The 72,089-nt window shown below is 30.6% G+C and overlaps 2 protein-coding genes and 1 long non-coding RNA gene across 8 annotated transcripts; 1 reads left to right on the forward strand and 2 right to left on the reverse strand.

Annotated features, from left to right (window-relative positions):
- Positions 1-7,529: 7,529 nt before the first annotated feature.
- On the reverse strand, positions 7,530-10,612 carry LOC129312767 (uncharacterized). The gene is made up of 4 exons (XR_008593692.1): positions 10,496-10,612; positions 9,276-9,408; positions 8,151-8,294; positions 7,530-7,710 (listed from the first exon to the last, which is right to left on the reverse strand). It is a non-coding gene; the product is annotated as an uncharacterized LOC129312767 (long non-coding RNA).
- A 2,749-nt stretch (positions 10,613-13,361) lies between these two features.
- LOC129313598 (uncharacterized) lies at positions 13,362-30,700 on the reverse strand. 6 transcript variants are annotated; one of them, XM_054956853.1, is made up of 12 exons: positions 30,304-30,700; positions 28,112-28,188; positions 22,374-25,481; positions 20,981-21,586; positions 20,166-20,795; positions 19,249-19,939; positions 18,963-19,141; positions 18,148-18,219; positions 17,952-18,060; positions 17,391-17,528; positions 14,344-14,745; positions 13,362-14,256 (listed from the first exon to the last, which is right to left on the reverse strand). In XM_054956853.1, the coding sequence occupies exons 2-12, from the start codon at positions 28,121-28,123 to the stop codon at positions 13,529-13,531; spliced, it is 6,675 nt and encodes a 2,224-aa protein (XP_054812828.1). In that variant the 5' UTR covers positions 28,124-28,188; positions 30,304-30,700; the 3' UTR covers positions 13,362-13,528. The 6 variants fall into 6 exon arrangements, 5 of the variants coding, with proteins under 5 accessions (XP_054812828.1, XP_054812830.1, XP_054812829.1 ...); XM_054956855.1 differs by lacking the exon at positions 30,304-30,700 and adding an exon at positions 28,379-28,572 and having other exon boundaries at positions 13,362-14,166; XM_054956854.1 differs by lacking the exon at positions 30,304-30,700 and adding an exon at positions 28,379-28,569 and having other exon boundaries at positions 14,344-14,730.
- A 7,754-nt stretch (positions 30,701-38,454) lies between these two features.
- Positions 38,455-41,848, forward strand: LOC129314279 (uncharacterized). The gene is made up of 5 exons (XM_054957670.1): positions 38,455-38,594; positions 39,440-39,478; positions 40,236-40,350; positions 41,028-41,152; positions 41,276-41,848. The coding sequence occupies exons 3-5, from the start codon at positions 40,269-40,271 to the stop codon at positions 41,483-41,485; spliced, it is 417 nt and encodes a 138-aa protein (XP_054813645.1). The 5' UTR covers positions 38,455-38,594; positions 39,440-39,478; positions 40,236-40,268; the 3' UTR covers positions 41,486-41,848.
- Positions 41,849-72,089: the final 30,241 nt, after the last annotated feature.

Here is a 72,089-nt window from a genome sequence, read left to right on the forward strand (position 1 = left end):
GCCACCAAAAATTAGGACATAAATCAAAAAAGCACATCTTCTTTGCTTTAGTGTTATCTTTAATGAGACTATTTGCTTCATTTGCCCATTGTTGCACTTCATTCGTGATTATTGAAACACCTTTGGCTTTTCCAATTTTCATGTTGGTATCCTTGTGCTTTGCAACCAGCCTTTCCCTTTCTTTATGAAAATTTTCAACATAACTATTGAAACAACATAAATATTGAACTTCATTTTTCACTAGATTCACCAAATTTGGGACTTGATCCTTTGCAAGGTCAAGAAGGCAGCCCTCCATCTAACATGGATATGAGGATATATAGTTAGTCTATCCTACTATCTAGAATTTAGCTATGAAATAATGCATGGCCACATTATTAATTGAATGTAAAAGCCAAATTTACAATGATATAGGAATTTGACAGACATGTAAATTAAGGAGGTACAGTGATTAATTAGAGTAGGAGTAAAAGCATATTGTTACTCATATAATCATAAAATGGTACAAACGTCATGCTAGATAGCTTCTATCCTAAAAATAGGGCTAGTATGATTTCAAGTTGGATTATGATAGCTTATAAGCCTGATAAAGGAGTTGCTAAAGTAACTTGAGATCCAAAAGAAAATGGAAAAAAAAAAAAGAAAAGAATTGCTAAAAAAGCAAAAGACCCCTTAGATTGTGAAACAATGGAACCATTTGATGGGAAGTAAGAAGAGGTAATAGTTATAAGGTTGAATGGTTACTTAGGGCCTATTTGGTTTTTTTTCTTTTTTTTGTTTTTAAAAAATATTTTGTAAAACAATTTTTAGAATTTTTTTTAAAACAAAACAAAATGAAAATTTGTTTGGTGATATTAATATAAAAACAGTTTTAAAATTAAAAAATAGGAAGATAGTGATAGTTGGAGACAATTAATTATGGTTGTTTATAATAAAAATTGGTCAAGCTAACTATATTTGATTTTCCAATAGTCATATGTAATGTGTTTTGAAAACAAGAAAAATTAAATGAAAAGAACTTTTAGATGCTTCCATTTTTTTGTCTTTAAAAATAAATTGAGAACAGTCTTGAAAAAGTTAAATCTAAAACACTTATCCCAATGATTTTTAAAAATTTTTATTTTTAAAAATAGAAAAAAATTACCAACAAATTTATCTTCATGGTAAATCTTTGAGGATTTAATTTAGAATTCCTGAGTTTGAAACCAAGAAAAAAAAATAGAAAACAGTTTTTGAAATCAAAAACCAAACATGCCCTTAATGTTTCATTTATTTTGTTCATTTTTCTACTTATCTTAATAGTAGGTTTGCCTATTTACACTTTAATTAAATATATGCTTGGTTGTTTATGTTTTAGAAATTCTTATAAATTAATCATTCACTGAGAAGTGGAATAGAATAAATGAATGAAAAACATATTTATATTGCCAGTGGCAGCCTTATAAACTAGTGGCATGTAAGCTTTCTTATAAGTGGGAGATCACGAGTTTGATCCCACTTGTAATTATAACTTCACTATTTAGTGTTTACTTTTCTAATTCAAAAAAAAAAAGAAAAATATAATTATGTTACTTGTGTATAGTTAACTATCATAAAAGAAAATATTCATTAATAAACCAAAAATATATATATTCATTGATTGGACAAGATTTAGACTACTGTTTTTACTTCCACATAATTTGGAGCAATCATCTGAAATATTTTTTTAAGGAAAAAAAATAAAGAATATCAGATAACACTAGTTTCCTTGCGCAAAATAAAATTATTTCAAACAAATATTAAATTATATAGGTTTCACATAAAAAAATCCAAATAAAATTGGTGTGGCCAATTTGAGATTTATTTGTAGACATTTGTTTTGGTTCCACATAAAAAATCATGGACTAAGACTCTGTAGAAATATAGTGTCATTAAAATGAAAATATTTAAATAATTATTAGGATACTTATGTCATAAATTAAAATAATCTATAATAATTAATTATAAACCATCAACAGAGACGTTTTTAAGAAGGGTAAAAAAGTGGTCTCAAAACATAATTTGTAGTGAAAAATCACTTTCAATTTTTAAATTACGGAATCATAATTGGATCGAATAATTGAAGATAAGTAATTCTCACTTGTCAATCACTCTCCAAGTGTCACAACTCATGAAAAGACCAAAGAGAGAAAGATATACATAGAATCATCCTTTATATATTTTTATTAGTTATTTATACAACTGAGCGCTTAAATATGATTTAGCAAGAACTTGAAGAGAAGAGAGAGGAGAGACAATAAGGGCATGGTTGAAAGTGTGCAGCAAGTGATATTTTTGTTACGACAAATATCATGGAACTTAGTCAATCGTAAGAGTTGGTTCCGTTTCGACAAATATTATGGATCTTACTATTATTTTTTTATGTAGATAATGAACTCTATTCAATAACTAATGTTATATTGGAAATGATTGGAGCTTTTCAATGGGAAGAATAATCAATACTTTTTTATTCTCTTTGACATGCAATTAAACATATAACAATGCATACATACTTACATATGTATAAAATAGGGGTGTTAAGAAATTTTTTTGGAGGCCTAAGTCAAATTGCCTCATTTGCCTTATGGTTTACACCGCCCTCACCTATTGGGATTCCCTACCAATGGCTGCAAATAGCAAGCACCACATGCTTGTTTCACAGGCAAATAAGATCACTCATTACCATCAATAAATTAAAAGACCTATTGGTCTATGTCAATGACATATTATTGATAAGGATAAACTCAATAGAAATTTAACAGTGATGGTCATGGATCAACTTTTGAAGGTTGTATATTTCTGGAACCTAACTTGGTGTCACGATTGTGGATGAAACTAAAAGTGTTCTCATGAGTACTAAACAATGAAATTTTGTTGTAGAAACAATTTTCTATCAAAAAAAAATTACAACACCCTAACTTGTAACTGAACAATATGTAGCAAAATAGGTTTGTCGCAGACTTTTCCTTGAATAGAAATGAATTTTTTCATTGCTAATTTTCTGTATTATTGTAGTCATATTCCAAGGCCAAATACTAGAATATGGTAGTATAGGTAGCTCTGGTGGTCTCTTAAGTGAACTCAAAATTCCATAGCTCAAGCCACCCAATATTTATAGCAATAATCTCAATGTAGTATTACTGTAGATCATCAGCTAACTACTAATTCACTTTAAAGGAGTGAATAGTTAGTATACTAACTATAAACCTATTATAAATAGATCATCAAATGATCTATAATAAGAAATATCTTTTGTCTTTCTTGTTGAAGTTCAAAGCAATTAATTATCTATCTACACGGTCAATTTTTTCACGCATGACTATAGAAGCTAACATTCAAAAGATAAAAGTTCAAACTGATTAAATATATATAACAAATGACAGATATATATATATATATATATAAGACAAAACATGGACAAAAAATTAAAATATATTCACACTTACCTTTTTCTGTAGAGATTTCAATGTTACTTATACAAGAACACAGAATCTGGCAAAAAAGAGAGATCACGCAATTTTAGCATTAACTAGAGTAGAATTAGTTCAGAAACGCAAGAGTATAAGATTCAAAGTGACAATAATATATGCATTCAATCATATAGCAAAAGAAATATGATAGGATATATATGTTTTACCTCTTTTCGCTTTCTGTTTTTTCCCCCCTTTTTCCAGCTTAAAGAAGAACAAAGTATTGAAGATGAAAAATAAACTAGTCCTTCCCACGAGAAGACAACACCACAAAATCTGTCAAATACAAACGCACAAAATTTAGTTTTCGTGAGAGAATAATTGATACAAAATTTTAGTGCCAAATACAAACATTATGATTCCCAAGTGAGACATTGCTTTAAGCCTTTAACTATGTTGATGAAAGGCTTCTTTTCATATTTGGTGAAAAGTGATTTTTGGTCTACAAATGTGTTTGGCAAGATGGTAGAATTCATGATTTTTTTCAGTATTGAAAATTTAGTAAGAAACAATGCAAGAAAGGAAAGGAAGAAATCAAAGTGATGATATTAATTCCTCTTATCGATACACACACACACACACAAGTTGAGCGCTCAAAAAAATAGGCGCCCTTTCAATATAATATATAAGGCTAATATTAAAGAGACATGAGAAACACACATATACATACAACAACACTTGTTTTTGAAAAAAAAATGAAAATATCTTGGATCAAGGAGGGGTTAAAATAACGTTTTATAAACCATGAGAAAGCTAGCAATACATTTTTTTATTCAGTGATAGGAACCTTCTTTTCTTTTCTTTTTTCTTTTTCCGTTTTTCTTTTTTATGTTGCCGGGAACCTTTTCTTGACCTAAGTTTATAAGGCTTACTTATGTTGTATAAAGGAAATATCAATTCCTTGGTAACTTAAATAATGTGTGCCAAACATAACCTTTGGTCCAAAAGAATTATTTCTATTTTTTTCCAACAAAAGGGTTTGAATTTTTTGATACTGTTCACATCTCATCTCATCTTTTTTTATTTGAGCTAGTCAAACAAACTTATTCCTCTGATAATATTATTGTATAGACCATAAGTATAAGAAAATCTTCATAATATTCCAACTTTAAAGAGTTAATTATATCTTATTTCTTAAATCAGATAAATTTTTTTATCATGATTATTGCACACTCCAGGTTTTCATTATAGAAACAAAATGAAAATGTGTTCTTACCCCTTTTTTTAGGGATTTTAATGCTGTTTGATAAAGAAATTTACTATCATACGGAAAAACAAAAGCACAGAAAACCTGTTATAAAACAAAAATACAAAGGAAGTTTAGCATTGACGAAAAAAATCAATACAAAATACAGGCCTGACAAATATAAGACACGAAGTGATTAAAAAGAATAAAATTTTAGTAGATGACCAAAGCAGTTGTTTTTCTTTTTCAAACAAAAAAGACAGCAGCAAAAAAATCATGATTATCGATTTTAAATAATCTAGTAGACAAATTAAACCCATATATAGAAAAAGACAAATATATAAGAATAAAATGAAAAGAAACATGATCAATTATATTGTTACCTTTTTTTAAGAGATTTCAATGTTGTTGAACAAAGAGAACTCCTTTTTTCTTCTTTTTTTAACTTTTTTTATCTTTTTCAAATTTGGAGCAAAACAATTGATGGAGAAATGAAAATATTCTTCACAGCAGAGGAAAAGAACACAATATCTGCCGAACACAAACAGACAATAATTTAGTAGTTAGAAAAAAAATCGATAAAAATTGCATTAGAGGTATGAGATTTAAACTGATTATATGTAGCATTCATTACTTGGCATCAAAAAATTAATTTAAGGCTAAGAATTTGTGGATCTTCAAAGTAATTATGAGCTTTTAACATTTCTCATGTTAGATTTTGGTAAAAGACATAATCGATCTTCCTTGTATTACTTTTCGGCTGTTTATTTCTATAGTCCTTGAGATTATTTTTTCTTTCTTTATTTGGTTGTAATTCTTCATTTTCTTGTAAACTTAATAGTACAGAGAAAAATCACACTAATTTAAGCATTCCAGTACAGAAAAGTACATTAATTATATAAGCTTTAATATCTAAATATTTTCATATTAAAAATAATCTCTAAGTATAGTGTGTGTGTGTTTGTGTGTGATTAGTACAGAATGCATAAGTATGAGATTCAAAAGAGACACTAATATACATTCCATTATAGAGCAAAAGAAATATGATAGAACAAATATGTTTTACCTCTTTCTAGACGATCTCACTGTTGTTTCTTTTTTGCTTTCCTTGAGTTTTTTTTTTTCTTTTCCAAATTTAAACAAGAACAAAGTATCAAAGACGTCAAAAATAAACAATCTTTCACACGAGAAGACAACACCAAGAAATCTGTCAAACACACACACAAAAAGTTTAGTTTTGGTAATAGAATATAATTGATACAAAATTTGTAACAAGAACAAACATTAAGGTTGCCAAGGAAAGTGACATTTCTCTAACCATCTTGATGGAAGGCTTCTTTACTTTCGTTTATTTTTGGGTAAAAATATGTTTGGTAAGAATGAAGAGTAGTTCAATTTGTTATTTTCGTTTTTTATTGAAATTTTCGTATGAAAAAAAAAATGCAAGAAAGGAAAGGAAGAAATCATAGTGATAGTCCCATCATTAAAATATATATACAAGTTGAGTTTTCAAAATATGGGCGCCATTTCAATATATTATAGAAGGCTCATATTCTTAAAGAGAAATGATACTTACACGCATCCATCCATCCATATTCATACATACAATAATACATAGATCAAGAAGGCGCGAAATAGTTAAATGTTTTATAAGTTGTGGCAAAGCATGTTTTATTCTATGCTAGAAAACGTCTTTTCTTTTCTTTTTCTTGTTTTGAGGTTGCGGCTGCGGGAAAGCTCCTTGACCTAAGTTTGTGAGGCTCAATACTTAAAATATAATATGTTAGATCAAACAGTTTCAAAATAGTTAATTAATACAATATAGAAGGCTAATATTTTTAAAGGGAAATGACACATACATACAAAACTACTTAGTTCTGAAAATCAATATTTAAAATATTTTAGATCAAGCAGGTGCAGAATAGTTAAAATGTTTTATAAGCTATGACAAAGCTTTTTTTTTTTTAATTCTATGGTAGAAAATGCCTTTTCTTTTTCTGTTTTCTGTTTTCTTTTTCTTTTTTATGTTGCTTGAAACCTTTCCTTGACCTAAGCTTGTGAGGCTATTTTTTTTACTTCTCTTGTATAAAGGAAATCGCAATTCCTTTTAACTTAAATATTAATGTGTACCAAACAAACCTTAGATCCAGAAGGATTATTTCTAATATGTGATCAAATGCCCGAAACACTATTAAAATGTGTTCTTACCCCTTTTTTTTTAAGTATATTGATAATTTAGAATTAAACAATAAATTTTTATCCTTTGATATATTTATAAAATTGGGCTGAACCTTCTTTTATATAAAATTTATCTAAAAGGGATTTGGTTTGTTGGCTTGCAGTAGAAATAATTGGGTTTTAATGCCGTGGCCCAATATTAGTTTGGAAGTTTTAAAATCCCATATTTAATTAAATGACAAGTTGTTGATAAATTTATTTTTAAATTTTTTTTTAAAAAAATGAAATTGTTACAATGGGAACCAATCATAATCTTTGATTCAAAAGGATTATTTCTATTTTTTTTTCACAACAAAAGAGTTTGTTACAAGAGGACGCTTCTGGCACTGGGCTTTTGGGACTCTGTCATGTTTCTGTCTGAAGTTTATTTTCTCCCCACTGTAACGGATTCAAAAAGAAAAAAAAAAAAGAGTTTGATTTTTCTGATATTGTTCGCGTCTCATCTCAACCTGAGCTAGTCAAACAAACTTATTCCTCTATTTTCTTGCCGTCTTATTCCTCTAATAATATTGTTGAATGGACTATAATATGTATAAGATTTTTTTTAATATTACAAATTTAAAGAGTTAATTATATATCTTATTTCTTAAATCAGATAAAAAAAATTTTGTCATTATTACATGCTCCAAGATGTTATTGCTACAGCAAGTATGCTTAAAGATAAGTGATCAAATGCCCATTATGTCATCAACAACATTGATAAAAAGAAACACAACCAAAAATGTGTTCTTATAGGGATTTTAAAGCTGATTGATGAAGAAATTTACGTTTCACGCGGGAAAAACTAAAGCCCAGAACCTGTTGTTAAGCAAAAATGCAAAGAAAGTTTAGCATTGACGAAAAAGAATTAATATAAAATACATGCATGACAAATATAAGATATGTGTAGTGATTAAAAAAATAAATAAAATTTTAATAACCCAAGAAATTAATTAAAAAAAAGTGCAGCCGAAAAAGGTCATGCTAATTTAATTTGACAAGATTTAGGGTATCATATTTTTAATTGACTTGGGTTGAATCTTGCCTTGCATCAAAAGCAAAGATGTGATGCTGCCAGCATCAGGTTTGAAACATGCATTAAAACTTTCTTATTTTAATTTATGCGAATAAAAGAAAATTAGGAACCTCTAAGAAAATGATTATAAATTTTGAATGACAACATGTAGCAAAATACAAATACAAATATGTGTGTGCGCGCGCGCATAAAATGAAAAGAAACATGATCAATATATTTTTACCTTTTTTTTAAAGAGATTTCAATGTTGTTGGACAGAGAGATCTCCTTTTTACTTTTTTTTTTTTCCTCTTTTTCAAATTTGGAGCGAAACAAAGTGATGAAGAAATAAAGAGATTCTTCACAGCAGAATAAAACAACAGAATATCTGCCAAACACAAAAAGGCAATAAATTAATACTAGAAAAAGAAAAATGGATAAAAATTACATAAAAGGTATGAGATTTAAACTGATTATATATAGCATTCATTAATTGGCATAAAAAAATAATTTAAAGGTAAATAATTTGTGGAACTTAAGAGTAATTATGAGCTTTTAACATTTTTCCTGTTGTACTTTGGTAAAAGATATGATCAATCTTTTCTTCCTCTTGTTTTATTTTTGGGCTGTTTTCTTTAACTTCAATAGTCCTTGAGATTATTTTTCCTTTAATTCTTTGTTTGGTTGTAATTCTTCATTTTCTTGTAAACTTAACAGTATGGAAAAGAATCACACTATGTTAAGTATTCTCCTGTGGAAAAGTACATTAATCATATAAGCTTAAATATCTAAATAACTTCTTATTAAAAATATTCTCTAAGTATTGTGTGTGTGAGTGAGTGAGAGAGAGAGAGAGAGAGAGAGAGAGAGAGAGAGAGAGAGAGAGAGAGAGAGACTGCTATTATTGCCATAAAACTCACTGTCATTTTTTCCCATTTTTATAATGTTATTCTCCTTGTGAAATTCATGTTGCCTTCATCCTTATAAAAAACTCAATAAATCCTATTACTTTTATAACAAATATATTATGAATGATTTTATACTTCTGATATAATATAATTATTATTAACTATAGAATGATGAGGACAGAATTAACATAGAGGGGAGAATTTGTGAAAATTTGATCACTCATATAGCTATAAATTGTTTTTTTTTAATAAAAAGAGGTATTCTTAATACACAAATTTAGAACATCTTATCTAGTTATGATCATACGAATGTTAATTGTCAATAAAGGTCAATATTATAATTATTGCAGGTATATTGATCAGAATTAAAAAGCCAAAAGTGCAAACCTATTATATGTTAAAGACAAAAATTACAAAATAGACATAACTATAAAAAAAAAGCTATCAAAATGAATCTTTACCTTTTTTGGGAGAGATTTCAATGTTGTTCAGCAAGAAACCTCTGGTTTTTCTTTTTTTTTAATTTAAAGAAGAACGAAATAATGAAGAGAAAATGGAAAATCTTCACACTGCAGGATGACAATAATGTAGAATCTGCCACGCAAATTACAACAAAATTTTTAGTTTTAATGACTGAAGAATCATTACAAATGTATAGGGCAAGAGGAAAATTATATAATAATTTAAATGAAAGCATATATATATATATATATATATATTATCTAAAGCGATAATACATGCATTGACCATATAATAAGTTTTTTTTAGGAAAACATAATCTTTAGTCCTTATAATATCATTGAATTTTGTTTTTAATTCTTATAGTTTTTTCAGTATTTTTAATCCTTATAGGGATTAAAATTATGAAAAAATGGAAATTATAGAGACCTAAAAAATAAATGTCACTCAATCTTTTTGAAACTATAGGGATTACAAACAGTGAAAAAAATTACAAGGACTAAAAACAAAACCTGATAAAACTATAAGGATCGATAATTATGATTTTCATTTTTTTTCATCTTTGGAATGACATGATATATATGGTTTATACTTGAACTATATATGTTTCATAATATTCTGTTATGACTTATGAGAACAAACATAAAAGGAAGAGCTTGTCCTAAATGATGAGTCTTTTAGATGAGAGTGTTCATTGAACTTATAAATAAACCACATTTTTATGTAAAACTTTTCCATATAGGACCCATATCATATTATTAACCCTTAATTTTGAATAAAATTACATGGATAAGTTATAGCGTAAGAAATTTACTATTCATGTTGCAAGTTATTATTAAGTTTTTCTACAATCACAAAAAGTATTTCAAGATCATTAGTTCATGACGGCCGCAAAAAGTTAGAACCTAGACTTCTCAAAGTTTTAGGTTTCCCATTATAAGGATATTTTTGCCCACTCTTAATTCTATATATGCTGCAAATTTTTCTATTGAGGCTTTGTATATATCCCGACAAATTGTCAACTGTTAAGTTGATTAACTCTCCAAAAAGGTTAAAGAAACCAATAAGATTTTAACATATAATTAAATGCTAACATAAGTGAAGCATAGAAAGCATTTAACATTTTAATCAAACTTATTGATGATATCACTGAAAATCATTCTTATGCATATAATGCAAAGAACAATAAACATACACAGAGATATAGTTTAGTTATACACACCTTGATTGTAAAGATTGAAGAAGCAACAATTGATGAGTCTTGACAGTGATTAGTGGATCGAACTTATTGATGATTGGTGAAAGCAAGAAGCCAAACTACTTGAACTCAGAGTGATCGATGAATGAATTGTAAAGAGAGGTATCTGTTTCCGTAGCTTAATTATAATGAGAGCAAGAATCTCACAAGAGTGTGTGCCACTCAAAGATGATCCTTTTAGTCTTTGTTTGGCCAAAAAGAAGAACAAGTTTCATCAATCTCTTCTTGATGTCATAGTCCGTATTCTTTGCTTCTTGCTTTGTGTGTGTGTGTGTGTGCGCGCTACTTTTTGAAATTATTTTATTTCCATTATCAATTCTCTAATGAATTTCAAGCATCCTAAAATACTTTTTCCTTCTTAGGGATCAAGAGTAAGAGGACAAGAAAAGCATAAAGAAGCCATGAAACTTCTTTAATTTATTGAAGATATGCTTTGTGTGTGTGTCTCTCAAAATTCAGCCTCCTTGATTTGTTGTATTAATGGGATAACTTTAATTTTATGCTTACAATGCAGTACAAATTTTAATGTACATTTGAACGTGTATTTTATATTTATTAATGGGGATAACTTTAAAAAACTACTGTATCTTGGTTACACATTTATCTAATAGGAACCATTCACACGCTCCAATGTACGTAATATCAACGTTAGTTAACATTTATACTCTTTGAAAACAAGTATTAAATTGAAATTTATGTAGTAGGAAACGTGAGTGGTTTATATATATATATATATATATATATATTTCTGTATTTTTATCATATAGCCTTTCAAAGTAGGTTAGTTAGCTATCTTCATTTCCCATCTTGTCAACCTTTTTTCACAATTACAACTCTCTCTTATATTCGCCAAGGAAACTTAACGTTATTTACATCAAGCTGGAAAAAATGAACATTATTGTTGAATAATATAATAATCCTAAGTTAGTTTATTAATTTACATTTTATATATTTTTAGTTTAATAATAATGAATAAAAAAGAGGGTATACAAATCAATAATGAAACAGGTTATTTTTTTCACTGCAAGTCTTGCAACATCACGTGTATTTCCATGGGCTGTAAATCCTTGGGCTGGCATTGTTGTTTAAGCTGTTATTCTGTGAGGCCCAGTATTATACGCCTAATGCATGACAAAGAAAAGGGACTCATCTGGGATATTCAAAAATCTGTTGAATTTATTCCAAAACCTTAATCAAAGGCCTAATGCATGACAAAGAAAAGGGACTGATCTGGGATATTCGAAAATCTGCAATTCTTGCAACATCACGTGTATTTCCATGTAAATCCTTGGTCTCGCATCGTTGTTTAAGCTGTTATTCTGTGAGGCCCAGTAATATAGGCCTCACGCATGACAAATAAAAGGGACTCATGATATCCGAAAATCTGTTGAATTTATTCCAAAACCTTAATAAAAGTAATTTGAGAGCCAATGGGAGTTAAGCCTGGCAAAAAAATATTAATCTTTTATAATATGATTAATTAAATTTTTACTGAGAGAGGTGTTCATATTTAATGTATGTTCATGGCTCAAACAAGATTTTCTCTAATAGGAGGATGCCTATAAATAATAATAAAAAAAGAGTAATTTGAGAATAGCTTCATCTCAAACAAAAATTGTAAAATCATTTTTTGGTAGTGTCACTACTTACTGCACAGGTACTTGACACGATGTTGGGAGTGTGAAACAAACTCTTGAATGTAAAGGCCAGACTTTTTCTTAGTTTTCTTGCAAAAATCGCTTGGCAAATCTTCTCTTTATTGCCTTTTATTCTCTAGGCCTGAATCAATAGAGGGTTAAGCTTATTCAATAACAAATGAGATGTTTTTCGAACAAATAATATTGTAACGTATTTTTTTATAAAATCATAAGAAAATAATTTACAACATAATTTGAAAACAAATTATATTTAAAATTATTATAATGTAATTTATTTTTTAATAAAAAGGGAGGTGAGCTCCTTGTTCTTCTATCAGTGTTCCTTTTCTTCATCACATTAAAACTCTCAATTACCACTGTGAAAGATTGTGTCTAACGGAAAAAGTTAGCCTCTCATAATGAGTAACCAAAAGAAAAAAAAAAATCTCAACTGCCCTACTTCTTGAAACAATAATAGTCCATTTTTAAATTTGGTAAAGTAGGAATATCTTCTATTAAAAATAAAAACTAGTTTCACTCAAGATATGGAGGTTTAAATGTTGACCAAAATTTAAAAAAATAAGAGTACCAAAATATGTTATTGGAATTGGAGGTAATTAGGACAAGTTATGCTTATTTCATGCTCTAACATGATGCCATAGCAATTTCTACCATCTCCAAGGCAAAGGTCTATCAAAAATAACAAATATTTGCTTGTTTCGGGGGGAAAAAAAGGAAGAATTGCATTTAGAGGCCCAGATGGAAAAAAGATGACACTGAGAACCAAAAATAACAAAAGGTTCAATGATGCACAAGACAAGGTTCAGCGATTTAATTGTACTATTCATGCTATTTTTTTTTTTTTTGTTCTAAGCCCTCATTGCTATTGTAAATCATTTGGGGACCCTGAATGTAATTCTCCCAATTTCAATACAATGTAGACTTTGGTCATTAACAATGCACAAAAAAAATTTAATAAAAACAACACCAAATTTAGGAAATTTCACCTTATATTCCACTGCACATATATTTCCCAGACTTGAGAAAGGAGACAATGGTCAACCTACTTGTTCCTCTAAGCAAAAATGTTAGCATCACATTGCACAGCAATTGGGTATTTTTTGGTAAACAAAATGCCCTGTCATTGATAAACTCGCGAATTACAAATGGCAGATAGTATCAAATATCAAAACTCAATCGAAGTCATGCGTAAAGTTTATACTTGCATGTGATAACCTTTGAACAAAGACAACTATATACAGCACAAATCTTGCAGCATTATGTTTCACGGCCCTTACTTTAAGTATGACATTAATCACAACAGAGAAAACAAAATACAAAGCACACAATAAAATCTTAATTATAAATCAAAATGCTTATCTTTAGCAGCAATGGCTTCCCAACATTCATCTTGTTGAGCCAAAATGTGTTGTTGTGCCTCCAAGAGCTGGCTATGACGTGTCTTAACATTAGCATGTTCGAGTTGTGCTGAGTCAAGATGGATTTGGGCTGCCTCTAACTCCTTTTGAGCCACTTGCACGGCTAAAGCAGCCTCTTCTTCCTGCTCACAGATAGTTGTAAGCTCTTTTTCAATGGCATTGAGCTTATTATCCAATCCTTTCAGAAGCTCTAGGGCATGATGAGCTTCAGATATATCACAACCAAATACCTTGGTCTTGATAGACTCTAGCCAATTGTTGTCAAAACCAAGGGTAGAAGCATCCTCCAAGTTTTCTGCCAATAACCTCTTGTCTGACTCAGTGATTGATAAGGGAGTTCTAGTGGCCAAAATGTTCAAGATATCCAACAACACTCTATAGGAAAAGAACAAAATTCGAGTGCTTCGATTCTCTGTAGGAAGACGTAGCTGTGGGTGACTCTTAAACACCTTTGCAAGCAAGAAAGGCTCAACACCCTCTAAATTCATCATATTAACTATCTCTTGCACCCCAGGAACAGTTAAAACATAATCAGTCATGGAGAAAGGAGGCGTCGTCTCTAGAGAAGAAGAAAGAGGTGAAGGTGAAGGCAACTGTGGTGGTAAAACCTGAACATCTGACTTTTTCATGCCATATTTAATAGGTCGACCTAACAAAATCATCAAATTATGAAAACAAATATAACAAAAAATTTGCAAAGTAGCATGACCAATAGTAGTGAGATTAGGTGTATGACCTTTAGAATAGGAAGACTCTCGTTCTCTTCCTTCCAAGGCACTTAGACTAGCACCAAAATCCCCACTTCTATTTACTTGGCCACCGTGCTCACTAGTATCATCCCTCAATAGTTCATCAAAACTAGAAGCATCACTCTCTCTAGTGATCTCATCGTCATCAAAGCACGAAGAATTTACCTCACATTCATTTTGAACTAGACTCACTTCCTCAGTGATCCCATCACTGGCATGCTCAAAAAAAGTGGTGAGGGGCCCAATGGTTTCAACATTACCATCCTTGCTCGGGACAATAGCAAGTGCATTAGAGTTCTTAGAAACTTGAATAGTATCAACAGCTTCTCGAATCAACTGGTTAGTAGTTCCAACATCATCTTGATCACTTCCCTCTGAATGAAGCAAAGCTTGGATGAAACTATCCAAAATTAATTAAGATAAACCATTTGTTTCGCCAACATGCAAGTCCTTTGTACTATAAAGAGGGTGAGTTTCAATCTAAGGATCCTTAAATCCATTACATAATTTCTCACATCTACATAGAACCTACCTCTTTTTATAAGAACCTTGAGACGAAGGAAGGAGAGCAAAATATTTATAAGATTGCCAAGAGTAGGGAAAGAAAATCAAGAGATCTAGAACAGGTAAGGTGTATTAAGGATGAAGAGGGAAGAATTTTAGTTACAGATGATGAAATTAAAAATAGATGGGAGACTTATTTTTCTAAACTTTTCAATGATGGAGAGGATTCATCTAGTAACTTGGAGGATTTAGTAACTGGTGAAGGAGAACAAAATTTGTCATTCTATCGAAAAATACGTGATAAGGAGGTAAAGGAAGCTCTTAAGAAAATGGCAAATGGTAGAGCTAACGGACCTGATTGTATATCTATCGAAGCGTGGAAATGTTTAGGTGAAGAAGGGGTGAGATGGTTAACTAAGTTATTTAATGTGATTTTACGGTCCAAGAAAATGCCTGATGAGTGGAGGAGAAGTACATTAATTCCTATTTATAAAATAAAGGAGATATTCAGAATTGTACTAACTATAGAGGGATTAAACTCATGAGCCACACAATGAAATTGTGGGAGAAAGTAATTGAGCACAGGTTGAGATTGGAGACAAGTATTTCTGAGAATCAATTTGGTTTTATGCCAGGTAGATCAACTACAGAGGCGATTTATCTACTAAGGGGATTAATGGAAAAGTATCGTTGTAAAGATAAAGATCTACACATGGTTTTTATTGATTTGGAAAAAGCTTATGACCGTATACCAAGAGAAGTGCTTTGGAAAGCGTTGGAAAAAAAGGGAGTACGGATTGCTTATATTAAAGCCATACAAGATATGTATGAGGGGGTAAAAACTAGTATAAGAACGCCTAGTGGTCAAACAAAGGATTTTCCTATAAAGATTGGACTACATCAGGGATCATCTCTGAGTCCTTATTTGTTCAACTTGATTTTAAATGTTTTGACGGAACATATTCAAGAGGAAATCCCGAAATGTATGCTCTTTGCGGATGATATAGTTCTTATAGCAGAGACAAGAGAAGAGGTTAATTGCAAACTTGAGTTATGGAGGAGGACATTGGAGTCGAAAGGTTTTCGTCTGAGTAGAAGTAAGACGGAATATTTATATTGTAAATTTGGTAAAGGACTATTCGAAAATAATTTCGAAGTGAAATTGGGAGATCAAATTATACCTCAAGTGGAAAAGTTTAGATATTTGGGAGCCATTATTCAAAATGATGGCGAAATCAGTGGAGATATTTCACATAGAATTCAAGCTGGGTGGTTTAATTGGAGAAAAGCTAAAGGAGTTATTTGTGACCGTAGGGTGCCTAATAAACTTAAAGGAAAGTTTTATCGTACTGCTATCAGACCGGCAATGTTATATAGTAGTGAATGCTGGGCTCTAACGGGACAGCAAGAGCATAAAGTTGGAGTAGCAGAGATGAGAATGTTACGATGGATGTGCGGACATACACGTAAAGATAAAATTCGAAATGAGCACATACGTGAAAAAGTGAGGGTGGCACCTATTGAGGAAAAAATGGTAGAAAATCGGTTGAGATGGTTTGGGCATGTACAAAGAAGACCAAGGGAGGCACCAGTGAGAAGAGTGGAACATATAACTTTGAGTCCGATTAAGAGAGGTAGAGGAAGGCCTAAGAGAACACTCTTGGAAGTTGTTGAACGTGATCTCTTAATTAATAATATTTCTAAAAGCTTAATAAATGATAGAGCACAATGGCGTCTTGCAATCCATGTAGCCGACCCCACCTAGTGGGATAAAGGCTTGTTGTTGTTGTTGTTGTTGTACATAGAACCTACCTCTACCTTAGAAGAAATTGCAGAAATTCCAACAAGTATACTCAATTACAAATAAATAATTCAAACAAAATTCATTGAAAGACATCAAAGAAACTCACCATAAATAGTCTTGGAAGGATAAATGGAAGAGTCTCACTACAAGAAGCAATAACTGTCTAGATTTTTTTTAGAAAAGTACTATTGAAAAGGCTCTATTATGGAATTTCTTGTAGAATTTCTCAAAGAAAATGAAAAAAAAATAGTGAGAAATTCTAAGAGAAAAGTGTTAGAAAATTAGAAAGAAAGCACCTGTGTAATGGCGGGGAACTTTTCTTTCAATCAAATCCACGAAAAAGGTTTGGCAGAAATAGGAAAATGGAATGGGAATATATAATGAAAATAATTCTGCATCATTTTTCTCTCAAAAATTTGAGAGAAGTTTTCCCTCACATATTTCCAAGAGAAATTCAATAAGTTCCCTTGAATAATGCCAAGAGAAATTTTTCTCTTGGACTTTTGTCCAAGAGAAAGTTCTCTCGGATGTCTAAGAGAAACATTTCTCTCAAGGCTTGTTGAAGCTTTCAATGGCACAAGATTCAATAGAAAATCATTTCAGAAGTTTGCTCAATCAAAATCATCACTGTGGGCAGCACAAAATGGCCACCTATGAAAAATTATGAAGTAATATAGTTAGCAAATCAAATGATGAAATATTTTGTTCAAAGATCATGGAAAGTACCCTGAATAGAAGTCTCAAGCAAAGGAGCATTGATGAGAGGTAAAGGAGCCCCTCTACAAGTGATTTGTGGACCCTCTGGTATCAAAGAACTCACCTCCTTTATGCCCCGTTGGCAACGGCAGATAGTTATCAAACCACCTATCATACCCAAAATAAGAAACCAAAGGAATATTTGCTTCAAAGAAATTTGCTACAGTGATATACCATACATGGAAAGAGAGACACTCGTATTCATAGTAGGAATAACTTCACTATATAGATAGTGTCTAGAGTGATAAAACAAGAACTCAGAGCTAGATGTAATAGATGTGCAAGTCAAAAACAAAGGCTTGTTGAAGAGAGTTTTCTGCGAAAAGTTTGGTTTTGTGAATGATTAGGTTTATATTAAGATTGTTTTCTTTGTAGGTTTTTGCATGAAGGATGAATTAGATGAAACCCCTCCAAAAAGAGGGCTTCTAATTGTCCTTCCAATTGCTCTTGTTTGTAACTATAAAGCCTATTATTTTGGTACTAATGAAGTTTCTTATCATTTACCTAAAAAAAGAGACATTATGATTTTACCTTCCTCTTCCTCTTCTTCTTCCTCTTCAAAAATTTCTATGATTGTAAAAGAACTGCCTTCAGTAGGAAGGGCAATGAGAATGGGACTCATAGGAACCAATGCCATTGGCTGGAAACCATTGATCATTGAGTTAGATTTCCAAGGGGCAAGGAATAAGACAACTATTATATGTCAAAAAGGTTGCAAGAGACCCACCTTTGTAGAATCCAAGGGGCAAGGATGTGAGGTATTTGATGATGGCCCTTCTTTAGGTGTCACTTCGACAACCTACACAAAACTATTGATATGTAAGTTGGATTTCCCTATGATTATAACGTATTGAAAATATATCTTCCATGTGAGTTGAATCATTATAATGTGTACAAGTCAACTAGTACTTGTGGGTCCATCATTATCACTTTATTTTTTCCCCCCTTCTCTGCTGATCAACTCATGCTACTCAAAGAAGAATAAGCATGAGATGTAAGTTCAAGCCATTTAACTTAAATTTATATATCTAATTAGAAAGAACAAAAATCTCATCCTTAGGGATATAAAAGTGAGAGAGTAGATTATGGCCTTGTTGATGTCACATTTCTTGGTTTTAAATCAGTTAATTGATTTTTTGATATAGTTCTTCTTGATTTAAAACCCTCTAGAACCATTGAATACCCTACTTTATTAATCTACAATATAGATGATTTCTTTGCCTTATTATCCGAAAGCAATATTATTTTTTTACTACTTCTATATGTTATGACCAAGACTAAAACATAAAAGAATATATTGTAAAGAGCTTAGTTAACACATAGGAGTTGTCCTACAGACTCTGAATCATATGATAAATTTTCTATTGTTGGCATCTTTGAAATAATGTTCTCTTCAACAATTTCCTTTGATTTCTTATTTATACCCTTACAAATACCACAGGGAAAAAGAAAAAAGGAAAAATTCTGGTTAAGCTGAACTCATTAGTAAAAGATGACATAAAATGTCTATTTCTATTAAGTTAGTATTTGATATAGATATACCCTTGTTAAGTTTGGTGAGCCAATTGAAGATTGTTGTGTTTCCAAGTCTTGGCTCCCTTCAGCTTTTCTCATACCAAATTGATGGGTATTGAGATGCGAAGAAAGATTCTCGTCTTTTGCCACCTGAACTTTAGAATCTAGATTTTCAAGGCCAACTTGAAGATGTGTAGTACTATTTTCTGCAAGTAGAATTTTCAAAGTTATATTTAACCTTGCACAATAACTTTCAATTTTGAAGAGTGACAATAATTATTGATTTTAAAGAGTGACTTTTCTAAATGCGTACCATAAAAAGAAAAATTAGGACAATTATATACTTCAGAAGATATGCGTACAGCTTGAAAATCAATCCCATGGCAAACATCAACAAGACTAGGAAGTTCCTCAAAAATCAGATAATATAGCTCTGGAAGCACATCTGTCATCACCATCTCTTTCATCTCAACATGTGAAATAATTACATGTTTAAGCTTGGAGGCTTCTTTTATGCTCAAAAACATAAGGTTGGGAAGTATACCAGACATTGAGATAGAGAACAGGTATTTCAACATGTTACAAGACTTAACATGCAGTTCATGTAATTTCGGAAAGCATGGCTCATGAGACAAACGATCACTAGCATTTTCCTCAATATCCTCTCCAACAATGTGAACTAGTTCTTCACAGTCAGATATCTCTAGCTTCCACAACTCAGGCAGACTTTTCAATATGGAGATAGAGAAGACAGTTTTAAGCTTTTTGCATGATGTAATATTTAGTTTCTTAAGATTGTTGAGGCTTAAAATATATTTTGGGCCCTCACATATATTCCTTAACTCACTAAGGTTTCCCAAAGTCAAGTATTCTAAGCTTGATGTCACTGGTTCAAGTCCTTCCCTATTTCTCTCAACCTTCGACTGTGCCAAATTAAAAATGTCTTCTACATTGGAGTAATGTACTGTAAGATCTGTCATAGTTTGTATGCGATTCTCAATTACCTGTAAGTTCCATGAGAGAGAAAATAAATTCCACAGGTTGCCTTGTGACAAAATTTAATCCATAACTAGTCCAAGTTAAAATTAATATACATTGTTGCATATAAATGCATTGGTCAACCTTCTAGCAAATAACATTTTGATACTGAGTAATATCGATCAAATTTAACCTGTTAATTGGGGGGAAAAACAAATACTGAGACTAGAAGGAAAAATTAGAGAGTCATACCTTTGAGGTTGTGGAATCACATTGACTTGCATGCCGACCACTCATGAAATCAGTAAAAGATTTAATAATAAACTCAGGAGACATATCCAAAACAATAGACTTTAGAGACAGCCCTGTCAAATAGTAGTTTTGAGGGAAAATGCTGACAAGATTTGGTATAACTTCAAGGTTTAAGCTTTCTAAAACTGGGAAATCAATATAAGCCTCAATATTTTGACTCTCATGAGATGAATCTTCATGATGGCTCGTTCCAAACACATATTTCAACTTAGGAGCATGAGCGATGGTCACATATTTCAAATGTGTGGGAGATCTAAACAAAGATGCTGGAAATAAATATTCTAGTGTACGGCATCTTGAAACATGTAACTCTTTCAACTTTGAGAATATAGAATTGAAGTTCATGAGAGCTTGAGCGTCTTCCTCATCTGCTACTATGCACTTCAGTTCATGACATTCTTCAATTATCAAAACTTCCAATAAAATCTTTGATGCAATGGGTAGAGCTAGCAATGATACTAAGCGTGAACAACTCACAAGTCTCATTGTTCTAATATTGTTCAGTGGTTGAAGCAAAGGATTTTGAGATGCTTGAAAAGGAGGAATCCCACCTCTTGATGCATCTAATTCCTACAAACATTTAAATATCCTTCATTTAACTCTTGTAAATCATGTATTAGCTAGAATATTTCATTAAGAAAATCCTTTCAAAATCTCAAGAAATTAGGAGTCAAAAATAATTTTGCTTGTCTAAAATTACAAAATTCTATGTAACAAGATCAAATAGATAAAATGGTAGAAATTAGAAGTGTTACCTTCATAGCTTTCCACTTCAATCGTCCTTCATCTGAACAAACCATCAAATCAGTGAAAGATTCAATGTTGCAATTCTCTAGAACAACCATATGTAGAGACGGCCATGTCAAGTAATAATTCATGGCACAAATGCTAATGATCTTTTGTACATCTCCAAGGCAAAGGACCTCCAAAGCTGGGAGATCAAATTGAAGCTCATCGTTTTGATTCAAATTTAACAAATGATCCTCAAGAGGGTATTTCCCAAAAATATATTTAAGCTCAGGAGCATTCTTGATAGTCAAAAATTTTAAATTTTTTAGTCCTCCAAATAATGTGGATGGAAATAAAAATTCTAAATCCTTGCAATCCCAAATTTCCAACTTCTCTAATTTTGGGAAAATGGACTTATAGGTGATCTGATCATTACGATCATCTACATCATTTGTTATCATGTGCTTTAAATCATCCCACTTTTCAATTGTCAATTCTTCCCACATTATCATTGATGCAATGGACAGGGAGAACAATGATAATAAATTTGGAAAGTTTACAAGTTTCATCTTCTTGATATTACGAAAGTGGAACAATTGTCTCGTAATGCATTGAGCTGTATTATATAATCCCTACAAAAAATAATTACTGTTAGATCAATGTTCACCCCAAACAATGATTCTCTTTCAAGGCTTGAGATAATAGTTTAAGATTTTGTTTTTCTATCAAATTTAAGAAAAATAGCATTCACCTCCCTTATCCTGTACCCAATTATTATTTCAGGATTTTTCTTTTAATGACCATAACATGCATAATGCATTTTCAAATACTTGAACCACATTAAGACAAGAGTATATCTTTTTATTGTAATGTGTTATCATTTAGTTGTAAATAGGTTTTCTTAGATAGCTGATTGAGTGGCTTTTATTTAGGGATTTATTGATCTCTTTTTCTATATACATTGGCTTTTTGTAGTCTTTTGAATAAATGAAATGCATTTATATTTCAAACAACACACATTTATCTAGATACATAAACTTTAAGATTCTAGACATATAATTAAGCAGTGCAACAGAACACTCTTTAAACATTATCAAGTCAACGACATATAGAGGTGTTACAACTACATTCAAATCCATCACATTTTCTGTAAAAGCTTTTTATCACTCATAGTAAGCTCTTCAAGTTTTTATGGTCAATCTACACAATATTAACTATCATATATCATCAATCATCAATATATCAATGTATATAATAAAATTTATAAGAAGCACCATTCAAAAACCATAAACATACGTCTCATCTTAGAATATATGCTAAGTATGGTACCCTCAATCTAGTATTTTAAATAAGTAGATTTTTGCTAGCTATTCATAATAGAAAATGTTAAACAAAAAGAAAGAGCCTAGTGTAACATACCAGGGGGGTTGTCAGGTCAGCCAATTTCTCCTCCTTAGAAATAGTAGCACTGGCCTTAGTCTCTTCGCTTGTGGCCTTAGATTCATGTGGAAAACAGCATATAGGAGCCCAAGAGCAAGCATGTGCATTAGGATTCAGAAGTGTCTCATTGGCAATATCTGTTGGAACTGAAGATGATGACCCTTGCATTGATGAAGACATGAGTTTGCAATGTTCTCGATAAATGTCAATAAAACTTGGAACTCTAGAGAGCTTCATTTCTTTCATTAAAGGGAGCATTACCGCCTGTTCATTTTGATGCAAAACATGGTCCTCCTCTCTATACTGACTAAACATGTATTTCAATTTCTCACATTCACATATGCTTATAACTTCCAAAGGAGGAAGACCTCTAGCAAAAAGAACAGGTAATATCATTTCTAAATTGTCACATCTTGCAATTCTAAGAGTTTTCAATTTTGGGAACAATGAGTCATGACTCTTTTGATCATAACCATTGTCATCACCCACTATTTCATCTTTTGAGCTGTCATCGAAAACTATGTGTTCTAGTGCATGACAATCATTAATTGTTAATTCTTCCAATAGCACTAAGCTTCGAGCAGTGGATAGTTGGAAAATCGATGTCAATGCTACACAACCTTTCAATTCCATGGCCTTAAGGTGACAAAGGTTTAACTTGCCATTAAATAACATGTTCTGCAACTTTAGACAGCTTTTTAACTCCATAGTCTCTAGTTGCTCAAGAAAGCCAGATGGAAGAGAACCACGATATAAATCTTCAATATCCATTTCAAAGAGATGTAGCTCAATCAACTTGGAGAAGGCAATCACATCAAAATAATGATTTCTAGTATCAATTAAGCATTGTATGTCAGGCCAGGAATACATATGAAGGATAATTAAATCGTTCATGCCTCCACATTCCATATGAACAATATCAGGGACAAGATTTTTCCATCTTGTTTCATCATACCCTCCTAATATAAGAAGCTCAGCAGCTCCTACAAGTTGCTTAAAAGTTTCCTCTGAGATTACAGGTCTTAAATCATGTGGAAAGAAGTATCTTGATATTAAACCATACTTTTCAAATTCTTCTAGAAGTTCAATAGAAGATATTTGATATCTTTGCAATGTAAGAGGAGATAAATTTTGAAAATCTATATTTTCATTTATGAAATTCCCATTATCAACAAAATACAACTCTTCTAGTTGCGAGCACCTTTCAATTACTTCAAAAGGATTGTTCATTTTAACTTTACATGCTCTTATCTCCAATAATCTCAACCTCTTTAATCCCAAAATTTCTTCTGATAATTCAATGATTGAACAATGATTCAACTCAAGAGTCACAAGACTAGGTAAGTTTCCCAAAATAGAAATGTCACCTAATTTCAAATTCATCAAAGAAAGAGTTTGGATATTCATTAATGATTGAAGTGAGTATAACAATGATGAATCTAAAATTTGTGAGTGAACATAAGTGCATTTTAAATGCAATACTCTGAGCTTTGTCATCTCTATGAAGAATGAATATGGGACCTTCAAATCCTCTGAACCATTTACATTTATTATAAAAATCTCCAAATTCGTGCCATCAAATTGATTGGGAAAGTCTTCAGAGTTCCAAAACAAATATCGCAGATTGGCTTCTATAGTTGTCTTAAAATCCATGATCACTTGAATGTCTTTGTCAGCTATCCATAAGGCCACTTCACGAACTAAATCATGCATCTTTACCAACCCATCTTGAAGATTCAATAATAAACAAGAATCCACAAGTTCTTGTATAGCCGCAAGCACTTTGCTTCTTGTTGTACAGTATTTCTCCACTTCCCCAAAAAGCCCTACTCCAATACCAATTCTACTCAAAAGTTCTACAGAAATTTCAAAATCTTTTGGGAAAATAGAACATATCAAAAAGAGTTTTTTTGCCTTCTCATTCTTTAGATTATCATAGCTTAACTTCAAACATTTATAAATCTTCGTCAAATTTTGATTAACATCAATCATTGACTTGGAATTTTGCAAGGTTTTCAAAGCTTCCCTCCAAATTGCTAAAGGTCGATTTCTTAAAGCTCTTGCTACTGCTACAATTGCAATTGGTAAACCTCCACACTGCTTCACAATGTTTTGTGCTATGCCCTTCAAACGACTTGAGGAAGTATTGGCATGTATTAGAAAAAGATTAAATGCTTCCTTATCAACTAGCATATCTAGTTGAATCATCCTTTGACAACCCATTACTTCACAAACATTCAAATTACGACTAATTATCAATACACTACAACCCTTGTGCTGGTGGCTAGATGGAATGCCTATGTCTTTTATAAGATCAAACTCTTCCCATACATCATCTAGTATTATAAGAAGCTTTTCTTTCTTATTAGTAATTCTAGACCATATTGTCTTTGAATGTTCTTTTTCCTTTCCTTCCTCTAATGTTAAATTCAAATGCCTTGCAATTTCACCACGAATCTTTTTGAAATCTGGAGGATTAGACACATCAAGAAGGATGACGCTATGATATTTGGATTCTTCAAGTTTAACACCTACTTCTATTGCCATTGAGGTTTTACCTGTGCCCCCCATGCCTTGCAATCCAATCAAATTGCAATTTTCATCTTCTAATGCCTCCAACAAATCTTGAAATTTCAACTTTCTGCTCTCGAAGTCAATAAAGCTTGGTAATGAATGGTATTTTAAGCTTGGAAGATCAACTGGACCTCCCACTATGTTGAAACTACATCTTCCCAATAGCTCATCAATCTCCAAAGTCTTCTTTGCCAACTCCTTTCCACTATGGTATTGCCGGTAGCAATTAGGACACAAGCCAAAAAACCATTTCTTCTTTGTTTCTGTGTCAACTTCAATAAGACTATCAGCTTCATGTATCCATTGCTGAGCTTCATTCTTAACTCTTGAAACACCACTAGCATTTTCAATATTTATCTTCACATCCTGTTGTTTTGCAGCAAGTATTTTCTTTTTTCTCTCAAAATTTTCAACATGATTCTCCAAACAACATAAGTATTGAGCTTCGTTTTTCACTAGATCCACCAAACATTGGAGAATGTTGCTTGGAGCATTAATAGGGAAGGTCAACATCTAACATGCAAATGAGGTTATAGTCAGTCTATCCAACTCTCCAGCATACTAACTATGAAGTTAGTGGATCCACAATATGATCAAAACTTGAAAATCATAGCTACAATGATCAATGATTTTAAGAAGTGGTACACATTAAGATAGATAAGCGGGCAAATCAAAGCAAGAGCAAAATTAACCTAATATCTATCAATCTAAAGATTTACTCCCTCTGGTATGTAACATACTTCCATGAGCTATTGTTGGTCTAAAATGTAGGACATTTTATAGTTTTAAGAAATACCTTTCCATATTAACACAAGTTAATTTCTGATGAGATTTAAAAAAAAAACTGAATTTCCTTAATATGTGTGATGCATGCTGCAAGTATCCTACATTGTGGACCGGAGGGAGTAATTTCATCCAATGTTTTGTAGGTGCCTAAGATAGCCAGTAACTCTTGAAGCAAAACCAAAGAACGTAATTGCATGACTAACTTTGAAGCTAATTGCTGTTACTCTTAGATCCTTGCTTTATGCTATGCTTGGTTGGAAGGGAGGGGAGGAGAGGGATTTTAATAGACGGGAAGGGAGGTGACAGGGGAGAGAGGGAGGGGGAGGGGAGGAACCACTTCCCCTAAAATTTTTCCTCTCATCCCTTTGCCAAACAAGGGGAGAGGGGCCCCCTCCCCTTGCTTAGATAGGACAAGGGGAGGGGAGGGGAGCTCCTCCCCTCCAACCAAACAGGGAGTTAAGGAGGGTGATTGGGCATTCTAAGGAGCGTAGGGGGCCTTTACATAGTTCCACAGCAAAAGAATGTTCCGGCACTCATAGATGGGTCATCCAAATTTTAAACAGAAAGACATTTTTCCATAATTTATATAAGAAGAATAATAGTTCATTTCAATGTTAAGTTTGTGAAGTCTCTAAACTTATAAAGAGTCACAAGCCCTCTTGCCCATGCAAACCTTCCCAGCCACAAACCTTAATTCATAATGATGTTTGAACTCCTCAGATTCCCACCATGTTAGGAACCAAGTGTTTCATCACTCTAATTAAGGACTGTATTAGGCACACCTAGCTCTATCTTATGAATGAAACAAGTGAAGCCCCAAATCACTGAAAAATTTTAGTATCATAATTCATAATCAATTTCAAACTCAAATCAAAGTGTTTACAATTGACAAGGACAAATAATATGCCAACCTCAACCTCAAGAATTTTCTTTGGCAATCATTGCATTTTCATCATGTGTGTCAATAACTCACAACAAAACAGAATAACTGAAAGAAAGAATCATAATTTTGGGAGGTTACTTGTTCCTTATCAAACACCCCCCAATAGGGCTCCATCCAAAATCTTGAACAACCGGACAGCCGTTCAAACATTTCTATTCCTATATCCTGTCACTCGTTTCTTCTCTTCTTTGTTCTTCAATATATTTGGGTTTACTATGTTGTTCATCCTACTCAAGGTAGTAGACTCCATACCAGGGCCCATAAACGTGGTGATATGAATTTTGAGCTGTTGATCATGGCATGTGGGTGATTAAAGAAATTATTTGATGAATCAAGAATACTTATGAGGAAACGTAGATGTGAGGTTGGCTAAAGAATCCTATAGCCATGAATCCATGATCAAACTAAACACGTTGAAATTCAAGGACATTACATGGAAAGGTTAGAAGCTAGTATGCTGGAGTTAAGTCATATTGCAACTCATTCCCAAGCTATCAATGTCGTCCCCAAGGCATTAGCTCCACTGAAGTTTGAAAGATTTATCAACAAGCAAAATATGTTGGGTATTTACTCCCCAACTGGACAGGAACTGTTGGAGAATAATTGTCTAACAACATAATCCTCATTAAAATTATGATATTTTAAGCTGTGATTCTGGTGCATTAAAGAGCCAACAGGTCTATTTTCCTCAAGTCAACTTTCAAAACAAACTTCATTTCCTTCTTTATATGAAATGGCTACTTCTATTCTTATTTTCTAGATTTTATGGGATACAGTGGACTAACAATTTTTAAAGATTACAAGGCCATGCATGATTTCAAGATTATTTTTATATTATTTTCTTGCCTTTTTCTTACTCCTTACTCATGGAATTCTAGTTGCAAATTGTGGTCATAGTCTCATATATTTATAGCTCTCTTCCTCAAGTAAAATGCAAGAGAAAAATAGTCAAGAACTCCTCCTCTAAGAATTTTGCACTTTTTTTTTTTTTTTCATTTCCAAGCATGGGTGGTCTGGCAATTGAGAATTTGCAGGCAGGGGAAGAGATGGAGAGGATGAAGATGTGGGAAAAGTGGAACAATGGGGAGCATATTTTAGTAATTTCACATTGACAAAATTATATTTAACATTCAGACGTCAAGTGTAGCATTATATAGATTAGGGTAACATTGTGATTGAAGGCTAAGATTAGAATGAATTAGTGTAGTTTTCACCAAAAGTGTTTTAATAGTTCAATTGATACTAGGTTATATTTAGGGGGACGTAGCACTCTCCTTTAGTTTAATTAAGGAAGTTTTTATTTGTATTACCTTTGTAAAACTCAATATTTTTATAATGACAAAAATACATAAATAAACAAGATGCTAATAACAGTATGAACACAATGAAATAAGAAACTATTAAAATTACTGACCCTTTTCTCCATATACTCAAACACCGTAAGAAGATGCCTTCAACTACATAGTTTGCTCTGTTTTTTGGGTATGGAAACTACACAGACGCAAAAATACACAAGTCATGTTGATTTGAGAAGTTCAAAAATACCAGATATACTTTAGAACATGAAGCTTTTCTCGTATATAAAAACTAGAAGTGTAAACTAAATATACAGAAAAAGTCATATAAGAAGTTGTAATATGAACACAAAATGGAAACAAATACAATCAGAATGCAATTTTACCTCTGAAAGAAGATTTAGAAGGTATCAGAAGCTTTGTTTTTTCACCCTTTATCTTTCGAATTGAGGAAGAACAGAGTGAATGAAGAGAAAAATGGAAGGAATTCCCACTCAAGATAATAAGAGAAAGAAACTTGGATAATGGAAGAGGAATTGGTAGACACAGAACAATTATTGACTCAATGTCTAAGTCTTCCACGTGATTGCTCTCATGGGACCGCTTGGAATATGCATTCCACCTATCCCTTTTTCTTCTGAGACAAGACAAAATGTCACTAGCTTTTTCTTGTCATATTTATTTTAATTTTTTTCCTTAAGATAATTAAAATTAAAACTAGAATGAAAACGAGGCATGACAGCTTGTGAACAATGGGGCAGCTTTTCTTTTATATATATATATATATTGATATGTTTTAAGAATATGGGAGATTTCAAGCTCCACGTCAAAGAATAATGAGTATATGTGTATATATTAATATATATATTTATATACATAAGCACTTGTAACTAGATATCGGAAATTTAGTTACCACATTATCTTTTACTCCCAAAAAAAAAAAGTACATCTTATATCATATTAGCCCTTTTCCTCATGTTCACATATTTTTATTAAATAAATAACACCGGATTCTTAGTTCTTTTTCATGCTTACTTTATAATTATTCCATTTCAATGTACCAGAGATCACGAGCACATCATAATGTAATATTTTAAAATGTAAATGAATATACAATAACATCACATTTTGCTCATTACTATCGTCACAGCGGCAGAGCCAGAACATGTACATGTGAGGAGGGGGGAATGCACCCCCTCACATGAGAAAAATTATATACGTAGTATGAGAAATTTTAAATGAAAAATATTTTAGGGTTCAAACTTAAATTTGATATCAACCTTCTCAACATGTTTCTGGCAAAAAAATCTCAATATATTTTGCCCAAATAAAAATATATATAATTTTCCTTATGTTAGTATATTTTTTGCCTAATATAATTAATTTTAAAAAATTTAAAAATTATTTTTTTAATTATTAATTTTTAAATTACATTGTCCTACACTCCTGATTCAAGATCTTAGCTCCGCTATTGATCACAGCAAATGATATCATACAATAATTAAAGACTTCAAATTCAAATATTTACGAAATTCTAATGAAAGCATAAAGTGCACGTTTACATGTTACATGAAAAAGAAATTAATAATGAAAAATGACTCACAAATATTGAAAAAGAACTTGACTTGATTAATCACCTAAATTCTGTCCAACGAAACGTGATTTCTTGTATGTGTATATTTTTATAATTAATGTGGGTTGCAATGTTCATAGAAATATTATATTTAATGGGCTAAAATAAAAATATTAGAAATCAGTGTTATTTAAATTAGATTATATTGACCCAGTAAATAAAATACACGCGCATACAGATTCTGTTAATAGAATTATACATAAGCCTAATAAATTTTTCTGTTCTCATTACCTAAACATGTCCAGAATATTAGGAAAATAACTCAACTTGATTTGTAATATTGAGAAGTCCAGCTCACCCAATATATATATATATATATGCCTTGGGCCACCTCTCTCTGGCTCTCTCTATCTTTATCTATTCGCGCTATAATTCTTTAATTTGGGAACAACATGAAAATATCTTCAATCAAGACAAAAATAAAATGGAATTACACATATATTTACTATCATTAGGCAGAAATATAAACACACACACACTATCAACTTATCACGTTCTCCCATTGACGTGGATTACTCTTTTTTTTTTTTTTAATTGACCTCAAATCAATGTGAACTTCGAAATGGGAACTGTTAATTGTTCGTCGTTTCCTGACTGCAAAACCTAGCTACTAAATTCTAAGAGTCCCGTAGCAGAACTTCAGAAAACAGAAGTGAAAATAGAAACTAAAATGCTTACACGCTTAAGCTTAGAGACTTCCTAATTGATCTTGTTGAACTCCTTCCATAGATTCTCCCGCCCAAGCAGATCTACAAATCATGATTGGGAATTGAAAAGTTGGTTAAGAAGTAATAGAAAAAATTGCAAGGCATAGTATTGTGATGGTTAGAAATGGAAGTTACGGAGGGTGGAAAGAGGAGTTCCCTTTATCCATCCATTGTCGAGGTTGATGGCGCCGTCGACTTGATCGTCGCCGGCAACACGACGACGACGATGCTGAGATTCCCAGATTAATGCAGGGTTATGGCCCTTCTCCTTCCCTAATCGATTGATGACCGACATTACTATCAATACAATCAGACCTAGTCGACAGCGACAAGACTGTTTTTCTTTTTGCATCAGAATGAACCGAGCAATCTGAGAAGAAGAGCGTGCTTTCTGCCGGACAAGTGGGTGCTTGGTCATGAATATTTGGGATTTTAAAAAATAATAATAATTGAATTTTTATCAACTTAATTCTTTATATATTTTTTGTAAAAAAATAAAACGTTAGTTTTTTAATTTTTGAAACATGAATTGATTAAGCTACCAGGTCTTTAGATCAATTAGCTAAAAGTTACTCCCTCTTATAAAAAATATTTTATATTTTTAAAATATTTTTTATCTTTTAAGGTGTAATTATTATTTTTCCAGAAGTGTCTTCATTGATAATGACTTTATATTTATTATAAGATATTTAATAGAGGTAAATATGAAAAGATAAGATTAGTTTAAAAGTAAGCAACTATTTTATTGAGGGTGAAATTTAATTAAAAATGTTTTATATTTTTTAACAGAGTAAGTAATTCTTAATAACTTGAGTTGGAGTCTAAATTTATAATAGCAATTAAATTTTCTATGAAAGCATTCTATTTATTTGGTTATCCTTTTCATTATGCATAGGCAACGTACATATTTATTTAAGATTAAAAAATAAGTGATTTAATTTTTAGGTAATCTAAAATTTTATAAAAAGAGATTTATTTTGTAAAATGTTATAAAAAGCAGATATTATTTTATTTTTTGTTACAATAATAAAAAATAATTATTAGTTAGTTATTTTTAATTTTATGACATCTTCCTTAATCTTTGTTTTATAAAAATAATTTATTATTATATTATTTTAAAATTTTATGATATTCTCATGTATCCTGCCACTTTAAAACACTCTTTCTCAGTTACCGTATTAAATTATTTTCAAAAGTTATTTAGAATTATGTTTTTTTATTTTGATTATTTTTAAAAGTTTAAACAAATATTATAAAAACTCATAAAATAATTTTTTTAAAAAGTAAGTATTTTTTTCATAAAATAAATGAAACAAATGGGCTCAATGTTCAAACACGTAAAAGCTACTCCCTCCCTTAAAAAATATAAAGCATTTTTAATTGAATCTTACTCTCAATAAAATAGTTAACTACTTTCAAACTAATTTTATCTGTTCATATTTATTCTTATTAAATATCTTATAATAAATATAAAGTTATTATCAATATGAACATTTAAAAAAAGCAATGATTATATCTCAAAAAATTAAAAATGCCTTATATTTTTTAATATTCAACTTCTCAAAAATATTTTATATTTTTTATACTTTGCAACCTCAATATCTCTAATCTTTGATCTCATATGTTGTTAATTATGATGTAGATTTTCTTATTTCTTGTTTTATTTTTGTTTCTTTTATTACTATAAGTTTTAAAGTTCTTATTGGATTGGATAACTTTCAAAAGCGCATTCAAACCACATCAAGTATATATTTGTCAAATTCAACAAATAGTTAAATCTTCATACATCTTTTGTTAAATGTAGACTAAAAATTAAACACACACTTAATTTCTTTCATTTAAGCATGGCTCTAAACGTATATTATTGTAAATCATTTTTCCTTTTTTTAATATATTTGATATTTTTTATTACAAAAAATAAAAAGATTGGGAGTTGGCTGTTACTAAACCATCCCAAAAGAGGTTTACAACATGGTATTCATTCTTCGATGGTTATACGGGTATCCAAAATACGAACTAGATGAATGTTTGTCATCCCAACCATTCTTCTTAGTTTCGATCCCAATAAGGAAAGGGGGTTTTTTTAAACAAAGTTTTTGTGTTGTTAATTCCTAAATGTAGTGCTTCTTCCCCCATGCCGCCCATTTATTAACAGGGATTGAATGTCCATTGTTAATTTATAAGTGTAGCTAAGATCTAGGACCTATTTATTTAAAATTAAAAATTATTTATAGATAGTTTAAATATTTATAAAAAGATATTTATTTTATAGAGATTAATGATAAAATGATTATTAGTTTTTTAAATTTTATGATATATTCATATATTCCACATATTTAAAATACTCGCTCTCATCTATTACATTAAATTATTTTTAAAAGCTATTTAAAATAATTTCTTAAAATAATTAGAGATCTACTTTTATTAAAATTTTGATTATTTTCAAAAGTTTAGACAAATACTATAAAAACTTATAAAATAATTTAAAAAAATAAGTATTTTTTTTTAAAATAAGCTAAAACAAATGTGCCATTGATGATAAAAGACACTGCCAATTATTCTCTTCTAAATCCAAGATTTAATGAATGTCCATGGGAAGAATTAAGAAAATGTGGTTAATTAAGTTATTAATATTGTTTAAAAATAAGAATAAATTTCTAATTTTAACTCTTTTTAATTGAAAATTTTTTAATTTGTATTACAATTTCTATCATAATTAAATAATATAATTAATACTTTATAAAAAATCTTATATCAAGAACTAAAAAATCTTTTTTAGATGTCCTACAGTAGAGATAAGAAGGAATACAATGCAACTAGATTTTAGCCTCCTCTTTATCCTACGTACTCAGACCTCAAAGACGCCAATGAGCTGGTATGATTTTTTTTTTTTTTAGGCTGTGATTCTATTTTCTATTTTTTCTATTCTTAGAACAATGCTGCAAAATAATTTTTAAAACAAGTTTTGGAAAAAAAATAAAAAATATTTAAATAATTATTTAATATATATATATATATATAAGGTGGTGAAAAAAAGGGTGAAAATTTATTTATTTTATTAATATGATTATTAATGATGAAAATTGTCTAATTTTTTTCTAGTTTTTGCAAAATAAATGGTAAAAAAATATTAAAAAATGTTCTGGTTTCTTGGTTTTTTTTTTTACCACCTTTGAACTCTTTTGTAACAATAATATACATATAAACACACTTTTAAATAATTTTTATATACAAAAAAGGGATCTAAAATGTTCATGCTTTTTATGGTTTCCAGTTTCCACTTTCAATTCAATTTCATATGAAAATAATAATTCTAAAAGAATGCATTTTTATTTTTTCAATGGTGATGTTTATTCCATTTTTCTCGGCTGTTGTATAAAATTATTTTTTGTCATGCAATTTGTATAGCTAACTCTAATTAATAGAATAAGGTTCATTGTTGGGAAAATAACAATAAAATCTCCATGACTTTAATGAATGATAATATGATATCTTAAAATACTGTAATTCTATTGAAATCTGTATGAATTTTTATATCAATAAATTTTAGAGAAAATTACATATAAGTCCTATAGAGTAACTTATTTATAACTAAGTCTCACGAAATTCAGAAATTACAACTAGATACCTTAGGATCTGAATGTAATTTAAAATTGGAATAAAAAAATAATAATGTCCCTATTAAACACATATATAGTATATTAGTCAAATAATTTATAACTATTTATTAAAAGTTTATAATTATAACTTCAACTTTTTACAACTATAACTTTATATATCCAATAATTAAACTATTTAAATTTAATTATTGGATATATAAAGTTATAGTTGTAAAAAGTTGAAGTTTATAGTTGTAAATTATGATAAAATAGTTGTAAATAATTAATATTAAACTCTGATAATAATACATGATTATTTAATTATTGAATATGTAAAATCATAGTTGTAAAAAAATTGAAATTATAGTTATAAATTAGTGATGAAGTAATTATAAATTAATTATTTGATTAATGTAATATATGTTTAATAAAGGTATTGTTATTTTTACAGCCTAATTTCAATTTACATTCAAGTTTTAAGGGACTTAGTTATGATTTTTAAATTTTACAAGACTTATTGATAAATAAGCTTGCTCCATGAGTCTTCACGGAATTTTTCCTAAATTTTAAAATGAAAAAATAATTTTACTCTTATTGAAATCATAATTGTTTTAAGGAATAATTGTAACATCCCAATTTAAAGTTTAATAGTTAATTTGAATTAATAAAAATTTTAAAAAATATTTAGAGGTAAGTAAATTAGTAGAAAATGATTATTAATCTAACCTAGGATATAATTCTAAATTAAATTTTTTAAAAAAATTATTAATTAATTAATTAAAAAATATTATTAAATTATTATTGTTATTATTAAAAAAAAGAGAAAAGAAAAAAAGGTATGAGAAAAAGAAGAGAAGCACTTTCGGTGTCCCGCGTGCTGCAATCATTACGTATATATAATAATAATACAAAAAAAGGAGAGAGAGAGGAAAGAAAAAATAATAAAAAAATATAGGACCCACTGAATTTTTATAAAACTCATCTGTTTCCTTCGTTTCTTCATTCTTCCCTGTGCGCGAGCTGAGACAGAGAAAACGTCTAGTTTTGCCAGTGCGGGAGATCTGAGTTTTTAAGGTAAGAGTTTTTAATAAGATATTTAGGGTGTGATTCAAGTTTTTCAAGACTAAGTAAGTGTTTTAAAAATTTTTCTTAGTCATCCTTCCTCTTTGGTTTCTGAGTTTGTAGTGGTAGAAAATTTAGGATTTGAAAGAGGGATGAATTTATGTTAAATAAATATGATTTTTGAGGTTGTTAGTAGTATAATAAATGTTCTAGAATATAAATTTGTTGATGATCTTTGAATTTGTGGCTTATGAATCAAATTCTAAACTAGTTCTGAGAATATATGTTGATTTATTGAGGTTTAGATAATTATTTGGGATGAGAAATGAATTATTATGGCTATAGGATTATGATTCTAAGCTAGAGACTCAATTTTTAATTTTTAGGTATTTTAGGTGCGAATTTATAAAATAAAAAAAAATTTTAATAATAGAAATTAGTTTAGAAGCTGATTTTTATATTATTAATGTTTATTGATGGCTAAAAGAGGAGTTAAAAATTTTACTTAATAGTATTAACTCTAGATTTGTATTAAGATTGAGATTAGGAATTATGTTATATTTTTAATTCTATTATTAGAATTATTTTATTAGTTTCAAAAAATTGAAACTAATATTTATAAATAATATGTTATTTGTAGATTGTATTATTGGTGAAGATTGTGGTGGGAGAGAAATTGTAAGGAATAATTTATTGAAAAGGCCACGAGGTAACCATGCTTTTAATTTATGATTAGTGTTACTTCATGTTAATTGGGTGATTATTGAGAAAATTATGAATTTTGTAATATTGTATAATTGTGCAATATTATTATGAATTTGTTTGATTATTGTGGGAGGTGTTGGGAGACTTGCTATTGTTGTTGTATTTATGTGCCACGTGGTACGCCCCTATTGGAGCTCAATAGGTGGCTTGTAAGGGCTCGGGCTAATCTACCTTTGGTCGGGTAATTTAGCATCGAGTGAGGGCTACAGCTCAAGGTTAATGGAGGGATATAAGGATGGTTGTTTGTGTGTATTATAATATTTCTTATATTTTGTTGGAATTATATTATTTTTGGTTCCCACTTAGTAAGCACACACTTAACTGTTTGTACACACTATCATAAATTGGTATTGGTTATTGGGACTTTTGAGTCTCATTATGTGGTTAACAATTTTTAGGAGAAGAGACATGAGTGACACGTGGAGGAGTCCCAGAGGCTTAGTGGCATAGATTCATTGTTTTTTTTGAGTATTTGATTTATGATTTATAATGTGTTATATTGCCAATATTAGGGCTTTTTGTTTATTGACAATTATATGAATATATAAATGTAATTATGCCTTTCAAACTATTTTATTTTTGGTATACTTTGGATGACTATAATTTTAATATTTGGTTTATTTTGGATTGATTAAAATGGCATGATTATGAGGCCAAATAACTGGTTTGTGTTGAAAATTGACTAAATTGTTTATTTTTCTTGTTGGGAGTGTAAGAATGGACAAATGTGATTTAGTTTACTTGTTGGGAGTATAAGGATGAACAAATGTGATTTAGCTTAATGGCATGTGGGAGATAAAAATTTATCTGAAATGTTATATTGTGTGAGTTGAAGCCAATTATAAAATATTTTATATTAAAATTATTGATATAAAAATGTGTTGGGTGGCTGTAACCCAACTATGGTTGAGTTAAATTATTTAAAAAAAATTTGGTGTGTTACATAATGACTTTTATTTTGTGAATCATAAAAGTTGAACAAAAAATTATAACTTGTCAAATGTAATTTCTATTGTTAAAAAAACAAGTTTCAATAATAACTGTTGCTGAAGGAATAAATTTTTATTTTGTAAATTACAAGAATTGAATAAGAAGTTATAACTTGTTAAATGTAATTTCTATTATTAAAAATAAGTTTTTAAAATAACAAATTCTAATCACAATTTTTATTTATAAAGTAACAACTTTTATTCAAAGAATCGTAAAAATTAAATAAGAAATCATAACTTGTCAGTAAAAATAAAATAATTTTTTCAAATTAAAATTTATTGACTCGAAAGTATATAAAGACTTCAATAGAATTATGATATTTTAAAAGATTATATTATCATTTATATAACTTGAAAGAATTTTATTGTTATTTTTCCTTTATTGTTGGAAAAATGATAATAAAATTCCTTTAAATTATCTAAAAGACATATTAATCTTACAAAATGGTATAATTTCTCTAGAGTCCTAAGAGATATTTTTGTCATTAGGGAATTATAAGAGATGACACTTTTGCCCTTTATTCAAATTAAAATCATTCATAACTTTCTATTTAGAATTTTGTTTCTATATTAATAATTTTTATTTCTAAATTTGTAACAATTCAATAGTCATTTGCAACTCTGCATGTATAAATTTTGATATGCATCGGGTGTTGAAAATTAATAACTTTCATTCACAATCTTTATTCTTATATTAACAACTTTTGTCCTTGGATTTTCAACAATGCAACAAGAAATTATAATTTATCAGTACCCTTTATAAATTAACTAAATCAGCAAAAATGAATTATTACTCTAGTTCAAAAATTAATAATTTTCATTAATTTAAATGACAAAAAACCTTAAAAGTGACAACTATCTAAAATTTTGTTGTCAGTCACAGTATCTACAACTTACATCAAAATATCCTAGAACCCTTTTGATAAAAATATATGAAGAGCTTAATCTTTTAGTGTCATCCCAATATGTCAACCATTTCTTATGCCAACCTAAAACAATAAAATAGCCATTTATCAACATGTCTATTTTTTAAATATCATAATCATATATATGTTATATTTTATCTAATAATAACTGTTTTTCTTATATTTACAACTTTATATTAGTCATTCATAACTTTAGTTTATGTATTTACAGCACAATTGAAAATGATATATTATTTATCATTTATTATTTATCCATGAATAAGCATTCATACCCACGCATGGCAAAGAAAATGAAGACCTCAAATCATAAAAAGGAAATAAAAACCTTTATTATTTATGCACATTAACCCACGTCAACTTTAACTATCACATATGAGAGGATAAATTTTTAAGGACAAGAAAAAACTCACCCACATACAGCATAGCTAATAGAGAAACTCAAAAAGAAATAAAACAAATGAGAAGGGGAAGGAGAAGGAGAAAGAGATAGACTAAAAGAAGAGCAAGAAGAAGAGAAGAGGAGGATAACAAAAAGAAGAAACAAAGGCAAGGGCACACAAGAATGACTCTAAATTGAGACTTGATATTTTTATTTTATTTGAGAGTAATTTAATTATTTTTTTAATTTTTAATGATAGAAAAGTCTCATAGAATTCAAGGAAAATTATGTTATCTCGTAGGATCAATCTGGTATTTATATAATTTAAATGAATTTTTCTGTTTTTTTATTGTTCTTGATATATAATTTTTTTTTCCTTTTTTAAAGTTCTTTGATTATTTCTGCCCTGGCCAAGAACGGACGACTTGACGAGGGATCTGAACGGAGGACGGAGAGTTGCCGCCGCGACCAGCGAGCGTCTGACATCACTGAACAGCTTCGCTTTCGGAAACTTTATCTCTTTCGTTCTGTCAGAAGAACATGTTAGTATCCATATTACAATTTTCCTTTTCGTTTATATTTTCGAAAGTACTCTCTTCGAGAATCCTTTCTTTACTTCCTTGGATTTCTTGTGGCTCCTGAAATTTCTGGGTAAGTGAAACGGGATACATTACTTTAATTTCTTTTTCCTTTCTGTGCCGTCATTTCATTGTCTCTAGTCTCCAGTATGTCATCTAAATTATTCTGATTTTATTTCATGCTTGTTTAAATTTGTTCTGTCTTACAAACTGTCGATATTAGCCTGATGAACGAGTGATATAATTTTAATTTTGATATTATCTTCACCCTCCCCAATCTGAGTTGAAAGTTTCTGAGTTGTACAGTGACTAAATTTTCTTAACCGTAGGGGGATCCAAAACTTCCTTAGAAGGGTGTTATTTCATATACAATTTCCTGCTAAGAAACTAAGAAAGCTTGGCACTGCACTTGAAGCCATTAATGTGCTATATTTGTGACCCTAATGAATCACTAGTAGTGGTAAATCATTTAGAAGGCTATAAGCTCACAGTAAACTTCCGGTTCAAGTATACCTTTTCGCAAGTCTTGTTCAAATGTTTACAGTAGGTCTAAAGACTTGTTTTCTGTTGTAAAGGGCTAAAGGCTCTCATCTATAAAGATGTTTTAAGAAAAATTGTATTTAAGAGTTTCACAAATTCCGTACATGATTGAACAATTTTAATGGGTATTCTTCTGATTCTTATCCTTACTGTTATTTTTAACCTCTGGTAGACTCTCTTCAGATTATATTATGGGTGAACAAAACAGTATCCACTACCCCCTGATTCTAGCCTTTTGCAAATCTAACAGAACTCATTCTTTTCTTCAGGCTTTGGAAGAGCAGAACAATTTACCATCCTCCCTACATGTCAGTTCTTGTCTTTCTCTTACTATTATTTTTTCTTGTTGTTTCTCCATCCCACTTTTTCTTCAATCTTTTTCATCTATTCTGTTTGGTGTAGTAACATGCATGATGTGATGTTGTCACCCTATCAAATATAAGCATGGTATATAGAATATTCTTACGTATATCCTTTCCAGCAATTATGCATATTTGTGTTAATTGCTTGTTTGAAGCACCACCTAGTGGGATAAAGGCTTGTTGTTGTTGTTGTTGTTGTTGTTTGCTTGTTTGAAGCATGTAATGTGCAGTAAAAAAAAAAAAAACAAAATCATATGGTATTAAGTTTAAAAAAGTAGTAAATGCATTGAGGCGAAAAATTATATTTGTTTGCTATTGACAATATAAACACTTCTTTTCAAGAAAAATTCTGTTACTTATGCTTCATGTACATAGTGTGGGACATGTTCCTGTGCCACTTGCTATGGTTTGATCTTTGATTTCAGGCAGCATCAATCTTAGAAATAAATCAGTCTCATTTCATTTACTTTAGTTTATTAATATTATTATTTTTTTAATGCAATGCTTGTTTGTTGTCTCCTAGCTAAAAAACTACCGATACCTTCTAATGATCATCAGATGTCAAGATGCCAGTATCATTAATTCTTTTTTATTTGAGTCTTTCCTCATTAATCTTGTTCAGTGGTTACCATAAGTGAATCAGTTAAATAAATTTGATTTCTCAGTAACATGTTCCTTTTTTATGCTGTTATCTGCATCTCAGCTTGTCATTGTTCCTTTGTTCTGGGAGAACGACATGAATTTTGCGGCATCACTATTAAGAAGATTGAATGTTAAGGAACTTGTTACAAAAGCTCCTGTATGCAAAATTGCTAGTGGTATATCTTAATGATTGCATTCTTTCTATTGTATCATATTCTTTAAGGTAGCTTTTGGATTGATAGATTTGGATTTGAATTTTAGATTTGAAATCTTGCATTTCAAATCTCAATTTAAAATCTTGCATTTCAAATCTCAATTTAAAATGTATGGATTTAAAATCTTGTGCTTGGGTAGTTCAAAAAATTTCAAATGAAGAAGACGAATGAGTTAAGATTCAAAATGAATTTCAAAACTCAATTTAAAAACCATGGATTTAAAATCTTGTGTTTGGGTAGTTCAAAAAATTTCAAATGAAGAAGATGAATGAGTTAAGATTCAAAACGAAAATGGAAAATTGGGAATAATGATTTTATCTCTATTTTCTAATTAACGAGAGACAAGAACAAGGGATGAGAAAATATACAGGAAGTCATAGAGGTATTAATAGCAAAAATACAAAAAGAACAAGATGTTTGAAGTAATTAAAAGTTTAAATAATTAAGGTATAGAGGGTATTTGAAATTACAAAGAAATTGTACTAAGCAATTGATTTGGATTTGAATCAAATTTAAATTCATGAATTTTTGTTTATCCAAATGAGAGATTTGGAGCAAATCCAAATCCTTATTAATCCAAATGCATCATGAAAGTATGCAAGTTTGACTTTGACAGTGTTTTCATTAATTTGGTTTAGATGTTTCTGGAGAAGGATTGAGCCGAGTGTTTAGACGTTGGGCTACCAAAAAAACGGCAGGATCGACAAAGAATGGACAGGACTCCAAGCCCAAGAATCTCGGAGCAAAGAAATTTGGTGGGGAGGTCTGTGAGATGGTCGCTTCAAAGCAAAGTGTTTCAACATAATGACAAAAAGTCAGATAATGAGAATAGAGTTTTGGAATATGATTCATTCACTCATGGCATTATTCTTTGCTTATTCTGCAGAGAGTGATACCTGGAAACATCATTGTTCGGCAGCGTGGAACACGATTTCATCCAGGAAACTATGTTGGGATAGGGAAAGATCATACCCTCTTTGCTTTGAAAGAAGGGTGGGTGACGTTTGAACGAAACAAACTGACTGGTCGCAAGTTGGTGCATGTTGAGCCGAAGGAAGGTCATGTTCTTCATCCTGTGTATGCTAATGCTGCATAATCTGAACTAAAAGTAAGTGCCTAGCTTGATCTCTGTTTTTCATGGAACACCTTGTTGAATAGCCTGATTGTGAATCTGAAGAAGCATTCTTTATTACTGGAAAAAAGTTTGGAAGAGAGATTCCATTCTAGATGTGGCAATATGATTTTGTACCTCAACCTGATGAACATTTGCTATAATTCTTGATGTTCATTCGCTATTGTTAAGTTGTTCAGTGATGCCCCCACTGATAGAGGATAATCATTTCATTTCTGTACTGTCTTTAGAAATGTTTCGTCATTTTAGTGGCCTTTAGATTATTGTGGTTCATCCAGCCTATATGATTTTCAGACCAGCTTGAACGATAATCCAATTGGAATCTGATATCTGATAGTAAATTTATAACTGAAAAAGTGTTTTCTTGAAATAAAATAGAAAATGTACTATGACTTTTTTTCTCCCCAGATACATCTCTCATTTCTTTTTTAAAAAAACACTCCCCTCCCCCACCCCTTTTTTGGTATCATAATCAAACGTTGCCTGAGTGTTATCCTTGCGAGAACTTGATGCATATAGCTCCAGGCTTGTGTATGATATTGGTAACCATGCGAAGTCATGGAACCAATGATTCTGATTTCGGCATGAATAGAAAGTATCTATTCTGAGTCGGTCATATCTCCAAAATTTCACTGTTTTGATTAAAATAATGGCAAACTGTGATTTTTCCAACCTTGTGTTTTATTGATTTTTAAAAAAATTAAAACAAATTTGGAGGGGAAAAAAAAGGCCACTAAAACAAACATTAGATAAAATAAACTTGTAGTTATAGCTTTGGGACTTGTGGTATTTTAGTCCTAATCAGTGTTGCAGTTAAAAGGAAAAAGGAAAAAGATAATTAAGAACCCTATACGACTGTTAATTACAATAATGGATCATGATCCTTATTTAAAATTAAAACATATATGTATTTATAAAATTGCGCTCGGGTAAACGTATAAAATAGTTAATTGAGTCTCACTTTAAAAATAAAAAAAAGACACTATTAAAATTATTATTATAAGTTGTATTATTGTTAATCTTGTTTGAAAAAACTAAAATCTACACTTAGGAATGATATTAATAATAATTTTAACTCATAATAATAATTCTAATAGTCCTAACTCATAACATTTGGGATTTTAGTTTTTCTAACTAAGGTTACCAATAGTTTTAACACATGATAGTAATTTCAACAATTTTTTCTTAATTTTTCAAGGAATTTACCTATATATTAACAAGCATAAAAATTCACAAGTGATTAGTTCATACTCAGAAGTAACTATCGTATATTCACAAGTGTCTTTAGGAAGTTTTATAAGTGAAATTTAATTTCATACTTAAAAACAACTTATTCCCAAGCATGGATCCTAATTTTTCTAACTAAAATTAATAATAATCCTAACTTGTAATGGTAATTTTAGTAGTGTTTTTTTACTTAAGAGCAATTTTGTAAACTTATATATCTTTTTAATTCTAAGTAATGATCATAGTTTATTATTAAAATTTCAACAATTTAGGATTCCTAATTGTAATTAATAGCCTTATGAGTTCCTTAATTGTCATTTTCCTAAAGGAAAAACTTATATGCTTTGTTTATGTTCAATTAAATTAATACATGTGAATGTTTTATAGATTTGTTATTGAGAAAATTAATCATTCAGTTTTTTTAGTTTTCATTTAGTTGTAACTCAATTTTTAAATTTTGATTTGTTATAACTCAGTTTTTTGAGTTTTGATTTGGTTGTAAATCAATCTCTGAACTTTGCCTCTTGCAAGTTAGTTTTTGAAGTTTCAACATCTAAAATATTGATCCTTATATTTTAAAAAAAATAAAATTATAAAGATTAAAAATATTTTAAACATTTAATATCTTAGTAATAAATTTTAAAATATTTTTAATCTTTATAATTTTATTTTTTAAAATATAAGAATTAATATGTAAGTAGTTGAAATTTCAACGACTAAATTGTAAAAGGTAAAATTCGTGAACTAAATTACATAGGTTAAAATTATAATGATCAAATGATTAATTTTTCTTTTGTTATTCTATAATAAAATATTGTTATTAATATTATTAATACCTTAAAAGCCACTTGTCATAATTTGATCGGATATAAGTATATTATGTTTATAAAATTAAATATATAAATTTTATTTTAAGGTAGAGGTAATAATTTGGGTCAAGCCTTGAAAAATCTTAAAACCAGCGAGCAAACCATTATAAAGTTATCAACGGAGCCTGTTTGGGTTAATACCATATGCAAGATAAGACGTTAATAGAAAATTTCAATCAACAAAAGAAATAAAAACTAAAATCAAAAAATAAACTGAAAAATCAAGTTAAAAAATAATTGATTAAGTTGAATAAGCAGACTTGAGCAGGTTATGGGTTCTAAGAAGGTCAAACGTGAAGAAGATAAGCGCGAAGGATGAAGCCGAACGTGTTGTCAAATTCAAAGTCTGAAGTCACCAAACGTGTTATTTAATGTTGCCGTGAGTGACGACGCGACGGAGAAGAGGAAGAAGAGCTCTTGTTGATCTGGGTTGTGGATTGTGGGTCCAGCGTTCTGGTTTTTGAGCGAGACATAGGGAGAAGATGATGTATGCGACGGAGATGGTCGATCTGTTCGCAAACTAAAACGAAAAGGGGATTAGGGATTTTAAATACTATATATAGTTCTAAGGAGAACCGTCCTATAAATTAGAACCATCATGTATATGTTTGTATTTGAAAAAATTAATTCTTTCAAAATCTTTAAAAAATTATATAGGACGGTTTGAGAAGGCACCATTCCTATATTATTAACATATAGGATGGTTCCCTTTATAACTATTCGTGTTAAAATATATTTTGCACTCTTTCTCCGTCTCCTCATATATATATATATATATATATATATGACGGTTGTAGAGTAAATTATCCCATGTGATGCGTCTATGCAGTTTTGTAGTAGTGATTTAACATATAACTTATTTATTTATTTATAAAATAATGATGATAATAGTAATTTATTTTATTTTACTATAATTTCTTTTCTTCGAACACAACATGCATTGGTGTTCACACCAATTAATATTTCAATGACAACATTATTATTATTATTATTATTATTATTATTATGCAACCTTAACTAATAAAATATCACTTAAGTTGAATTATAAAAATATTTATCCAGCATATAGCATAATCAAAAGATAATCACATAACATACTAGCACAATAACATTAATAAAATATCATTAGACTGCAATTACATAAATATCTACCCTACTAATAAAATATTTCTAATATGTAAAAAAATTAACCACTATTATATTGAAATCAAAATATTAAATCATATGATAAAATGAGCTTACCTCATTAAATTTGATGTCAAAATAAGAATCTGATCAGAAGTAACTCGTCGAATTCAGACTTAACGTCGGACATAATCTCATGCTCGTGCAGCGTGAAGTTTGGCTTTTTTGTCAATATACTATAAATAGTAAAAAGGATTATCAAAATGTTGTACTCTGAAAAGTTTTTACTTAAATACTATATCAAAAATCATTCAGATCAAAAACAAGTTTTGTGATTGTGAAGAACTCATTCAAGCAAAGAACAACTTTGCAGTCAGAATTTTTTTTTTCTTCAATGAAAAGTGAAATCATTCATTAACTGAATAATTTCATCCTTTTTCTATTAACGTGATATTTTATTTATTATCAATTGCGAGAATTTCTACTTTCCTTCTCACTTTGCTTCTCCTGTGTGATTCATTCAAGCATGAGATAAATGGGCACTTACTATTGTTAAACGCTCACTCTGCACTCAATGAGTTTAATAGAATATCTGAGTATATGTAATAGTATTGGAGACAGACCTGATGATAGATCCAACATATTAGTAACGATACTAGGTATGCGATAAGTTTTTTGACCTTCTTTCACTAGTATCATCTTTTTTCTTCATAAAAAAGTGTTATAATCTAATGTCTTATTATTTATTTTAGGCTAACTTAGCAGAGGAATTATACAGGACAAAGATTAATTCTCATTCAGAATGTTCTCATTACATTGATTATCAAGATAAGGTTGATCAAAACCAATGCAATATCTTATTTACAATGAGAAGACAACGATTTAAAAGGAATCCTCAGCTTGCTCCATCAAGAGTTGAGTTACCTCGTTTGCAAATTTGTGGAGATAGATCGAGCAAGTGACGTGGTAGTTATTTGTCTACCTAACCACTAATTGAAAATAAAAATGTAGGGAATAAGAGCTTCAAAATTTTAGTCAATCTCATTATATGCCAGCCTCATCATTATTATTATCCCTTTTACTACTTTTAATCCTATTCAATTTCGAGTCTCATTACATCTCACCCTCATCATTATCATCATCTCTTGTCAACTCACCCACTCTTACTCTATGCAACCCTTCTCATTACATGTGTTGGTCTTAAGCAACCCTATTTTAATAATTAATGCAATGAGAGCATTTTGAATGAAAATTAATCTTTAGCCTGCATAACCCCCTTTGCTATATCAGCCTAAAATAAACAAGAATACATTAAAATTATAACACTTTTTTATAAAATAAAAAAAAGATGATACTAGTAGAAGAAGGTGAAAAACTTATTGTATACCCAATATCACTATAATACGTTGGATCCATCATCAATATTTTTCCAATACTATTGCATGTACTCATATGTTCTATCAAACTCATCAAGTGCCGAAAGAGCATTAACAATAAATAGTAAGTGGGCATCTATCCCATGCTTAAATGAATCATGTGGGAAAAGCAAAGAAAGAAGGGAAAGCAAAAATTTTTCATAGTCAACAGTGAATAAAATGTCACATCAATAAAAAAAAATAAAATCATTCACCCATTTCACTTTTCAATTGAATAAAAAAATAATTTTGGCTATAAAATTATTCTTGGCCTGAACGAATTCTTTACAACCACAACTTGTTTTTAGCCTAAATGATTTTTAGTGTAGTATGTTGGATTATGTGTTTTGATTTTTAAAAAAGGTATTTGTTATGTGTGCATATATAAAGAATCATGGATGAAAACAAAACCTCAAGAACATGAAGAATCAAGAGAGATGAAGAACTAAGATAAGTCATTTAATTCTTTTAGATTTAATGTGAAAACTTTGAAAGCTTAATCACATTTCATTATCATTAAAATGAATGCATCACCTTTTGCTCATAAGTCTCATTTATGCATACTAAGACTCATCTTAATACTTTCAAGCATGCAAGTATCATCATTTTAGCTTGTAGTGGTTCATAGAAGTTTGGCTTTTCACTATCTGCAATATCACATGCGATCCTATATGATCACTCGTGTGATTTAGTAAGTTAGACACACCAACTGACGTTTCACGTAAGAATCAAAAAGTGATCCTTTGTGATTTATTACTTGTCTTTGTCATGCCTTGACACTGTTCTATGTTCCAAATCACGCAAGCAAGCCTTTGGTCTACATGCAAGATTTGTCAAGTTGTGTTTCATTGCATTTTGTCAAAAGCCATTTCATGTGTGAGAGCAGATGGTAACCACACGTGATTTTGCAATAGTTCTCTTGAATACACTTTGCCAAAATTGAGTCTTAAGTCTTTTCAAGCGTTGTACAAATTATATACTTGCGTGATCTATGATTCACAATTCCATATCTCTTGATCATGCAAAATCTTGCTTGATTGCATAAATGGTTCCACATGTGATATGTAACCCCCTCCATATTTGCCTGATATAGGAGAAAATTAACTAAATCACCACATAATAATCACCATAATAATCAAAAGCTTTGTTTGAAAAGCTTGGGCCCAAGACTCGTTTTGCAAAACTATTGAAATCACAACACATTTGAGCAATACATAGCAAAAGCAATTCACATGCATTCATAACACCAATTGCATGCATTAAAAACCACAAAATCAAATTGAAAAATAGGCTATGCACTGTGGCATGTGACACTATGTGCCGCGGCACACCAGTTCAAATTTTTTGCTATCATTTGACAGCAAAAATGATGCACTTTTAGCATGTGCCATTTTCACATATGACATTTGATCGGAGTAATTCAAGTACCCACATAAAGCTTATCTCATAAGCTAGCTAATGAGACAGGCTTGGACATAATTTAACAGTCTGATCAAAATTTAGATATCTGGGGGTAAAAAAAATCACTTTTTACAAAAATTTCATGCACCTAAGTGCTCAAATTGATCCTTTTCTCTCATTAGACCAAACAAGGCCTTGAACCAAGTCTAAAAGAATCTATTACACCTGATTAGCCAAAACATATCACATAATATACACCTATACTGAAATTTGACCCCTCAACAACTCATTTTCATATTTCTCAACTTTTCACAATTTGTTGCAATTTGGCACAACTTGGTCCATTTGACCCTTTTCTTACCAAAATCACATCTATCAATATTCATAATATAATCACCAATCAATCTAGCACTCAAATCATTCCTTTCATCATAATTTCACAAATAGGCTGAGATTCACCAAAACTCACAACATTCACAATACATACACAACCAAATCTTAGCCCTGATTCTTATTTCACCACATATATACACAATCGAGTTAAGATTTCACAAAATCACTACATTTTCTCTATTTCACTATTCAAAGCATGCATGCAATCCTTATGGCAACTTATATATGTAAAATTCATACTAAATTGGTTCATTACACAGACTTAGAGGTGTTACACGACCATGACACCACTACACCAGTCCAAACTCTTTTCCCTTACCCTGATTTTATCCTGTGAAATGTAACTATAGGGGTAAGATAAAAATCTCAGTAATAGAATAACTCACTCCTATTGACTATCACATGCAACTATATGAAAGTAAAGCATAATATATCATTTAATATAACATATCACATATTTTATTTCAATTCACAACCATAAGTGTCAATTCATTTCTTTTACCATTATAATCTTCACTTTTCCACGTATACAACATCTAGCATGATCACTACCAACTGAGCTTCCAAATTACCCTGACACGAAATCATAGGCTCTCCTTAGACTAATGTACACTCTCATTAGCCTTGAGCTCACCTTTAGTGGTAGAATTACCCGAGCAAAGGTATTCTATCTCACTTCAGGCTATGGTTTCTCCCAATACACATAATGGGATAGTGTTGACTCCAACACCGTATGACACAGACACTAAGAAGTTCAAATCTCCAACACCACATCTTAAAAGGCACTAAGAGGTAAAATTCTAGAACATCGCACCCAGTCTGGCACTAAGGAGAATATGCCATATGGTCTTATTATCACCCTTCCTATGAGTGAACTCCCACCCTATGATCATGCTTTCCGAACCACTCTTAGGTTCCCAATAACCACTTTACATGTTTTCTCATACATAATATATATATATATATATATATATATGTATGTATATATATATGTATTTACATACCATATGAAATCACATATTTCAATATCCTTATTTGATGAAAAACTATTTCATGAAACATTCACAAGATGTCATAAATCATGTTTAATTGAAAATCATTTCATGTACTACATAGCATGCTCACACACAATTATAACAAATAGTCAAACAAATAAAGTTATTCGATTATCTTAACCCTTTTGTCACTAGAAAGGTTACCTGTGGATTTTAATTGCCATAATAGCTCATTACAAGCTTCCTTTCTCAACTCAGAAACTCACTATGCCAATCTAAACACAATTGACATGATTTAGTCAATTGGTCCAATTTGACCAAAAACACAAAATTACTATTTATGACTATATTTAATCGTCTATTCTTTTTCATTTACCTATTTTGGGTACATTACTACTTGATTACTATTGTGAACACTAAATTTTGTCCGGATATTTTTTAAATTTAATAATAAATAAATAAAAAATAATAAAAAATACAAAAATAAAATTTAATCCTTTTGAGGATTATATTTTCAAAATTTAAAAAAAAACTTTAATTAATAGGGTTTAATATTATAATTTGCTGATTAGAATTTTATTTCTTTAGCTCATTAAAATAACTAAAAATATAATAAATATAAAAAATGAAAATTCAATCCTCTAAAGATTATTTTTCAAAAAAAAAAAAATAAACAACTAAAAAAACTGTGATTAAATATATATGTGTGTAAAAACTGAAGGTTCCAGCGTTTAACCATCCATTCTGGTCCTTCGTTCTGAAAACACCAGACGAGTAGAAAGGAAGCTTCACACAGCAGGATGCATACATAAAAGCAACACACATGAAATGCAGAAGAAGAAGCAGAAGCATAGACGCATGCTAGCACACACACAGAAACACGAAAAAACACAGACACACGATAAACCTGCCAAACACAACAACATGAAAATAGCATAGAAAAAGCAGATGCTGAGAACACACACACACGCGAGACAGAGGGGACGTAGAGAACACACACACACACAAGACAAAGTGTGCACAGTGAACACACGAAACACACGCACAGCACGTAAGCTCTTCACACGCAACTCTCCTTGTTTCTGCTTTAAAAATGAGTAAGAAGAGGAGAAGAAAAAGGAAAGAGGGAGGAGAGACCGAGAAAATGCAAAAAAAACTAGAGAGGAGAGACCAAGAAAACGTAAAAAAACTGGAGAGGAGAGCACCAAAAACAGGGGACTGAAAAAAAAGAGAAACAAGAACGAGGAGAGAGACGGAAAGGAAGACTAGAGACGAGAGTCACAGAGAAAGAAAAGAAGAACAGAGTACCGAGGAAGAAGGAGCACTGATCTGAAACCGAAAGAACTGGGGAAGCAGAGAAGAAGAAGGCAAGATGAAGAGGAAGAGAGCAGACTTTCTGCCATCCATAAAAAAAACAGAGAGAACCGAGAGGGGACGAGGACGTCAGAACAAAAAAGGAGGAAGAGTCTGCTTCCGTTCCTCTTCTTGGTCCTTTCTCTGTGGAGGAAGAGGCACAAGAAAAAACCAAAACGAGAAGAGATAAAAAAGAGGGCTGATGTTGCTATTTCTAGCGAAAAAAACAGAGGGTCGTGAATGTGTCTCTTATGTTTGGAACGACAGAGGGTCGTGAGTGCTGCTATTCTCTTGGTCATTTCTCGCAACCACTATTGCCATTCCTCTTCTAGTCTCAAAGAGACATTCATATCGATCAAGCTTGAGGAGCACGAGAAGAGAGAGACGGAAAGAGGAGGAAAACAAGAGGAGAAGAAAGACTGAGAACGCGAGTTTGAGAAGAGACAGAAAAGGAAGAAAAAACAGAGCATCAGGACGAGGAAAAATGGAGGAAGGAGAGACCGAGGATGGACAAGAAAAATGAAAGAAAAACAGAGCACAGAAGGAGAGAAATGAAAATGGAGAAAGAAACAAAAAAAAAACCAGACATGCACGAGGAAAAAGAAGACGGTGGCCTCAGCTGTGAAGGGAGTTAACCCAAAAAAAAGGAGAGGACCTATGATTTTAGCTTCAGATTTCTGAGGAAGAAACAGAGGCCGAGTGAGGAAGGGAGGCTAGAAACGAACACAGCAAAAAAATAGGAGGAGTAAAAAAAAAGCATGGAGGAGCAGGTATGAACACGTAGAAAAGCACTGGGGGGAGGAATGAGAGAGAGGGGCGATCGTGAAGTTCAAAAAGTAATAGAAGAGGAATCAGGATAGTGCACCGTCCCTCGTCTGCTTCCTTATACAGCCTTTGTTGAGATTAGGACTCCTGTATTTTCACGAGATGCATGGCGTTGTGTGTGGCATATGATTCAGAGTGACCTGGTTCATGGATGAGGTCTTGACTTCCTTCTCAAAAAATGCGTTGAGCCTGCATTAACATGTTTGGCTAAATATTTTGCTTGAAGAATTGCTAATGCGATTATCACTGTGATAAATTTTGTGTGCATATATATTGAAGAAGGAACTTGTGAAATTCGGTTTAATTTTTTTAATATGGGCATGTATTGAGTGATTATTTGTTCGAACTTGGTGATTAATGCATATTTAAATCCATTTAAATGCTTAAAAATGGATTAACAATTTAGTTCTTCAAAATTGTGACTTCATGATCTTACTGCTTGCATTATGAGAGCTATCCAAATTTAGTATTTGATGATATATTAGGAAATATAAGAGTATATTCTCAAGTTTTAAAGCATCGGTTAAAGGTTATGGGTTTGAATCACATTTTTATTTCAAGTTTTCATGGATCACTGTCCAACTATATATGAGACTAGATATAATCCTATACCCCTTAGTGATCAAAGAATATAGTTCAATTGAATACTAATTTCTCGGTGTTTGAAAATTTATAATTATTCTTGCTTATTATCATGAAAATTTGTTAATTTCATGCTGATTGTTTTGGGTATGGTTTGATCATAATATTAACATATGTGGCCTTTGATTTATTTGTCGTGTGAGATTTTAAGAATCTGCGAGACAATTAAAGTGATTTCATGACATTTAAGTCAATAAGATTTTACATATATGAAAATATAATTTATATATATAAACGTATATAATAATATGAGTTTCAAAAGCCCGTCATTAAAATTAACTCTTTTTTTATATATAATTTAAATCAATAAAATATTTAAGTCTAATGAGAGATTTCAAAAATTTTCGTTGAGATTTAAATTAAATACATCATCGTGAGGGATAAAAATCCTCATAGATGATGTAATTATCACTTGTATATAGTAAATAAATAAATAAATTTTTGTAAATAAAATATAATATGGTTTTTATAATTTTAATCAATTTAGTTAATGAATTTAGATTATAATATATTTACCAATTATGTCTTTTAGTCATATGAGATTTTTGAATGTCCATAGACCTCTAAAATAATTATCTTACCGTGAAAGTCAATAAGATTTCACAGGTATAGCGATTAAGATTTTTATGTTAAAATATGAATTGTATAATTACGCATTAAAATATATAATATTTAATCTTTTATAGTGTGAGGATTTTGAATCTCTGCAAATATTTAGGATAATCTTATTACCGTAAAAGTCAATAAGGCTTTGCAGGTATGATGATTAAGAGTCTTTTTTTTTAAAAAGTGTATATGTATGAATGCACTAAAAAAATAATGATATTATTAATATTTAAAAATTTAAGTAAATAAACTAAGTTGTTAAACTCTTTTATCGTATGAGAGTTTGGATTCTCAGCAGATACAAAGAATAATTGTATTACCATATGAGCCAATAAGGCTATGCAAGTATTGCGATTAAATTTTCATCATAAAATATAAAAATAAAAAAAATAAAAATAATTTTTAAACCCTTTTCTTTTCTTTATTCCAAAAATTTAAAAAAATTGAGAAAATAGTTGAAATTAAATTACTTTTTACAATTTAAAACACACATATCAAAATTTTAGAAATTGTTTTATTTGTAAAATGGTGAATTATTTCTAATTAATTTCTCTTCAAAAAAAATATTTTTACCAACAAATTTTTAAGCCTGAACTATGTGGATTTTGATCCCTATCACAGGGTATGTAGGCCTCAGAGCCATATTCTAAGTTAAGTCCTCCTCGTAAATAAATAAATATTTCTTACTTAATTGTTATCATTTTTATATCAAACACATGAATATAAAAGGGATAATTAAAATAATTTTAAAACCATATTAATATCGCAAAACAAACTTTAGGTAACCGTTTTTACGAACGGGTGTTGTGGGGTGCCTAACACCTTCCCCATACTCAACTGACTCCCAAACCTTTTTTCTAAATTCACAAACCACCCTTATCCACCTTTAAACGGTTTTTCAAGATTTTTCTCAAAATCTTGATGGCGACTCTCATTTCTTTGGTCTTCCTCCGAAGGTCGGAACCTTCACTTTTGTGCTGTCCATGTCGCATTTTTGGGTGCGATAACTATCTTACATCATCTCAACCAGTCTCATTTTATTCAAACATAATTTTCACCTTAAAATCTCATTGATTTAGGGCCAAATTAAGCCTGCGGGTTTAAAGCTGTATCGTTTAGCTCCAAACCAGTCACAAACCTCTAATTTAATTCTCGCAAACCTTTTTATTATTATTGGATAAGAATTAAACTCTTAAAATTTCACCTATTTAATTTTTCTATAACTCATATTCAGAGAAATTTGGATAGAATAGAAGATAAGAGTTATAAGTAGCTTACCCACTAAGTTATTGATCAAAAGCACCTTTCAATGATTTGAAATGGCTTGCCCTAACACACTCTTCACTCTTCTCTTCTCCCTTTCATATGTTTCAACTTTCTCCCTTTTGATACTCATAAAATTTCACGACTTAAGAAGTCACTTTTTAGTCTATACACCGTGGCACATGCAACACAAGCCGCAGTGTATGGCATAGTGAGAAGAATTCTCACCACGCGTACTTGCTTCGACTCAAAACGCAATCCTTTCACTTGTACCTATTTATATAACATTTAATGAGTCAAACTACTAAATAATCATCCAAATCTCTAATCCCACACTAATTATCACTTTACCCTTGATTAACAACTAATCATGAGATTAAGAAATTCAAGATGTTACATGATATGTATTCCAGAATGGCTTAAGTTTTACAACATGCCATTTCACATGTGAGTGTTGTTGTGTTCCATACATGATTTATCTTCTCGAATGGTCTGGGTTTGAAGCAAGCCATTCCTTGTGCGATAATTTATTGCTTCCACATGAGATTTGCTACCCAAAATTAGCTTTGGCATTTTGTTAGCTAAACCACGCATAAGAGCATGTTGGTTTCATGCAAATTTTGTCATACAGATTTGGGCTTAACTTTCTACTAGCCTAATCATGCATGAAGATAAGTTAGTCGCACACAAAATTTATTACACAGAATTGGTTTTGGCTTTCTGTTAGCCAAACCACTCGTGAGAACAAGAGGGTTGCACGCAAGTTTTTACACACAAAATGGATTGCATATTCATATAGTCTAAACCACGCGTGAGACATCCTGAGGTTCACACTTGATTTGTCACATATTCATATTTGAAACTTTGATACAAGCCATTTCACACGTAATATGTAAGTATACATCAAGAAATGACACCAACAGCTAGTAATACTGTTCTGATAGTCTGTGAATTGTTAAAAATTATATATGTGATACAATTCAAGTATGAACTAGAACTTTTGGTCCTTAAGAGAACCTTTTTTTTATCTGAACATTCAAGAAACTTTGAAATTGTGCTTAATCATTTAGCATTAAGTCATCATTCTTGAAAAAAAATTGTAAAAAAGCTCTCGTAAATTTATAAGCTTTCAACTATAATTTATCTACTCTTTTGGAGAGTTTCTTTATGGAAGTTTATCTTATTCTTTTGAAATCTTAAAAAGGTATTTTTCAAGTTATAATAACTTGCTGGATTGTAGCGAGGTTGGTCTATTCAAGACTAGTTAATTTTTGTGAGTTATACTGTGGTGGCAAACACCCATTGAAGTTTGTGATTTTAGTTAAAAATCTCAAATGTAATTTTGAGGATTGGATGTAGGCCAAGTTTGGGCTGAACCAGGATAAATCTTGTGTGTTTCATCTCTCTTGCCTTCACACATAAGTTTTTTACTCTTTGATTTTTCAAAAATCTTTAAGTGTCACATAATTCACCTCCTTCTTGAGTGCTAGCTTATCTAATATAATATTTGAGTAAATACTTTCCACGATATAGCATTTTGATAATTTCTTTACTATTTATAGTATATTGGTAAAAAAGTCCTTATTGTTGTAGTGTCACTTCACATCCACTTGCAGCAACAATAAATTTTAAGAAAAAATTAAAGTAAAATTGGAATAATAGAGATTTATTTTACTTTTGGGGCTTGTCGCTTATTTTTTTTTAAAAAAGTATCTAACAAATTGAAGTTGTGACCAAGAGGAAACTTGGGCTTTGTTTGGTCTCTAATTGAAGTGCATGTTTACTTTTCAGTTTACATATACCAAAAGTATATTTGAAAGATCCAACTCTTTATTAGATTTGGTAAAAGCACGACTCAAATGTAGTTTAAATGTACTTTTGAGGGTTATCCAAATAAGCTCGAAGTTTGAATGGCCCAAACTGAGTTGGGATATCAAAAATTTATAGATTAAAGTGCATTTTTAGCTTTGAATTATTTTGAGAAACATCCAATGTCCTAAATTATTTATTGTGTCAATTTTACTCTTAAAGTAATTAAAACATAGTATATTTGCCCCTAGTGTTAAATATCCAATGTTGATTGTTAAAAATGATGATTGTGGCTTAAATTTGACTGAAAATGTCACTTGTCATGGCAAGTAGATCTAAGTTAAAGTACGTTTTACCTCAAAACTATTTTTCAAGGAACAATTAGTTTTCTAAACTATTTACATGTAGCAATTTAAAGTAATTAAAATGTAGCAAAAATTCACCTTAAATTGGATTCAATTAGCATGATGGTTACCATTCTTGGTTAAATTTAAGTCTCAGTCAGCATTATTAACAATCAATGTTAGTATATTTAATATCAGAGGCAAACATACTGTGTTTTAATTATTTTAAAAGTATGATCTAAAATGCAGGAGGTTCCTTGAAAAAATTCAAAACTAAAAATGCACCTAGACTTTTTTTTTTGCCAGAAAAATGCACCTTGACCCAGAACTCTTAAGGGAGTTTCTACTTTCTAGTTTTGTTTGGGTACACTTTTCGAATGTACATCAAATTGGAAGCAAAGAAAATGAGCTCTTAAACCATTACGTGATTAGAAAAGAAAAGTGAGTTGGCATTTCAGAAAAATCTGACTTGTGTCGTCTCTGTAAATTCTTCTCTCTTTTGTCTTTTTTGTACGCCCTTTGCTTTTTTCCATGGTATTGAAACTTAGACCGGACCGGTAGGGTCACCCTAGAAATTGGTGACCCGATCCCTTGTCCAATCTGGGTTTACTCCTAAATCAGTGAAGGAATGAATCGAGGTAACCCGATTAACTCAGTATAACTCGGATAACCTGATGGGTTGACTGGGTTAATTGGGTCATGATTTTTTCAGACAAAATCCTTAAAACAATGTCATTTTAAGGGATTTTTTTTTTTTCATTTTTGATTTTCTTTCCAGATCTAGAGCGCTGAGCTGTTAGTGGAGTTCGAAAATAACAAAAAAAAAGGTGAAAAATGAAGTCCAAATTTTGGATTTGTAGATGCTAGACAGCATTAGCCTTTCCCTTTTGTGAGTTTTATCTATGTCTTCCTCTCTCACCCTAACCTAATCAGCATCTGACTCTCCGACTCTCATCTCTCGCCTTTCCCTATCTTCAATTCTCCATCCTCTCCAACTCTATCTCCATCTCTGTTGTTTGGTCTCTCCTCCAGCTTAGTGTCCGACTTCCGTCTCTTCTCTATCTCTTCTCTAGCTAATCGATTTGAAATCTCAACCGCTTAATTCGTGACAGCTCAATTTGGTAGCTCGCATTCTCTTTGCCATAAGTCAGTCACTGTTGCTTATGCTTGACTCTGTTTTTTATTTCGTGATTCAGCTTAAGTGCTTGACTCTGTTGCTCGTGATTTGTTTCTTGCTTGTCCGGTAGCTTAAGCTAATTTTTTATTGATTCAACTTGATTTAATCGATTGGATTACAACGGATTTTGATCCTAAGTGATTAGCTTAATAGTGATTTAGCTTAACATTTAGCTCGGCAGCTCAGATGTTTGTTTTCTTGATTTAGCTTAATATTTCTCAACTCTTTTTTGTTGCTGATATGTTTGGCAATAAAGAAGATGATTGTTGTTTTTAGAGATGATGATCCACTCGTGCCTAATTGTTTCTTGATTCACCTTTATTGCTAAGTTATTTTTTAAATTTTGCATTCAACATTTATATAGAAAAATGAAATTGAAGCTTGGTCATTATTTTAGCTTGCAAGTTAAAACATAATTATTACATTGATCATGGATATTGGAAGTAATCCTAGTAGTGATAGAAATGAGAATCCCACCCCCAATTCCAATGATCCCCCTCCTAGTGGTAATGACTCAACATCTGAGGCCCCATCTATGCGTGGAAAAACTGATCCTACTTGGGCACATGTTGCCTTAAGAAAAGAAGGCAAGAAAGATATATATATTTGCCTTTATTGTGCATCAAGTTATGGAGGAGGTAGGATTAACAGAATGAAGCAACAGCTTACTGGTGTGAGTGGTCAAGTAGCTTTTCATAAAAAAGTTCCTCATGATGTACGTCATACGATGGTAGAGTGTTTGAAAGGTGGGAGAAAAAGGAGGGTTGATGATAGAAAAGAACAAGAACAAGTAGACATAGGGGACCTTGAAACTAATGATCCAATTGCTTCTACTCCAATTAAGATAGTCCCTGAGAGAGATGCCAATAAGAGGTAAGCTTTTACTATTTCAGTTGAGAATTATTTTACCCCCAGGACGGCTCCTGGTTTCCAGCCTAGCATCAAGAGTGTGTTTGCAACAAAAGAAGCACAATACAATGTAAAAATGGCTATTGCTGAATGGGCTATCATTAATTATATTCCATTTAATGCATTAGATTGCCCTTCATTTCAAAAAGCTATAGATGCTATTGCTTGAATTGGGCCAAGGTTCAAAGCCCTTAATGCTTATGAATTTATAGTCAATTTGTTGACAGATTAAAAAAAAGAATGTCAATTACTTATTGAGAGTCATTGAGCTAAATGGAAAAACATTGGATGTACACTTATGGCTGATGGTTGGATAGATGTGAGGCAGCGAACTTTGATTAATTTCTTAGTCTATTCTACATATATGAATAGTTTTTGTGAAATTTGTTGATGCTTCAGATTTGGTAAAAGATGCTAGGACTTTGTTCTCGTTATTCTGTGAAGTGATTAAGTAGGTTGGTCCCAAGAACATTATTCATGTGGTGACCAATAATGCTGCAAATTATGTAGCATATGGTAAGTTGATTAAGGAAAGATATAAAAATATTTATTGGTCACCTTGTGCTGCTTATTATTTGAACCTTACTTTAAAAGATATAGCAAGCTTAGACAATGTGTCAGCACTTGCAACTAAGGCATCAAAGATAACTATTTTTGTTTATAATCATATGATCTTCTTATCATGGCTTAGGAAAAGACCAGGTTGGAAAGAAATTGTACATCTTGGTGCAACAAGATTTGCTACTACGTTTATCACATTGCATAGCATATATATGCATAAGCATGACTTGTAAGCTTTGGTGACTGATAAGCACTTTGTGGATCACAAATTGTCAAAGACTTAAGTTGGAATAATTGTTATGCCATCATATTAGATAATGGCTTTTGGGGTGATTGCTTAGAAATTGTGAAGGTTGTGTCTCCTCTTATAAAGATGTTGAGAATTGTGGATTCAGATGAGAAGCCTTCTTTGCCTTATGTTTATGAAGGCATGCAAAGGGCAAAAAAAGCAATCAAGGCAACATTCACCAATAAGAAAGATTATTACAAGGCTTACACAAACATTATTCAAGCTCGATGGGATAAGTACTTTAAGACAAATCTTCATGCAGCGGCATATTTATTGAATCCTGCATTCTTGTATGATGAGAATTTTATTCACAAAAGAAGGTTAATGGATTCAATGCTTGATGTGTTTGAGTCAAATGAAAGTGAAGAAGTTGATTATATTGTGATGATGAAGCAGTGGAGCTTGTATCGTGATCGTAAAGAATCTTTTGACAAAACTTCATGTCAAAGAGTAGCCTAGAAATTAGATCCTTGTGAGTATTCATATTTATTATTTAACATGTCCATGGTAATTCTAGTTATCATATGATTAACATCTAACTAAGTGTCTTTTATTCGCAGATGAATGGTGATCATTCTATGGAGGTTCTGTTCCAGAATTGCAAACTCTTTGCAATTCGTATTCTTAGCCAAACTTCTTCTTCTTTTGGCTGTGAAAGAAATTGGAGTTTGTTTGAACGCATCCATACCAAAAGATGAAATAGATTACAACATCAAATATTGAATGATTTGGTTTTTATAAATTATAATCTGTGATTGGAGCATAGGTAAGAATTAGAGTTTTAAATGGCAATGCTTTTGTAGTTTATAATTAAATATGAATTTTATTATTGTTTATCATATTTGATTGCTTTATTTTTTTTTCAATGAGTCAATTGAGGAAAAATAAAAGTTATGATCCCATTGATTATGAATCAATTGACAAAGTTGACTTTTGGGTGGTTGAAGGAGAGGAAGAGCCAGCTCTTGAGTTTGATTCTCAAGAAGTTGCAAATCTTGAAAGTGTCATTCACAATGAAACCACAGCTGCTCCATTAACCCTTGAGAGGGATTATGAAGGTTTATTAAATCTACTATCATGTCTAATATAAGTATATGAATTTCTTGAGATGCCATTCATTAGTATAATTTCTGTTTGTTGTAGGTGATGAATATATGAATGTTCTAGAGTCCCCATATTTGCCTGATGTTGCTAGTGGTTCTGGTTTTTCTCATTCTAGTCCTAATGTTTCAGTGCTTAGAGATTTGAATGAAGTTAATGATGACTTTAGTGTTGGTGAATATTAGTTACCATGGACATGTTAATCATATGATAGAAGAGTTGTATTTGTAAGGATAGATATTTGGAGTGTTGTATTGGTTGAATATTTTTATAATTAATGTCTTTTATTTAAATTGTATTATTTTAATCATGATTGGTTTGCCGCCGATTCAATCCCTGGTTCAATCCTAGTTGAACCATTAACCCGTGACCCAGTACCATGACCGGTACGGTTTTACGTACCTTGCTATATTTATATTTAATACACTCTTCTTGTCTCTAATAACCCTTCAAACTTCAATAAGACAATATCCTCCCAAATATTGATGGTCGATGGATGGGTTTTTTTTTCAACCGAAGAATTAATGGGTTTAGTTTAGTTAGTTCAGGTTTTTAATACTATGTCCCAGTTGGTCATTCATTATTCTTTTTTTTTGGTGAATTGGTCATTCATTATTTTGTAAAGCCTAATGGTGATAATACGACCAGCCTGAAAATTTGATTATCCAAAAATTCAATAATTTTTTAAGCTCGGCTCTTATTTAATAAACTCAGGGCCATACTTGCAAGCCTATTTTTTTAAAATTTTTAAAAATTAATGTTTACATTATATTACATGTTCTTTTTTTAAAAATAAATTATAATGATCAAAAATTAAAAATAAGTAATATAAATTCTAATTTTGAATTATAAACATATATTTTTAATGTCAAAATTTAATTTAAATATTAAAAATATTTTATTTTTTAGGGATAAAACAAAAAAAGGCCAAATAGGCTGCTCGAGCTTGAGTTCATTTTGAAATGGCTTAAATGAGTCATGCTTTTGAGCTCAATTATTTCAAAATGCCTAATTTTTTCAAGTCTAAACTCTTACAAAATTCGAGCTTAAACGAGTAGCTTATGCCAAGCCTGACCTATATTCCCACATCGACTAAAGCCCATATTTAATACTTAATACACTCTTCTTATCTCATCTGACCCTTTAATATGACAAGTTGATAGCGGTTTTTACTTGAGTGGGTCTAGCTCATATGGGCTTAACCTTTATGGATTCAAGCCCTTAAGCCCATTTTTTCAAAAATTAAGATACTAAAAATTGAATAGGTTATTGAACCAGTCAAATTTAAGGGTTAGGAGTTTAACTGGAGTGAAATAGGGGGTTAAACCAAAATCAAATCGGTCACAATAAAATAATATAATTTAAATAAAAGAATGTTAATTCTTTTTTTTTGACATTAAAAAGAACATCAATTCTTAAAACATTTATCCATATCAATGTTTCTGAAATTATTTCACTCATTATTAATATTAATTCATCTAAAATTAATTTTTTCCACTCTCTTTTCCCACTTGTCATTCTCAAATTTGCAATCAAAAATACATAAAATATTTGGTAAAAATAGGTAAATATATTATTTAAATTAAATATAGAAAATACTATACAATACTTTGTTTCTTATCCTTGTGTTCTGGCTACCTAAAAAAGGTAGACTTTGTGGTTATTTATCTTCCCAAAGAAGTTAAAATGTTTATTTCTTGTGGAAGTCTATTATCCATTAGATCATGCATATATCTTGTAATATATAAAATAAATCTACCTATCAATCTATAATTTTTTTATATATTTTTTCAACCATCTCTCACCTGATTTCACATCATCTGACTTCTCTTTTAAGTTTTTTTTAAGGTAATGAAACTTGAATTGATAATTAAACTAGTTAAGCTCAAAGGTCAAAGGTTAGGGGTTCAACCAAGATTGAACTAGGATCAAACTAAATTTATATTGGTCATAATTAAAATAAAATAATTTAAATAAAAATATTAATTATTAAAATATTCATCTATATCTAAGACTTAATATTTCATATAAAATACATCAATAATTCTAACAATAATAAAATACAAGAACATTCAAAATAATTATATATTTTTATCATATTAGACTTGATAGTAAATACAAAAGTAAGATATATTTTTATCATTTTAGATTTAATCTTATTTTTAATTTGATTTCCAATCATACATAATAATTTCAAAATGCTTTATTTTTTTAATCTGAATAATAAATAATATGCAATTCCTTAATTAATTATATTCATTTCTTCTCAATAGAAAAAATGGGAGCATGTCTTCATTCTAATCTCAAATCATCCGTCAATTAATTAATATTAATTTAAGAGTCCCACTACCTTGATCCTCAAACCTTAGACTAAACCTTTCACAGAAAAGACATACTATATACTGAGTACATCATGTTGGGAGCGTGTGTGATGCAATTGTAGCCGGTCATTATTTAATAAATATACTTATTAATTTTACAGTTTAAATTTAATATAAATAATTTAAATTTAATATTAAAATTTTTTAATAACTTTGCCGCTTTGTTTAGAATATATTTTCACTATCCATAATATATATAAAAAATTAATTTAAATTTTTAATATTAAATTTAGACCATTCATATTAAATTTGGATTGTCAAATTAATAAGTATATTTATTAAAAAAATTTATATATATATTTTATTTTAAAAATATAAAAATAAAATAAAAAATAAAAATAATTAATTTGAATTGTCTAGATTAAATTCGTCTAAATTTTCTTTTGCCTCGATGAAGATGCAGAGAAGGCTTCCCTCTATAACTTTTCAATCTTTCATCTCATTACCTTATTTGCCCGACATTTTGCTCCTGTCTTGAAAGTTTCAATTGAAAAAAATAAGAGATTTCTAGTTTCAAAAAGGATTCTAGTTTCTTCAATTCCTTTTTGCTCCTGCTACATCGCACTAGAAAGCATTTTCTCTATTTTTTACGAGCTTCAAGAAAACTACAGAGAAGAGGATGGGAAAAGTAACCGAAGAACTAAAGCGGAGAAGAAGCCACACAGTAAAGGCAAATAAGGAAGCCATAACAAGGAGACAACAGGCAATGAGCCTTGATGATGACAAATGAGGAACACTACTCAAGGATTACAATGATAAATTGAAGACCTGCAACAGTGAAGAAGGAGTTTCGAGCAAGGTATTGAAAGGCTGGGAACACTAAGAAGGTTGAATGAAGGAGAGAAATGAGAGCTTGGTCGAGAAATGAAGCTCTCTAAGGTTAAGTACATGACAAGGTTGAGGATCATTGTGCCTTTTTTTTAATTTTCTAAACCTCAAAATGATGTCATTTTGAGGGTTAGAAATGAAAAAAAAATAACTCGCCTATTGATCCCAGTTAATTATGGGTTACCTGAGTTAATCCAAGTCAGTTGGTGTCAGATGCAACTAGAAAATTGAATCAGACATATAGCTGGTTCACTAGTTCGATCAACTAGTTTGATTCAGTTTTGCAAATAATGATTTCTTCAATCCCATCATGATCCATGCCTTGCCTTTGTTTTTCTCCTCTCCTTTCTTCTGGTCCTTATGCTTTCATCTTCTTTTTCTCCTTCTATTCTTTCTAGTTCAATGCTAGCAGATGATGAGTGTTGTTGGAGGTCAAAGATGACACTCACAAACCCATTGAGATCATAGAAGAGAATGTTGTCGAAAAAGCTAAGAAGCTCGAAGCTCGAAGCTCGAAGAGAGGTCACTACTCAAAGACAACAGATGAGAGTTGGTCAAGGAAGAGAGGTGAGACCAAGAGGCAGTTACACAAGTGCAGGGAGAGGATTTGGTGATTTAACTATTTAGAGGTTTATGCATTTTTTTAAATGCAACTTGCTTGACCTATGGGGTTGGGGGGTTAATCTCGGGTCACCCTGGTTAATTTGGGTCAAATGGTGCCATCTCAAAACACAAAATTGGATTGGACACATGGCCAGGTCGTTGATTCATTAGTTTGACTGGCCAGTCTAATTCAATTTTACAAACTATGCCAAAAATTGACTAATTTCTGAAGCATGCCCTTTATTTAAAGAGCTCAAGGTTGAGCCCATAAGCCCTTTATTATTATTTTTGAATTTTTAAAAAATTAAAAATTTCAACTATCATATTTCATATTTTTTAAAATACAAATTATAATATTAGAAAATTAAAAATAAATAATAGAAAATCTAATTTCAAAGTATGAACATATATTTTAAAGTTTAAATTCAATTTAAAAAATAAAAATATTTATTTTTTTAGAGTTAAAATAAAGAAGGACCTAAAAGGGCTACTTGAGTCGAGCCTTTTTTTTTAGATTCTATTAAGGTTGGGCTTCAAAGCCTAATTTTTTTTTTTAAAAAAATGCCATCCTGTCAAACTCAAACTCTTTTAAAAATAGGCCTAAGTGAGCGGCCCACTAGACCTACCCTTATTCTTGACTCTAGAAGTTGACAACATCCTCCCAACTCTTAATAATTGAATTAATGGATTTAGTTTTTTCAAATATAATTTTTTTTTTGAATAATCCTAATAATTATGTCTGAAATTGAAGAAGTTTGGACAAAAATATATTTGTAATTAATGTATATTTTTTCTCTAATTTAATAATATTGTCCATTTATGAGAGGTGTAATATCTCAAAATTTTAATATAAAATTTATAAGCTAATTAATGATAGATTAGTAAGTTGAGAAATTAATTAAGCTACTTATGTTTCTGGATTTCTAATGGATTTATTTTATCGTTTGGACAAATTTGAAATGGATTATGATGGTTATTGGCACAGCTGGCCCTGAGTATGAGAGCCCAAAAACGAGTTAAGCTCTTTGTACCATCTATTGTGGTAAATGCCTTTGCGCATCACGATGGACATGTTTAAATTAAAGGGGCCAGCTGTGATCAGTGTTCAACAATCAGAAGGAAAGAATTGGAGAACGAGAAGGAACGACGGAGAGAGGGAGTGTTGTGATCTCATGAACAAATCTTCATTTGAGAAAAAAACAAGATTCATTTTCATTTTTTAAAAAAATCAATTTTTTCATTAACATATCTGCAGCCACACCTCTCCATTTACTCAGAGAATCCCCTCAAAACAAAAATAATAGTAAGTACCATCATCACTCACCAAATGAACCCAACCTTCTTTCTCCTCTCACTATTTCAATCCACTCACTTCGCTTAATCTCTCCCTATCACTCTTTATATTCCTATATCCTCCACAGTTTCTTTCTATTAGCTTGATTTCTCTCCCTTGATCATCAACCTTAAAGTACCTGAAATGCATTAGTCGTGTATGTACCAAATTAAATTAAGTGACACCCTAATGTGTATAGGACACAACCTAGGTCGAAGTTCCTAGCGAATTGGATTAAAAATTGATCAAGAATGACTATAAAATGTGCTATAAATGACAACGGAAATTGGTTTGATTAATTTTCAAAAAAATGAAATTAAAATTCTATCTAATGTTTATGCAATTTCTGGTTTTATGAGAAAATGAGTGAATAAATGAAAATATGTTTGCAATAATGAATGGAAGTGATCCCTAGGAGTATGATGGTAAAGAAATCCTCATTCAACAATTAAATTGTTAAAGAAATACTCTCATTGGCTAAGTGTAATTTAAGACTATCCCAGACATAGATAACAAAGTCACACACACATGCCTAACCGTTAGTACTCATGTAGCAAACTAAATTAGCATCATTTAGCTCTTAATGTATTATTGGTTGATTAATTGGCTTAGAACAGTATCTAAAACAATACCTAACTAAGAACTAATTTTAAATTAACCTGAATTAGAACTCGTCAAGGCCTTATAATGTAACCATATAATTACTAATGCCAAGAACACTCAATAATTCATCACAACTATGCATTAAACCATTGAAATTAAAAGTTAAGTAACAATTCCAACAACCAATCAATACAATAACAAGTATCCTCAATTAAAATAACAAAGGCATTTAATCAAACACCTTGAGTGCAACATTACAACTTCACTAATTTAACTATAAAAAGAAAAATTGCAAGTAAAAAAAAAAAAGAGGAACTAGAGTCTAGAAATTTTTAGCCATTGAAGTCCATGAATTCAATCTTCAATTCATCAATCCCCTAGAAATCAAGGAGCTCTTAGCCATGCCTCATCATGGGATCAATTCCAGCTCCAAAAGTGCAAAACGGTTCAGCCATTGATCGAGGAATGAGAGATGCGAGAGAGAGATAGGAAATGATAAGAACGATGATGAGTGATTCTAAAGACGGAGGAGAGAGCCGAAAAGAACTGATTGGAAACAAAATAAAACCAATAATATATATGGCCGAGAATGTAGCAGTACGAATAAGTCGAAAAGAATGAATCAATCCTCCTCCTTGTGATTGAATCTGATTTTGTCTATCTCAAGATTGGTATCACGTGATTTTGGCAAATAAAAGGAAATCAATTATTTATTATTATTTTTTTAAAATAGAAGACTAAGAAAAAGGATTGAAAATAAATGGGAAAGTAAAATTAGGAAAAGCCAATTAGGAATGAAAGGATAAGATAGGAAATTGCTTTTTCTCTTCTCCATGTAACCACCTACAACAAAAATAATAATAATAATAATAATAATAATAAATAATAATAAAATCAATAGAAAATAAATTTTAGGGAATAAAAAAATAATATTCAATAAAATTTGAAAAAATATGCAATAAATCCTGAAAAATTTCCTAAAAATATTTTCTTTACCCTTTTACCACAAATATTGCTCATTTATCTCAAATTATATCAAAACAAGTGCTAAAAGCCTAAGATAAAAGAGGTAAAAGTATGTAAAATATATGAATTATCAATTTCCCTATACTTAACCTTTTGCATCTCCAGGCAAAATCATTTTAGAAGTTGAATCAAGAGAAGATCAAAAGAAAAAAAAAAATGAAAACTAAGAGGTAAAAGTTGCAAACTTAAGTGCCAATGACCTTTCATCAATCAACCATCCAATTGATTATCAAAATACAAAGAGAATAATTTCATGATGCAAGCACTTAGCAAGAATGAATCAAACATAGATAGCCACACAAGGGAAAGTGTTTACACTCATCTCATTAGTGTTTTGTGTCAATTTTCTCTCAAATTCACTTATCTAATCACTCTACCATAGGCTTGTCAAAATCCTAAATCTCCACCACTTATAGCAAAATGCACTTATGAATCAAAAGGACTTTTGTTTGGTTGTAATGTTGGTAAGGGAAAAGGGAGAGTAAGAATGCATATGGAAAAGGAATGGATATATATATATATGTATATATATCAATCAAATTAAATGTAGGATTCAAAAGCATAAACAAGTTTCAAGTAGTGACAATCATTTAGATAAAACATACCAATAGGGCAGCAAGGGATTTATTCAACAATTCCAAATCTTTTCTTTCTTTCTTTCTTTTTTCAATTCATTCTCTCTTTTTTTTTTCAGTTCTTTCTTTTTCTTCTTTTTTTTATTTCTTTCAAACAATTGCACTACAATTTTTTTTATATCCTTGTACCCTACAAAATAATCAACAAATGAACAAATAGAAATTCACCACTTAAAATCAAGATATGCCAATTTATCCAACAAAGCAATATTATGAATCAATATGCATTCTTGTGAAAGTGAGGGGTATAAACATGAATGAAAAAAAGAATATGAACTAGAAGGCTCAAAAGGGTTAGCAAGGGATAAACTCACAATTAGGGTTGGCCTTTTGGCTAAGTAACTATTTTGATGAATGCCTTAATCATTTTCACAATGCAAAATGCAAATGTAGCCTTGAAAAAGAATAGAGACAAGTTCTAGAGAATGAAATAGCATAAATGGATACATGCACACTAGAAAAGAATCAATTAGGCTTAAAGGTCCTTTCAACAAGGGTTATGTTATCCAAATTAATTCATGCAAGATAAGAACTAAATCACTTCATCAAATACAATACAAGTTGATAATCTCATTTCAAGAATCAAGACTCTAGGTCAAAGGCATCTAAGTAGTGCAACTTTAAACCAAAAAGAAAAAGTTAAACAATTTTTTTTGTAAGGTTTTTTTTAAATAAAAAGGAAAGAAAAATTTTTTTTGGTTCCCCCCAACTTAGTCATTGCATTGTCCCCAATGCAAGCCTAGACTAAAGATAAATGCCAAAGAAATTAAGTAAGAAGCAATGAAAAAGTAGGAGAAAAGAATTTTTTTAAAAAAAAATCATGAACACATGCCAACAAATATATCAACAAAAGAAAAGCAAAAATACACAAGCCTACACCCTAAAATGAATTTTCCCCACACTTACAGTTCATCCAATCCAACAGTTCAAAACATGATAAAAATAAAATGGAAAAGATAAAAAGTAAGAGTGGAGAGAAACAACCTAGTCATGGTGGGTCTTTCAACTGGTCATGATAGTACTCCGCTTGAGTTAGAATAAAGCTTTGATAGACCTTGCACAAATGACCATTGATTTGAAACTTCTTCCCATTAGATTCCTCAAGCAAATTCAGTACACCATAGGAAAATACTTTGATGATCAAATATGGGCCATCCCACTTAGATTTTAGCTTCTCTGGTTCATGAATGAACCTTGTTTTGTAAACTAATACCAAATCATCTTCATGAAATTTCTTTCTCAAAATCATCTTGTCATGAATAAGCTTAGTCTTCACCTTGTAAAATCTAGATGAATCATGGGCATCCAACCTCAACTCCTCAAGCTCTTGTAATTGGAATCCCCTCTCTTCGGCTGACCCATTTAAATCAAAATTCAAGGCCTTAATTGCCCAATAAGCTTTGTGCTCCACCTCTACAGGTAAATGACATGCTTTTGATCATATCTCAAAATTTTTATCAAGAAAGATATAATTTTTTAATGATAGTTTATTTATTCAAAATGAAGTTCTATTGAGAAAGATATAATTTTTTGAAGTTGAGTGTTAAAATATTGATTTTGCACAGCATTTTGAATTGACCTTCATTTACTTTTTTGATCATATCTCAAAAGTTATATTGAATTTAAGTGTGAAAATTATTTAATTGAAAACTAGACTTCAAGATCTTTCCAAAGATAAGTAATTTGTCAAATTTAAAGTTATATTGAGTGAGTTAGAACCTTATGAAATTATGTGTAGTGACACCCTTCAAAATAAGCATAATTCATACTGAGATACACGCGTGATTCATCCTAAAATAGCCTTAGTATCCATTTCAAGTGTGAAACCTTATTGCACTCATACATGAATCAACCTCCAGAAGCCTTATTTTCATTAAATAGCTTCTGTGGCCCAAAACACATGTGAAACACTTCTCACACATGTGTGAAATGTCCTCCAGAGCTTTGTTTTTTATTCAATAGTTTCTGTGATCCAAAATATGCATGAATCACTTTCAAAACACGTGTGATTTGTCACCTTTGCTTGTGAAAACTCCAAAACACACGTGAATGAGTCTTGGTTCCACACAAGAAACATCACCAACGGCTATAATCACCGTGCAATGACTATAAACGATCATATAATGTTTCTAATACTTTTTTCATTTTATGGGCTATAAATATAACACTCTAAACTTACCTTAACAAGAGATTAATCTCAAAATTCATCAAAATTCATGATTATTTTACTCTTATTATACGAAAATCATTATTCCTAAGTCAATATCATTTATATCTTAATTATTTGAGTATTAAAACTGCATTATACTCATCATTACTCTTAGAAAAAGTTTCAACTAAGTGACTTGTTTGCCGGAGCACTGACAACCAATGAAGGTCTGATGGTTGGCACCAGAGCTCCAGCGACCACCTACAGTGGTCTAGTAGTAGGTGACTGTGGTGTGATTTTTAATATATATATATATATATATATATAGGGGTAACTTCATCTTTTCATAATAAATTTTAATTATATTTAGGTCCTTTGGTCTTGCAGAACAATTTTAAAGTTGTTTGGTCCTGTAGAGCAATTAATGGTCTTCAGTTGCAATTTTCCCTAATAAAATTGTTTTAATTTTACCTTCTTATAATAATCCAACTTCGCATCATGACATGGCTTTAATGGCATTGATATGCTTCTCATCATGATACTGATCTGGACTGATATCTCGATGAACCAGTCTCTTGATGGAGTCAGCCAAATGATTAAATTAGGATTAATCCAATATGGTTTTAGCCTCCTGTTAATCCAGGGTTAATCTGGGGGTAACTTGATGGATTGGATGCACCGATCAATTTGCATATTCTAATAAATTTGACTGGTAAATATTATTAAAATGATAAGTTCACTTACACTTTTAACAAGTCGATGATGAATTTTTTTAGCAAAGGGCATTTTGATAATTGATAATAAAAACATAATGCCAAACAAATCCCTTGATCTTATTACAAAATTTTAGAATATTTTGGTCCTGATTTGTAAATATGCCCTATTTGTGGTCTTTAATTAAAATTCCACCTTCTTAATTTTCTTCGAATAATTGCATGACATCGGTGGTAACATTTAATACAACCAAACAATTAAGAATAGAAAATAAACATATATATATTTTTTTAAAAAAACATTACCCTACTTGTCAACGCGTAATCGTGTAAGGAATTAGTTAAGTTATTGATTCAATGACAAATTTTTTGAAAAAGCGGGCCTAGCTCATCCACAAATAGAAAAAGTAAAAATGATAATAAAGTCTCAACTTCAAATTTATGATTGGTAAATTCTCAACAAAAATTTTAAAAAAATTACTTGTAAATATTGATTTAAACAGTTGTAAATAGTTATCCCAACCATAAATTAAAAGTTATATTTAAATTATAAATGTCATATTCCCTTTGGTCCTGCGTATTAGTAGTTTTCTAAAAGCATAATCTAGTTTACTTTATAAGTTACTAACTAATGAGATTGTTTTGTTTCAAACTAAAATCCCCTAACTACCCTTAAAAAGTAAAAGAGAAAGAGATAAAACCATAATATGATATAGTTTTTTTATTTTTTACTTGAGTATTATGTTTGAAATTTCACTTACTTTTATTTCTTATATTATTATTATATTGATATTGATGAAATTAGCAAAAATGACGTATAATAGGACTGATTGGCCTAATTGTTATTAAAACTCTTGGACTTATAACTATTTGTTTCAGCACTTTAATGTCATTCTTTCGTAGAAAAAATATATAGTTGTAAGGATAATAAGTAAAAAACGGCTTAATTTTTTTTTAAAAAATTACTTCCAATAAAAAAACACATTTGTGAGTAATAAAGAAATTAACTATGAGAGAGAATATAATGAAAATTTAAAAGTTTTAATTTTAATAGGGATAAAATTAAAAGTTTTTTTTTTAATTTTCATACAAAGTTAATAATTTAATTGATCACATGTCCTTGATTTTGGTGAAGTAATTAGATGTGAAGATAGATCACATGTGGAATCATAGGACAACGTTTATGCATTAAATGAAAGAAATAAATTATCAAGAACAAGAGGAAATTGCAACACAACTCACTTCCTCATAGCATATCTACTCTAATCATTGGTTCATTTCTTTGGGCTAACGTCCAGATAGTTAGTTCTCTTCTCTCGACAATCCATACCACGAAATATGCTAAGGTCTTATTTGGTATGCTCGAATTGAAGAAATGAAATTGGAAATGGATGTGAAATTTATAATATTGTGAGTTTGCTTTACATGAATTGGCCTTCCATGTTGAATTATTTTCCATTAAATTGGGTTGAATTGGGTTACATACTCTATCCTACAGAAACGGCCAAAATTCCATAGAACCCAATTTCTTGACGCTTTTGCCCCTCCACTTTGGGACTCCATTGATGCAGCAGCAAGAAGACCCTGCGTGAAGGACAGAGATAAGATCAGCAAGAAGACCAGATGTTGTCATTGTCTTGGTCATTGATGTTGAAAGTCGACGATTTCTGTTAGCTTCTGCTTCATCTTCATGAGTTTATCATCTTCTTTGCTGCAACTAGCTGAAGCTATCACAGCTCATCCGTTTTGCATGTCTACAGCTATTACAACTCATAGACTTCCGACAATGACGAAGAGAGAACAACCCATGACGTTAGATCTAGAAACCATTGTCTTCCAAATCCACAACCAATGACTTCCGATGACCTCCAATGATTTTGCAATCTCTTCTGCCTTTCGCTTCGTCTTCTTCTTGATTTCTTCTTCTTCTTCATTGCATCTGGTTGAAGCTTAATGGTAGATTTCATTTTCTTCATGATTTCTTGTACCTTCT

This window comes from Prosopis cineraria, unplaced genomic scaffold, assembly GCF_029017545.1.
Source record: "Prosopis cineraria cultivar Desert tree isolate PC_DT_omini unplaced genomic scaffold, ASM2901754v1 PC6, whole genome shotgun sequence".
In the NCBI taxonomy this organism is placed as follows: Eukaryota; Viridiplantae; Streptophyta; class Magnoliopsida; order Fabales; family Fabaceae; genus Prosopis; species Prosopis cineraria.

What these genes read in the sequence shown, in the direction of transcription:
- LOC129314279 (XM_054957670.1), top strand. Translation starts at nt 40,269, where the DNA reads ATGAATTTTGCGGCATCACTATTAAGAAGATTGAATGTTAAGGAACTT. An exon ending in TGTATGCAAAATTGCTAGTG is followed by an intron (nt 40,351 to 41,027) that starts GTATATCTTAAT and finishes AATTTGGTTTAG; the next exon opens with ATGTTTCTGGAGAAGGATTG. An exon ending in CAAAGAAATTTGGTGGGGAG is followed by an intron (nt 41,153 to 41,275) that starts GTCTGTGAGATG and finishes CTTATTCTGCAG; the next exon opens with AGAGTGATACCTGGAAACAT.
- LOC129313598 (XM_054956853.1), bottom strand. An exon ending in GCCCCTTGGATTCTACAAAG is followed by an intron (nt 18,061 to 18,147) that starts GTGGGTCTCTTG and finishes AATGGTTTCCAG; the next exon opens with CCAATGGCATTGGTTCCTAT. An exon ending in GCTTGAGACTTCTATTCAGG is followed by an intron (nt 14,746 to 17,390) that starts GTACTTTCCATG and finishes GTTTCATCCAAG; the next exon opens with CTTTGCTTCATTCAGAGGGA.